We start from the raw sequence: 72,089 nt of genomic DNA, 5'->3' as shown, positions 1-72,089 counted from the left end.
GGCTTTCCTGCTGCTGCTGCTGAGGACAGCCCAAGGAGGGTGGGAGAGAGGCCACCTTGGGGACAGCAGCAGAAGGCTGGGACTAGCTTCACGGGCTGTCTCTGCATGCCCCATCATCACAGACAGGCTGGAAACACTCTGCCTCTTGATGCCTGTGGAAAGGAGGAAAATGCCCCTGGCTCGGTGCTGCGGAGGCTGCTCTCGCTGAAATGCATGCACCAGTTCCTGAAGCTCGGGGCGTGAGTCTGCCCAAACCAGAGCCCGTTGTCAATCACCCCTGGCTCCCAGAGGGATCAGCACAGCAGAATGGAGGCTTGTTTGTCCCGGCAGCTGCAGCTCCTGCAGAAAGAGGCTATCGGAATCAATGAAAACATTCAGTTTTAATGACCGCAGAAAATAAATCCCTCAAGATCATGAGTTTGTTTCAAACGATGGATCAAAAGCAATACTGGCATTCCCTTCTGAAGAAATTTTCCCAGTATCTCAGTGTGGTAACAATCTTTCTCCCTACACTTCTGACTTTAATCCAGAGCTACAACTGGAACGAGACGAAACTTTCCACTTTCAAGAGTGCAAGGAACTAGAGCTAACACAGGAAAATTTTCACAATCAGCCCCAATTCTGAATTGTGTCTGTGATTCCAGTTGATTCATCATTTCCTTCTGCCTGTATCTGTTTCCTACTCAATCACCTACGGTGCTCCTCTGTTCCCCCTGCTATGCTCAGCCACATGTGGACTCGTGTGGGGCCAGGGCAGGGAGCCGAGATGCAGCCTCACTCCTCCAGCCTCAGCGCAAAAGTCCAGCCACTGGTGCTCTGCCGTAATGGTGTACACAGCGCCAGAAAGCTTCTTGCTGGCATTTATGAGACCTGACTCCTAACCTCTTTGGTATGACTTTTTGGATTTGTCTTGCACACAAAATAAACATTTTTGCGCACCTTGTGTTTCTAAAGAAATAAAAGTTTGGGGAGCCAAGCTTTGCTCTTTTTTTTTTCTGAGAAGCCTTTCTTCAGATTTGCCCTAAGCAGTCTTTTCCACTGAGAAAAGCTTGCATGGAACCAAACGTTGCTCACCAGCCTTGCTGTTGATGACAAAGGAAAGTACCAAAACCTGAAGATTTTTTCTTTTAGTTATTAGTGTCTCAGCTGTCATCCTGGTCCAAGATTCTGTTGATCTCCTGTTGCCCTGCTACCTTTCTGTCAATCTCCTCAGCATATTGCCTGGGTACCAAATTATTTGACATTGCTCCTCAGATGCCCTCTGGACTCATTACACGGCTATTAATGTCTATGTTACCGTCTCCATCTGCTAAGGAATTACTTTCAAAGTATACTGTGTTTTCCCTAAGATCTCCCTCTGGTACACTAAAAAAGAAATATTTATTCCTAAGAAGGTCACCACCTCTATTTAGTCACCTGTTGAATGGATTCAAGATGCTGTGATTGCAAGCTTTCTGGGGCAGGGCTTGCCTTTGTGTTACTCGCAGATACTCAGTGCCTGCTAAAATGATCCTGTGCTTCAGAAGGAATCTTCATCTATTACTGCAGCAGAAATAATAAACACACAAAAAAATATGCTTCCCAGATCCAGGGTCAGAGTGATACCTTTTTTCCCCATTTTGGTCACACTTGTTGTCGCACAAAAAATGATTCATGAAGTCATTTAATTTCTCAATCCTTTATGTGATCAACGCAGCAAAATTTATAATGCCCATATACTCTGTGGAAGGCACCAGTATGTTGCAGCATTTTAACCTTTTAAATATTCCGTATTTCAGCTGGCTAGCCATCCTACCCCTTCTGCACAGTTCACTGCAGCTGTAAATAGTGGAGGGAAAAGAACAGACAGCCAATCAAATTACAAAAAGCTGAAAAGGTCAAAACTGCACAATTTACTACTACCTTTTCCAAAATACATGAGGCTTTAAGATCCCATTATTTTCTCTTGAAACGCTTAATTAAAAGAAGCAAAAATTGTATAACAGGAATATGTTAGTGGAAAAATTAGTAAGGCAGTCCTTGTATAAGATGTGTCACCAGTGTAACTGTTTCTTCACGGTCTTAATGTCAACTGCTCTTGGTCTTCCTCTGTTATTAAGAGCCGATCCTGCAGCTGCCTTCCTCGATTTTCTGTGGAGCATCCTAGTGACTGGCCAGCCCTCAGCCCTCCACCCTTCCTCTGCTTTTGATCTGTTCTTACAAGCAAGACAGTGAAAAACTGGCACTTTTCTTCAGGGAGATAAATTTTGCAAATGCGCAAAGTTCACTGCACAGCTTCCATCTTACTGTAGACTGGAGGCCACCAATACATAGGAAATGAAGAAGACAAGAATCTATTTGGCAATATGGCACCCCTAGACAATAATACCAGCTGCATTCACTTGAATAATATGCATGGAGCCCTCTTTTAGACTCTGAAGATGACATTGGAAAACAGCCCTCCCTCCACATTTGCAAGACCACCATTCGTATTGCAAGTCAGTTCGCTTTTTTTCCTGGCAGGATCAATGTCTATAGCATTGCACCAGCCTCCCCATCCTCTCCCCACAGCTGTCCTTCCGTCCATTGTAAATAATTCAAACAATTCCTGCTGTAGACTGAAAGCAGCGTCACCCCTCTCCTCCTTGGTGCATGGAGAAATAGCTCAAGGATGACAGACTGCCACAGCTCTGTCGCCCCCAGGTGTGGGCTGCTATCCTGGGACTCCACGTATTGGAGGCAGAAAAGTCATTTTTGCTCTGTGTAGCTTATTCAGCCATTTCAGCATGTGGAAAAGAGAACTTCTGCTGCTTTGCCATTTCAGCTGACTGCTCTTTTCTGTGAAAACGTTGGCAAATAATCGTTAGGATGCATTTGTTCTGAGACTTCTCACTTTTTTGTTTCTGTTGAAATCACATTTATGTCATTTTATGAATTTTCGCTTGGATATCTTTGACAGTAACTTAAAGCAAAAGCAGTAGAAAATGAATGGAAGATAGACACTTTATTTTTTATACCACATGAGAAGTAGGGAAAAAAGGACAAAAATAAATGTAAAAGGTGGAAAGGAAATAACTACCCTCCTGTTTTTCCACAGCTCTTTAATGGAAAAGTAAGTTTAAAGAGTACTATAGTAGTTTTTCTTCTGTCAGGCCTTAGGTATATTTTCCTACTACGGAAAAAGAAGTAAGAGCTTGTGGGAGCTTACTCATTTGGTCTTATTTTCAATTTTTTAAAAAATAAGAAACTGCAAGAAAAGGATCCCCACTTTTTTTGTGTCTGGCCTCTGTATCGTCCTTGGTAGAGGAGCAGTGGCTGGGGATGTGCCCTTGTAGCACTACAGCTCTGCACCAGGGTGAGAAACCATGGCAGTGCCAGAGCAGCTCGGTGGACACTTTCCTCCAGGGCTGAGCGGTGGCCCCAGACACGTAACTGGGAAGGATATAACGGTACTGGGGCTTGGATGGAGGGGCACCAGCTCAAATCAAGCTGGCTGAAGTGTTGCCAGTTTAGCTGAGAGGGACTGAAGTCTGCACTGGCACTGCATTGCATTCATGCAGTCACGAGACAGAGGTCAGTCACACAGCACGGATGCTGGGGAAGAGGCAGCAATGTGTAACCTCATGCCCATGCCTAGGGCAGAAGGGACCGCAGGTTGCACCAGGCTGGTGGGCAATGATTTTCCTGAGGTTACCTTCAGGTCATGCACTGTGTGAGGCTTCACAATTATAACATGTGAAATCATGTCATTAATAGAAACGTACCGTTTCCAAATTTCTTCATGTACAAACAGGCTGGTTTTCTACTCACTGGGCTCAAACAGCTGAAGAGACAGTTCACAGGTATCTTATTTTGTTCGAAAAACTTCTTAGCCTGGATTTAACATGCCTGGTCATGGAGAAATGGCCCCAACTCCTGGTAAATCATTCTAATGGTCAGTTACTCTCTATGTAAGCACTTCAGTGTTTACATGACGAAAAGGAGCTTTTGTCATTGACCGTAACTTGTACCCATTTCCTCCTACTTCCTATTTAATTTCTTTGTGTTTTCTGCTTCCTCATCTCATTTTACTCTCAGCTACTGTTTGTCTTCTTTCCCCTCAGCTTTGCTTCCTACCCAACTTCTATTGTTTCTGTCTTCTCAGTCTTTTCCTCCTTCCACTCCTTCTCCCTCTCCGTTTCCTCTTACAACATCTGCCGCCTTCTGAATTTATCTGCTCTGCAGAATTTCACCGTGTCCGAATACAACCGTGGCACAAAGCAGGCTGTGATTTAGTCACCAGCAATCTGTCACTTAACCATAATGAAACTCTGTCACAAACAAAATTTCATCATATGAGAGGAATTTCCTGTGTGGAAATTATATTTTTGGATGAGAAGGGCATTTCTCCTGTGGCGGCTCCCCCCCTGACACCCCATTCTTTGCAGAGCCAAAAATTGCATTTACTTCAGTGTAAGAGAATGCCTAACAGGGCCTTCTGGGGAGGGAAGAAGTAGTGCAAACTACTGATAATCAAGATAAATCAAGCCATGACGTAGAACATAAGCACTATGCTCCATTCAATTCAGCTAGGGAGCTCAACTTGTTCAGCACTGTAGGTTATTTTCCATTTGTAATTAGAGCAACAAAGAAACAGCCTTTCCCTGTTCTGCTCCATCAGCACAGCCCCAGCAAACATCCTCATTTTCAATAACTCTTCCCCTTTATCTCACTCTGCCTGATGCCTAATAAGCTGATTGCTATTTACTTTGGACCAACAGCTAATCTGTTAATGATTGATTTTAAATTTTTACAGCCATTTGTCTTTGGCAGGACTTGAGAGTGTGAGCAGCAGTCTTTCGTACCTGATGAATTGGCTTTTCTTTAAAAAAAATAAGATTTAAGTCAAAAGTCTTCACTGTTATGTTTTGCTGACAAACAGCTGACATGCAGTGAGCAAAGCTTAGACAAAAGGGTAAATCTTCATCCAAAATCTCATCAGCCTTTGAAACCACCAGCAAATAATATAAGTGGACATTTTGTTAATAGTTGTAGAGGGGTAAAGACCTACTTATGAAGTAAAACATAATTGTACTATAAATTCACAGGGTTTTAAATTCTTAATTAACAAAATTGATGCTTGTAACGACGGCTAGGTAGGGAATAAGAACTAATACAGCTACTGTGCTCCAAAATGATCTAAACTGTATACCATATGATATATGTATTACCATGATATATGCCTAAAAGTGAATTTCATTTCCCATTAAAGGACTGCCAAATAGACAGTAGTTATTTTAATTGGTACAACACAGCAGTGCAGTGCAATTTAATCGTTGATTCTAAAAATGGAAAAGTGAATAATAACAGCTTAGCCTGTATATTCTGAAAAGAATAGGAAAAATTCTATACCAGGAAGCTATGCATATTTATAAATGTTGTTTCTTCAATGAGCCACTTAGGGATAGGCCCTGCAAGAAAATAAATCATGCTTAGAATGCCTATACTGTGTTTCACCGATAGATCTCAAAGCACTTTACAAAGCTAGGCAAGCTGTGTGGTAATTGTTTTACAAAGGGGAGAAGCCAAATATCAAAAAGCCGATTTCCCTAACATCCAGAAGGATCCAGATCCAGAGTTTGGTTCAGGACTCATACTGGAAAATAATGCCAATCCAAGAAACCAGTGAAGCCACTTTGTGCTAAACTATCAGCAAGTTCTAACAACAAATGCCTTTTAATCAATGACTGTTCTCTGTATTTATAAGTCAATCTTCAAAGCTGCATATGTGCATATGCGTGCATATATATGCATCCAGGACCCAGGTACATAATGAGGGATAATCTGACAGAAACAGGGAGGCAACCTAACAGGTTGTGCAGCTGCTCTGTCCCCTCACTGACAATGAAAAACCAGAGGAGAAGGTTGTTTAATCCCCTTCAGTCCCAAACCACAGCTGTGGTATCACAGGTAGCCTCCAACAGGCTTGAGTTAGGGAAGCCCAAGAACTACTCCCAAGTAGCCCCAAAAGCAGGCTAGTGTACGTGGAAGTTGTGAGCCACCATTCCAATATATGTATTTTGCATAATTTGGCCAGGACTGACGAGCTGTAACCAAACATAAATATGCACATCCCAAACCTCTCAGTTCCAGACTGAGTTATCCAAAGCTTAGTATCTTGCACAAAAATCTTGAACCTGTGGCTAGTTTAAAATGCAAAGTGGCACTTTCTTGAAGGAAATGAACACCAGTGTAACTAATGCAATATTTTGGCAATACCAGCACAGGATAACACCCATCGCCACAGAGGTTTTGCGTTCCACTGACTGGCTGCATAATTGCAATGCACCAAAAAGGAAGCACTGAACTGTTTGAAGGATGGAAGCTCTAATCTCATTAATATTTTAGATGCCACAAGACATGGAAGCTCCATCTGCCGTCAGCAATATCGTGGAGAGAATCAAGGCGACTTGGGAACAGGACTCATGGGCCTCCACAATGGTCTATTGACCTTCTGGTGAAGCAGATACCGTGTGACAGAGATTGCCTATCTCAGCAGACAGGATGGAAACAGGAGAAAGTGTTAAATATAACCAGGTAGACAGTGATGAATTGACATGCTGAAAAATCGAACGCTTCAGTAATCAGCCTAAGGATCTGATATCAACAACATTTTTCAGTTTTGTCCGAATTCATTGAAAGGTGTAGTTTAGCAAGCTCACTTCTTGTTGGTAAGACCTTTCATCTTTATGCAGGTTTTCTGATTGGATTCCGAGACGTCATCACTGGGCTCTGTGTCATTGCTGTTCTTTGCATAGAAAACAGAGAAAATATTTGCATGAGAGCAAAGTGGCCTGAACAAACCCAGAATTGGAGAAATGGCTTGATTTGCAACATTCATTAAAAAGTATTACATTTCCCTACTTCCAGTAAGAAGTTAGGGCCAAATTCAGTCCCAACATTTACATACATGGTTGTGCAAGGCCTCCAAGCAATTTCCAAAATATATCTGTGGTCCTGATCCGACATTCAAGAAAACAACAGCCTGAGAAATGAGGGATCTATCTTCACCCTTTGTTGCAAGTTGGAGATGACATTTAATTGAGGCACGCTCCACAGCAGTGCCCAGAGAAGGATCTTGGCAGGCTGCAGGTGGCCTGGAGGAGCTAGTCTCCATAAATGTAGTTTCATGGGCCATTTGCCCAGTTTAAGAGGAGGTGACATTCAGGTCCCTCTTGCCAGGTTGGAGGTGAATTCCACCCCCACAGCTCTGAGTTCTTCCCCTGGATGAAAGCTGTTTACTGAAAACTTGAAACAATGAAATACTGCAGGTATATTTAGCACTCTGGAGCTTTTGTAACTATAACTCTAATTACAGAAGTCTAATGAATGTCTTTATGGCTTCATTAAATCTTCGGGATATTTATATTATCCAAAGAAATAATCTCCGTCCATTAAGAGTGCATAAATCCTGAAGCAGAACTTTAAAAATTGCTATGGATATGCTTATTTCATTGCAAAACACATATAGAGAATTTAAAGAAATCCATTAATAGGATTATATACCTTTCTTCTAAAATATATTTTGAACATAATATTTTATTACAGAGGTCTGACTGCTAGCAAAGAAATGCAGGAGAAGACATTCTAAAGTAATTACTCAGATGGTCAAATGGACAAAAATTATTCAGCTAATGTTTGAAAGATCTTTCATAAGGGAAAAGTTTAGTGTAGTTTTCATCTGTATAAAGAAGCCAGGTTCCCTTCATCTCAAAATTAAATGCTGGAGGTACAAATGTCAAAATCTGGAAGTTTAAAAAAGAAAAGAAGGATTTTTTTTCAGGGTATATTTATCTCAGGCATGTGCACAGGAATTAAAGGTTCTTAGAACAGCGATAAATTGCACATGTGAAGCAGCAGTTTTGCAATAAGATGTGCATTTTTTTATGGGATTGATTCTGTTACCCAGACAAGGCAGCTGATGCCACCTGAGAAGCCCTTAGGCAGCCTTCAGTTGCATCTCCAGATAGGCACAGGTCTCCCACAGGTCCTGTGCCACAGCAGTCAGCCTGAACAGACCCTTCAAGTGGTCAAGGACACCTCCAATGCAACGAGACAACCATGTGCAGATAACCAAGTTTCACCCCATCCATCTTCATACACATCTCATGCAGCTTTATCCCAGAAGGTGTCATGTACCTCGGTCCCTGGCGAGCTCTTTTCTCCAGACACCCACTGAAAAGTGGGTCTTACCATCTGAAAAAAAAAAAAAACCCACTTCTGAGGTACAGATGGATTTTTTTGCCTTCTTTCCTCGGTCCCCAACCACATCCCTTTCTCCTTCCTCACTTGTGAGGAAAAATGAGCCTCAGATCTTTCCCTGACCTGACCCTCTCAGATCCATTTAGATCCTGACTGCCAAACTGAAATCAACAAAAACCTTTTCCTTTCCCTTTTTGTTTCATTTCTCCATCTATTTCCTACTTGGACATTCCATTCCTCTGCCATATATCAGGACTGTAGCCATATTCTTTAGCAATTTCAGAGTCAGGGTTCTAACTTGCAGCATGACTTTGAGCAAGTAATAACTAGCATTGGCAAGGTTTCTCAAGAGGGTGAGATAATATAATTCTTCCTCTTCCTGCCTTTCAACTGCTGCATGAGCTGCATTGGGTCCATGTTAGGTTTTACACTATTAGATCATTTCCCATTAATACTGCAAAAAAAGCAGTATTCTCCCCAAATTGACTGCAGCATATAGTATAGCTAGAAGCATCCTCAGGAGGAAACAGACAGTGGCTGTACCCGGTGTATCCCACAACTACTGATGAGGACAGATTCAGCTCTGTTCAGACATTAAGTGGTGCTACTGGAGGTATACCAGCGTCTCTGCAGGGACCTATTTCAGAAAACTAGGAATTTGCTGTAAAATTCTATCTGTGTGTGTATTCACAGATCTCTTACTGAAAACAAACTCTCTGGATTATGGCAGAAGGCTAAGGCCATGGCAGATTGATGTGGAAAGCAAGCAGGTGCTAGGGATGCCATAATCCAGAGGGGTTTGCTAGTGTATCATGCACCCAGATGTGCAGAGCTGGTGATTTGTGGGTGCTGGTTTTCTTTGAGCAGTAATAGGTGTGAGCTGTGCTAAGCAATACAGACTGTACACTATACTGAGATAAAATCATAGAGCTTGTGCTGAGATTCAGCTGGGACAGGGCTGCATGACACTTACAGGTCTCATCTATGGCAGCGTTTCAGCTTGCAGCAGGGGCCCATTTATGGATCAGTGCAGAAGCAGAAGCAAAAATCTCTTGACTGTGCCCATTTACTTCATATTGGTTCATGTTTCAGAACAGTCCTGGAGCATCGAATTAATTTTGGAGGAAAACAAACCAGAAGATAAGCTCCAGGAGTGCACCTGATACACTCCAGCTGCTAATAGGTGTTCAGTCCTGGGGTCAGGCTAGAGTTCATCTTAAGTAAAAACCTAAGGAGCATAAAGCACGTGTGTCAGGTCCTCAGCATTGACTGTTTTACCCTACACATCCACTCCTATTGGGCAGCACTACTTGCTCAGGTAGACATAGCACAGATAACTTTCCACAGCTAAAAAAAAATTTAAAAATTCAAATGCCTGGGGAAAACATAGAAATTTAGAGCTGTGTCTTCCTGCTACCCACACTCTTCATCTTTCTCAACAGAAAAAGGTACCATTTGTTGTGTTTTACCTCAGCCCCACTGAACTTAACAATAGCGACTCCTTGGATTTCAGTCAGTTTGGGTGAGATTTTTAGTACATTTCTATGTACACTAGGGACTGGCAAAAATGCCTCAGAGCAAGACATATAAGAGGCTCATTCTTGTTAGTTTATCAAAACAATTATACAATTACTTTTTAAGTAGTAGATACTGTGAGCAGTGTAGGAGTTCCTGTCTCTTTATGTCTTCAAAACAAGGCTAGGTGCCTTTCTGGAGGGTATGTTTTAACCAGCTATGACTTAGACTTTAGGATATTTCCCTTCCTTTTACCAGTGGTGGAAGACAGCAAAGCATTGCTGTGGTTTTGGTTTTTTTTTCTCTTTGGTATTTCAGTTTCATGATGCATATGTTTATGAGGGAAGGAGTGAAGAGGAAGGTTGGCTAAAAATGGCGATTGGCTAAAAGTGGAGCTAAGATTTGTGGAAGGAAAGTTCTTGAGCAGAAGGTCTTTAAAATTATCAAGATGGGTGAATTAACAGTATATATGCATACAGAGCATGCTATGTTTGCACTAGCAGTAAAGAAATGCACAGTTTGTCTCACCTAGAATCAGGTTCAGTGATTTCTCCCTAAATGCAACAAGGACATCACCCCAGTATTTGGGATTCCTGAAGACCAGCCTAATCATCAATAGCCGGCTGAGATGGGCTGCTTAAATACTTGTGTGGAGGTAGATTGTGAAGCAGCCAAAGATATGTGTTGTGAAGAGCATTTCCAAGGAAGTATTCCTATTTTGGAAGACTACCCAGTTCTGTATTCTTCTGTGTTCTTCCCAGTGCTTCTTTAGGTAGTGTCCCCTTTACTTCTGCCTTCTGCAAACTGTGTTGAGTGCCAGCCTGCAGCCCAAAACAGGTCACCCAATACCCCAGTTTCCTGCTGTGGCTGTACTTTGCCACAAGCAGGAGCTAATGGGGTCGTGACTACCTTAGCACTAAATACCATCTCTCCGTTGACTTTCTGTGGCAGAGAAAGAAGTTGGTTGAACAACTGCTTACAGTTTTTTATGTTTTGTATTTCTTGAAAAGAATCGTTAAAGTACTGAGTATTTGCCCCAACTTCTGTTTCTCAAAATCTGCACACTTCTCATCAAAATTCCCTCTCCTCTTCTTGGAGAGGGAGCTTCTAGGAATGGGGAGAATGGAGTAGCTCACTCTTGAAAATCAGCTAGTAAAAACCTGGGAAGGGGAAACTCTTACCTCATGCATTAAGAAATACGGCAATTGATCAGACATTCCTGATCCTTTTGAACATGATTAAAGTAGTAGTATGTGTGCTATAAATAAAGTGATATCTTCCAATAAAATGGCAAACCTAATGAATTTTGTCATTCTAGGAATATAAACAGAAAAGGATATTTTGGATTTAAGTTCTCAAACATCAGCGATGATCTCTGGACCTTTCTCAGTTTTCTTTGGGTCTCAGTAGCACATATTTTACTTCTGAAGATAAAATGAGGTCAGACTTCACTTTCTATGAAGGTAAAATTATGCAGAAGATGGAAATACTCTGAATATTCTTAATATGCACCTTTTCTCTTGACTGTCAGGAGTCAAGGAATTTAAACATTTCAGAAAATAGTATATGATAATGGAAATTTTTATAATGAACATCAGTGGACCTGAAAAGCCAATATATTGCAACTTTAAGCAGCCTTTCACTAGAGGATCCAGTTGTCAATATATAATGTATTTGTTTAAATCGTAATCACAGTCAAAGACTTTCTCTCCTTTTCAATTAAATGTATTCAGAGTATTATGAATTTCTTCTGAGAGAGCTCTGTGGAGGTTGATGGGACTCCAATTTTAATTGTATATTTAAAATTTTATATTTTCTTTTTCAACCATCTCCTGGAACCTTCAATATCATCTTTATTTATTAAAAAAATCAAGCTGTCTAACATATTTTCCAACTCTAAAGACAAATGTACCTACAAATGATAAAAATTATCTGGCCCACTCTAAGTGCATTAACAGGGACAAGTGCACTGCACTTAGCAATTGCTGTTCCAGTGAAACTTTCCATAGGTCCTCCTCTTACGGGAAAAGCAGAGAAAGAAGTGTGAATGACCACAGTCTGAAAAAAGATGGGTTTGCACACATACGGCTAAGTTCCTTTGGCAGTAGTTGTCTTAGGCTCAATTTTAGAAATTTACTGTAGAGCCTAGCATCTTCTAGTGACTTCAGGCGGAGCTGTGGCCAGGCCCACTGAAACATTAAATAGCTTAATCCAAAAGTTATGAGTTTAGATGGATGGATATCAGGTGAATGTTTGTTTGAAGATCCTTCAAGTCTTACTAGGCAGGACAAACATCAGTTGTGCTTAGTTCTCCTTCCCCTCCATAGAACACCCTCATGACATTCTGTGTAAATGGCGCACCAACCTGGTTACTCTAATCCTAGATGCATTTGTCGATGTTTATAATCCTGCCCTGTGTCAACTTCATGCCATTTAATCTTGTACTGTACCCTCCCCAATTCTGTCCTACTATAGAAATCAGTTTAACTCTTACCAAAACTCATAGGAAAAGGCAGAGAGGTTATATAAACCAGAAATAATGCTCCACTGGGACATAAAAAGTGTCTTTCTTACAATTCACTAAAGCTACTCCTCCTGCACACTGAAATTGTGCCCATGTTTCTTTCTACAGGAACAGCACACACTGTATCTGTGGCAGCTGCCCTTTTCCAGACTTGCTCCTTTTCCATTTTTTCCTCATGCTCCCATCACATGCAGTGTTTGTCCTGGCCTTTTTCTATCAGTCATATGTGTCATTCCTTCTTCTGGAGAAGAAAAAACTCCAAGATTTAAAATGCAAAACCAACTCAGAAATCTCCTTTGAAATATCTGCTTTAGCAGTTTCAGAAGTGAAATTCCCAACACGAAATGTGGCTTAGACATCAGACTCATTTCACCTGCATGGCCAGGGGTTCTGCTGTTTAGATGGGACCAGGTAGAACCAGCCACGTGGAGTAGATAGATAATCATGGCCCTGAGACAACCTTTTTTCTATCTTCAGTCTATTGCATTTTTTCTTTGACTCTGCCTCTCCTGGAGTTGCATGTGCAACCTGATTTTTTGTCATCCTAACTTTTCCTCTTTCCTAGCAATTCTAAAGCTTGAGTAGCTGAAGGTGAGAGTGGTGACCCAGGATGCCGCAAACAACACATTTCTGAAGGATAAACACTCCCTAACACTCTTTTCTTACCTGTCTCTGAAAGCATTCCAGTCTTCTTTTCTTGCATAGTCTTCATGGATATGGCACAAGGACTACACAGTCTTATCTTCAACCTGTTAAACCGTTCCTGTTGGTTTGAGACCTATTAGAAAAGACTGGGTTTTGGTCTCAGCTGCACTATGGTCACAGGTTTACCAAATCATTTAAACTCATTACATCCCAGTTTCCCCATCTGTTCACAGGGAGGTTTACAACTGCTGGAGAGGCATTTTTTGAGATGCAAGTCACAGAATAAATAGGCATTATTATGGTTTGGGTCTTCATTTTCCCTTCCCATCCTTCTCTGTACTAGGGAGAGCTTTGCTCTTTTGCGTAGGAAGTCAGTCTAGAATGACTCTTCCTCAGTGTGAGCCTTGGTACCCCCGATGACAGGGACAAAGTTTTATTGTGAGAGGCCTGCTCTATATGAAGAAAGATATATGTATATAAAAGCGCACTTGTCCACAGCTTTTTATACGAACCTGTATATGCATGTACATACACAAACAGAAGCCACCCATACTACAGAACTGCACTGGTGAAGACATTCCTCAATTGGTATGAAAGATGAGAACATTGTCCATGTTCCTGTAGCACCCAAAAAGGTCAATATGACTTAAGTGGGACAATTTTGGCTCTTCTATTAGGAACCACAACAACTCTGGTCTCAATGGATCTGCACAAGACACTGTCATTATCCCCGGATCATTGACACGATAGACCAAAACAGCTCCAGTCTATCGTGTCAATGTGCACTTCGGGAGTCCTTAATCCATGGATCATTGGCATACGATGCTGTAAAATCTCTGTAGGAGATGTTATGGTGTAGCGAGTCAATGCACACTTAGGGACTCCTCCATTTGTGAATCATTTACAGTGCATCATGCCAATTTATACTCAGGGAGCCCTTAATCTGCAGGTCGGTGCATTTAGAGTAGCCTTGTATACTGGAAATACTTGTAGACTAACTGTTGTAATGTAAACATAAAGTTCACTTTCTTAAATAAATTTCAGTTTGCTCAAAAAGGAGCTCCTGAAGGCATATGACTTCCAGTGGCGCAATGATGTATCATGCCATGAAAATTCGTAGCTTGCTGGGGTTCTAGGGAACCTTTCAAAATCTCATTGTAAGAACAAAGGCCAAAAAAAGCTGCTGCTGAAACCTGTGTGGTTTTGACCCTCCTGTAAGTTTTTAAAAAATGCTTGAACCAGTCTTTTTAACATGCTGCTTACAAAATAAATTAATCCCATGGGCGTTCTGTGCTAAAGGATCATTGATCATTTTCATAAGAGCACAGAAAGTATCCTTTCTGCAAATAATGAATGAGTTGCTAGTCCAAAAATGAGACTATTGAGGCAGCTAAATATTTACCAGGGTGATGAATTTTTTTTAAGTGGCCTTCAGTTTCTCAATGCACATTTGACAACCTGCAGATCCCTAGCTACCTAGTGACATCTGCCCATCAAGCCTAAAAGCTATCATTTGCTCCTGCAGGGTTGTAACCACAAGTGGGTCCAGTTACTGAAAGCAGAGAAAAGACAGCCCTCCTTTTAAGTATCCATCCCCCAAGTCTTCATCCTGGTATAAATCACTGTCATTCCATTGACTTCAGTGGGTTTATGCCAATTAACACCAGCTGACAGCCTAGCCCCGTATTTAGCAGAAGCTAGTTTCCAAGGCTAACGGGGTTGATTCAGACCTTTTGCTTACCAGGCAGCTTTGCCACAGGGAATTTTTTTATTTTTTTTCCCCAAAATTGACTTTAAAATTACCAAAGGCCAGTTCTGAATGCCTTGTTATTTATGATCCTGTGGTTTCTTCTGTGAGGACAAGGTACGTATGTGATGCCCTTTGCTAGCACCCCCTCAACACTGGTAAACATGAGGGCTGAGTACCACTCGGCCGCTGCCTTCCTCCCAGCCGCACGGACAATTTGCATCATGCTCTGCTGTTCCGCAGCAAAAGGGCACGGTAGGCATGCAAAACACAAACGTGCAATTTCCATCTCCACCTTACTCAGAAAATCTACCTAAATTCGAAGCCTTTCTCTTCCATCTGACTGCAACAAAATGCCCCAGACATTCGACCTGGGATTAATGTGGTGCTTGGGGGAGCTCTCCTTGCAAATTTGGGGCAGGGCTGTGGCGTGACCGTCCGGGGCACTCGCCACTCATTAGCAGTCAGCCCGCGACACCCCGAACGCGCAGGCAGCGCGGGTGCGCGTGGGCCAGCCCAGGAGCGCGGGCAGCAGCGCACAGGCAGCCGCAGCTGCCTGGTCCCTGACTTGGAAACAAAAGCGCTTGACAGGGGCAAGAGTGCAAGCACAGTCGGAGCCGGGAAGCCAGCGAAGCAGTAATCCAGGGAGTCAGTAGATCAGCTGTGGGGATGGGGAGAGAGCGGGGGGCGGAGGGCGGCGAGGAGGGGGGAGAGCTGGCAGGTCTATTTGAATATCAGGCTCTGCCACACTCGGGGCGCCGCTGACAACTTCATTACCTCCACATATAAAAATGACTGCAGGGTAATGCAAATGGCTTTTGCGTTGTACACTCGCCTGCGTTCTGCGCGCCGGCTGCAGGCCAAGGAGACCTGGCGATGGAGCCTGGAGGCAGACGAGCTTTTGTCCAATTTAATAGGATATCTCTTCAAGGCATAATCCTCCCCTCGCACTCCCCATGCATTATGGAGTCCGGTGACCTGACTCTTCAGGCACGGGGAAGGAGGGGGGGCTGTCTCCGGCTTGACCTCATCTGTCAATCACAGGAGAAAGAAAGCTGGGGGCAGAAGGAGGGAGGGATGCCTATCTATCTATAAGAAATTTCTAATGAATGTTAAGCAAATTTCCTACAGCCTGACACGGTGATCTAATTAATATTATAGAAATGTCGACGGAATATCATTCCGCAGATAGGATTTATCACCTTGAACTGCTGCATAACTGATGGTGAAGGAATGGGCACCCCCGTCCCCCCTGATGCTGATTAAATTAGACATAAGCATCAATATGTTACTTATTGGAGACTAGAATTTCATGCTATTACTCTTCAGTTAATCAGAGAACTGTATCTTTTTTTAAAAGATATCAGACTCCCAGTTCTGCTTGTCTGATAAAACAGATGAAGGGTTTGACTATACGACACTCGCTGTGTGGGGGAAAAATTCAAAAGGAAATCCTACCTAAAGCAGGCTGAAAGGTCCTGCAATGACCTTGGGAAAGCTCATCCTGAACATACCCGACCCAAAATTCAGGGTGGCGTTGATTCAGATGGAAGGAGCAGCAACATAATATTATTGCCCTTTTATTGAGCATAAAAAGACCGGTGAGGAGGAGGTCTGCCATTCATTTGCCCAAGATGCTTGGAGACAAGTCTCTTCCTGCTATACAAGATGCACCCAGGCCTTATTCCCTGGAGCAAGGGCACCTGAGAGTGCCTGAGAGCCACTTGGGCTGTAGCACAAGGCTGCTGCCTCTTGCCTGAACCAGCTACAACCCGCTGGGCTCTGGCATAACAAAACCTAGAAGTATAAAGTAAACCTTAAACTCTTCTTGTGAGGAGTTTCATCCTAATTATTCATTATTAGGGGACTCTTATGTGTGAGTAGTGAATTCCTCTTTCCACAGTAGTATGTAATGCCTCAAGTTGGGTTTTTTCCTCTAGACTTCCCTTTGTTCAGCCTTTATCATCCTTCCTCAAAGGATGTGCGCAGAAAACAGTTCCTCTTGGAGAAGCTTTGTTTGATGCTGAATGATCAGGGCACCTCAGCACCGGAACACCAATAATGATACCAGTGGTTGAAATAACTGACTTTTCCTTTATGTGTTTAATGCCTAGCAGGAATGATTAGAAAAAAAAAAAAAAAGGGGGGGGGGGGTGCCGTGCTAGCTCTCACTATATTTTGCAAAGACATGGCTATGAAAGAAGGTAGAGCTGTTCAAGAACGTGTAACTAGGTAAAATGGGATGAGTCTAAGCATAGGAAAATTGTGACAGAGTATCAGGAAACATTTCCTCACAGTGAGGCCTTCAATTGTGTAATGGTCACCCCAGGGAAGTGATAGAAGTCTTGGCACTTGAGTAATTTAAAATTAGAGTGGGTAAAGCACAGGGGAATATCCTGTTGGGAGCAATCCTGTATTGATAGTTGAATAGGCAGAGTCACCTAATTGGTCTTTTCAGGCAGAAGTGGGAGTCTGTGATGACTGATCTGTCCCTTAGGCATTAGGTTGCAGAATGACCATTTTGCATCACTAAATGCCTGTTCCCGATTTTCTGGTTGGGCAGTTTAATGCATTTCTAAGCTTGACTAGCAGAGATGAATATTGTTGCATCCTATATGGGGCATAAAAATGTTAAGCTTGAAAGAAGCTCTTACGGCAGATAAGAGGATTTGTGATTCTGATCCAAAATGCTGTGATTAAAATCTAACAGTGTGATGCAAAATTTAATGAATGGCTTTCAGCATCCTTTTGCTCAGGGTTTGATTTCACAATCCGTTTAATTTTGCACTGCTACCAACTGCAGCAGCCCTCCCACTTCACAACGCCGGCAACCTCTGCTTTCCCATCTTCTCCCTTGTGCCAGCACTAGCGACTGTGGGGCTGCATGGTCAGCTAGATTTCTAAAAATGAAAAGTTACCCTGCGACACCCCCCAAAGACTAGCGCTCAGCCAAATCAGCTCTCAAAGCAGCTGCCTGCTGCGCTGCATGGATGCTGAGGCCAGCAGAAGCGAGGGATACAGATACACAGCTTCAGGTTGGGGGCTTTCAGTGACAGCCCAGACTTAGGTCAGCTTCTGCTGATCGGCAAATCCAGTCCTCCTTATTTTAATGCTCTGAAAAAATAAGGCACAGCCAGCATAAGCACCTTACTGTGGTCACGTGGTTGGTCTCCAAGAGCTTTAGCTACCTTAGGGTCATGGCGTGATGACCTTCCCTCTAAGCATCCCGCTGGAAGTCAGATCCAGCACAGATGCATAGCATGGCATTCGGCTCATCTCGCTTAGCAGCCAGCCTAAAAGTTAAGATTCCAGCCTGAGCTTTCTGCAGCCCAAGAAGAGGGCAGGTTTCTCCAGAGGGTGATTCACCTCCTGTATCTTAGGCTTAGCCTCAAGCACCAGTTTCAGGCTGGGATAAATCTCAATGACTGTGGAGGGAGCCCAGATGACTAATTCAGACTAGATATCTAATTTTCGACTGCTGAAGTGAGCTGGGGTGAATGCCTATCCTTGGATATAGAGAATTAGCCCATTAAGTGCTTGTGCTAATGATAAGCTTCAAAATGATATTGAAATATTGTTTTAAATATACATTTAGCAATCAAATCTTCTTTCAGAGAGGGAGCTCTGAAAAATACCTTTTGGGATCGAGAAATGTTCTTTGTGGTCCCACAATAACAGTTGTGTGTCTCAAACAGGTGTTTCATCTCTCTCACACATTTTTCTCAGACCCCAAGAGGCATAAACTCGCAGATTAATTTTGTTTTGTTTTTTATTAACTAGAACCATTTTTTCCTTAATCTGCAAAAAGCAGAAACAACTTGATGCCAAGCTAAGGTGGATGGGTGGGAAGAGTGACATGGGCCATAGCCCTGCTGTTAAAGCCAATTAGTTTGGCTCGTATACTCCTGGGTCCAGGAACAGCCACAGAGCTCCTCGCTCAGGTCACCCACCCTTGGCAATACAGTAAGGTTTGTGACTGTGCAGACCAAATCACCCACGGCCCAAGAAATACTCAGATGCACCACTCCACTCAAAATAGGTGGTATCATGATTGTTACACCTGGCTACAAACTTGGACCTCTAAGTGTTGAGCTTTTCTGCTACATATATGTTATAGGAAGGCACATGTTGTGTGAAGACTGTGGCTATGTGACCTACTCTGTTGCAGGAGATGGCACACAACACAAGCAAATGCACACTGTGTCACCCACTGTTTTGTACTGGCTGTGTCCTACCCCCCTTGACAAATGTACAGTCACAGTTGCTCTTGTGTATAAGCATTCATTCACCACCTTCAGTCCCAAAATACCAGGAGATAAATACAGCGCAGTTCTTCCCTTTCAAATCTACAGGAAATCCTGTGTCCTAAGGAAAGCAAGACTGGGGTATAACATTGACTTTAAACTACACAAATCTGAAGAAAACCGCTACTTTGATAGCTGTCTGTTTGCAGCGTGATGATAAAGTGCACCTTCCCAGCACAACTTAAAGACTGCTTTTATTACAGATTTAAAGCAGAGATGAGGAAAATGTATAGCAATTTACTAACATTCTTAAATGATGAAATACAGTAAGAGAGGAATGATAACTTTCCTTTTCAGCAACTGCTCTAACCTACACTAATGAGTAGACTGTTAGGGATTTTCTTCACTTAGCATTTCTCATTATTAATAAATTTTGCACTGACAACTATAAAGTGAACACTTTGGATTTATGCACCTAACCTAATTACATATGCTGCATGTACGCATTTCATTATTTACTTGACAGATTCATTCCTTGATACCATAAATAATTAAAGAAGGATCAAATATTAACAATCAGATACATGTTAATTCTCCTCAAATCTGGGGAAACAAACAGATTTTATTTTCTGTTCAATAAAAACGGAATAAAATGCTTTCATTAGAAGCACTTAAAAAATAGGTAAAGTTCTTGAGTGTCATTTTTATTTTGCATAGAGTGAAAACTAAAATGTCCAGTTGCTCTCTAGTCCCTTTACAGGAATGCATATCGCAATTTTAATAAGTGTAAAAGGTTAGTAATTCCTTTTTGACAGTTTCTAAATTAAACATTTTGGTTTAGTGTTTGTCAGGCAACCTCAGAGGGAGGTGACTTCAAACATAAAGTCTGATCCTGTCCCCGTGAATGTCAACAACAAATTCGTACTCACTTCAGGTAGGACAGCATCCATCCCATTATTTCCTATGCATTAGCGGTTAATTTTTTTCCAACTCAAAACCCCAAACTTGCCCCCTCCCACCAGCACTATCAGCTGAGCAAGGGCCTGATTCTGCTCACTGGTGAGTGCTGGCAGTACCAGTAGCCAAGACACAACACCTCCGGGGTTCAGCCCTGCTGTGAGTAAAAGGTGAAAATCTGCTCCTGCCCCTTTCTGCCCCTGTGTTACATCCTCTCTGCAAGCATCCTGCTCTGGCTTTGGTAGGGTTTTCTGTGGAGGGTGTTGCACAGCAGGAACCAAGCAATGCAACCCTCTATGGCCCAGGTCCATGCAGCCCCTCCTGCGCCGGTAGTGGCCGGGGTGGGGGGGGAGAGCTGTCCGCCAGCACCCGGAGTCACTCAGAGCCTCCAGAGTTAGGTCTCTCCTCAGAAGAGCTACTGCTTAAGCTTTGAGTTATAATTAAATCTTCAGGTGAATTATTTGTGATGGAAAGCTGCTCCCAGTCACAGACCCATACGAACTGTCTTGCCTGCTGTGCAATTTAAATTGATGTTTAAATATTTTTATACACATTATTCAATATCTCCATTTGATCAAAAATATTCTCCAATTTGAACAAATTTACTTTTGGATATCACATCCCACAATTTTATCATTTTAAAGGTGTTAAAAATTCATAGATTGCCACATTATTCATCATGCAAGATTAATGCCAGCCTGACAGGTTTTGCAAAGATCTGGGGTTTTTTTTTCTAAGTGCATATACCATATCTGTATGAGATGTACCTTGGTTGTTGAATATTGATTATTCACATCTCCTTTCTTATTTCTGATGCTAAAGAGAGAATATTAGGATGTGATTGTCAGGGTTAGTGTCTCTCTGACCTACACATGTACTATTAATAATTTATGAGTTGATTTGAAGCAGATCTCTGTGAAATGAGCTGGCAATAAGCAGGGCTGTCTAAGATGACAAAGATTCAGAACAGGCCAACTCATGTACATCAACTTCCTGGTTTCAATCTGAAAACAAAATGAAACAAAAACTCAGTATGCCTTATGCGGTAGTTAGGGATTTATTATTTGAATACACAAAGCGATATCATGGCTCCACATTAAAAGTTACGTCTGGATGATGCAATTGATATATTACTCAAACTTTCTCAAGTATTATGCGTATTCAACTATATAAATATATAGTTGATGCATGAATGAGTAAGAAAAGGTATGGCAATCTGTTGGTCAACCCTGCAGTCACCTGACGAGCATCCGCTTACAAATACAGAGCCAGCTCACAGACTCCTAATTCCATTTAAGAGAATGAACCCAAAGAAGATAAAAATAACAAAGGTCAAGGTCTGCAAAGGCAGCTGCTGGATTGGCTTGAGGTTGCCTAACATCTAATGGGAGCTCCTCAACAGTTAGCATTATGGGTGATTTTGCTTTAAAAGCCTTCTTCCCTTGCACTTTACCTCTTTATTTAGAAAGAAGCTCTCTTTATGTCCACAGATGTACTGAGGATGCCCAGATCGCATTTAAGGGGCGTCCTCAGGACCAGACGTGGAAAAGGCGGTCTGTCTGCCGATCGCTGATGCCAGGCACGCCCTGACAAGGTGCCTCCGGCGGGTCTGCACCCTGCCGGAGCCGCTCGTGGAGAAGAAGGGTCTCCCCTGGCAAGGGGCGGTGGGAGCACAGAGTGCCCCGCCAGAGCAGGGCAGGGGTGGCCTCCCTCCGGGACCACCCGGCACAGGCTTAGGTGCAATGGCAGTGAGACACGGTTAAGAAAACACGATGGGGCTGCCCACTGCTTTCAAAGGGCACTCCGAGTAATTTCATAGTAACACCGACTCTCTGCCAGCTCGCCCAGGAGAAACACATCTAGTAAACTGTGGGCCTCGTCGCCTAGCATTGGGATTCTCTGTATCTACCTTCTTTTCTTGGCTGCTGGGCTAAACGTTTTGTCGCTCACTGACAAGGTGCATTTCTGGTTTCCTTGTCAGATGCACTGGGGTGATCCTGAGGCCTTAACCTGGATGGAAATACGGCACATAAGGAGTGTTTTTTAAATGTGATGCAATACAAAAACAAATGGGGAAAGTAAAAAGTCTAGCTGACTTTACCAGGAAGGAGACTGTTCCTTAAACCGCAAACAGCTAACAGTTAGGCACAGGGAAACTAGTTAACACATTGTTACAAATCTGAAATAAAGATGTTCAGCCAAGGAAATTACGCTGAGCAGCACAAGCTAGAGCAGCAGAGAGCAGCGTGTCAGTGTCACAGGGGTGTTACGGTGACACAGAGACAATGAAACGGGACGACACCAGCTCTGCTCACTAGGAAGGTTTTCTCCATCTGTCTCCTGGGAGTTTTGCTGTGCATACTTTGTAGGGAAACTTTCCACCAAAAGTGGCAGCAAGCCCTTTGGAAATCTTATTAATATTCTTCCTCAGTGCTATAAAGTATGCTGTAGACAGGAGATGACAGTTGCCTTACTGTGAGCAAGGGAAGGGCAGGGGGCTAGCACCAGCACTGACATACTCCAGTAAAACTGCATCGCTGGCATCTCGGAACAAGAAATGAATCAGGAGGGAGAATCGACTTGTAATCCCAAGCCCAGCCAGCAGCCGAAGCAGTTATTTATTATTTGCGGTATGGAGCACCGAACGCATGCTTCCCAGACAAATCAGAGGGCAAGGTCCTTGCCCTGAAGAACATACAATTTATGCAGCTGACCCTGTGAGATGCTGCAGGCCCTCCTGGGAAGAGTGGAGCAATTTCATCCCAGGATCATTTTGGCGCATCTCGGGAGGTCTCGCCTGTCTTGCTAACACAAATGGTTCTTCTGACCCAGGGGATGACTCCTGTAAGTGAAGATGGTTTGGCTGTTAAACTCTGACTCACAAAAAGTAAAATCCTTTATCTGTCTGTAGAGTTTCTGCATGTGCACAGTATTAATACCTTTCTAACCGAGAGGGGAGCTTGAACTCCTCAGATCTACTGGGGAGTTGCAAAGCATCATGCGTTCAAGTGGCAGAATTCAGCAGGCGTCTCTCAGCGGGCCCCAAAGCACCGTTTCCTGGGGTGAAAGCTGGGCAGGGTAAAACCACATCAAAGTGATGCAAACAGGGGATGAGCAAGAGCAGGTGACCCTCACGCTAGTGACATCCCTGACACTACCCACAGCCAAAGCAGTCCCCCTCGGCTGTGGCAGGACAGCTTACGCCAGAGGCTCCTCCTTGTCCTCCCTGTTACGGTAGACAGAGAAATGGAGAACTGCTAGAGGATCCTTCTCTAGGAACTGCATTTCACATTATAAAGCCAAACCTTTGAGGTCTTCTTCCTGAGTTATTCCCACATGGGAATTAAGGCACTGCCTTCAAAGATGTTTCAGGTAGTGGTGCTGAGGGTGATGGTCATGAATGAGTGCAAGCACATCACCACCACCGCCATGAGCTGACTCCCCAAATAATTTTTCACTAAATTTGTCATTCAGGTCTGTACCTCCTTGTGTTTCATCCAGGAAAATCCCAAGTCCTCAGTTCCCTGACCAGCAAAATGCTTTGTGGACTCCCAAGCCCTGAAGTAGCCCAGAACATTCTGCTTCTTACAGGATGCAACACATGAGCGCACATCCAGCTCATCAATCTAACGCATCAATGAGTTTGCCATCTTCAGAAGGAAATGTAGGCCTCGTCTTTTTACAATGGCTCCAACATCATCCAGGAACCAGAAGGGACAAACTAAACCAAGGAATTTCCTAATGACTCTCTTCTGTGGGAAAGAGGAAAGATAACATTGTAATTCTGGCTTTTGGAAAGGACAAGAGCTCTCTTATTTACAAGCAGTGGCCTGCACTGATAATTGCATTGTAGGAAGCCGTTGTGATTAGCAAGAAACAGGGTGGGAGGGAAGAGCCAGTAAAGCTCCAGGCACAGCACAATGCTGTGTCCTTGGCACAGTCTTCATCTCCTGCTCAGAAGTCATCGTCACTTTGTACAAACAATGCAGAATCAAGGATAAGCTCGCAGACCCTTCTGGTGAAGTGTCTCAGTCACTGCCCCGAGAAGACCTGGTCAGAAAGCAAAATATGAACCTTAAAAGATTCTGCTTGGGTTTAGTTAAATGGGTTGTTGCAATCTAGAAAATTGTATTTACCTATAATGCTTGTATTTGAAGTCAATTTTTAAGACTTGTTTTTACAGTAGAAGGCCAGGTCACACATCCCATCGGCAAAATAAATTCACGGGGCGTGAGGAGGTCTGCTGGAATCAGCTGAACAGGCAACACAACTTTGGTATGGGAAGTTTAAAGTCCAGGTTTGCAGTGCTCATTCACATAAATGGTGTCTACTCATGCTAGCAGTCCCAAATTATTTTAATAAGTACTGTCATGGATGGATGAGTAAAGACTGAAAGATCTGGCCAAAATCAATCTTTCCTATAGTTCTTAGGCAACATCAGCCCTGTTTCCTTCAGTCCGGTTCCAACGATAATACTATCTGATATCAACAAGACCGCAGCACTTCTGCAAGTGTCCCTCAGAGAAAATCCTGTCAGTGCTGCTTATTTAACCAATCTAAACAAGGTACCCTAATCGTCTCTCTCTTCTCATCTCCTGTATCTTAATTAGTGAGAAGAGTAACCCTCTTTTTCCAAAATAGACATAAATCTCTGTTCTGAATGCTGCAACCCGAAGGATAATTAGCCCAAAATTTTCAGATGCAACAGATGCCAGAGGGAGTTTGGTTTCCAAGTGCCAGAGTGCACAGTGCTTGGAAGCAAAAAGCAAACCCCTTTCAGCTGTTTCAAGTCAAACATCAAAAACCGGGGGCCCTCTGCTACCTCTTAGGAACATTTCATGCAGATAGCTGGGGTGAGATTTTCACAAGGAGCGTGGCACTTTGTCCCTTCCAGCAGGTAAAGCAGTGGATCCCAGCAGCAGGAGGATCCTTGTTCCTCCCTTAGCTGCAACAAATGCCCCGTACATCCCTATGCGTTGCCTCACTGTTCCTCAGTTTCCCCAGCTGTAAAATAGTAGATCCTGTTCATTGTAAGGCTGAATTAATCCCTCATCGCAAAAGGCTTTAAGACTCTGGACAGGAAACTTTTATCACAAACACAGACGAATTATTAACTTCCTATATCCAGCCAGTGATGTGCTGACTCTGGTGCCAAGGGGGAGCTTTGACTTCCCAGCAAAATTCAAACTATCCAGGAGCCAAACTTGGTTTAAGACTTCCTTTTTTCTGTGAGCAAATTGACAGCATTTTGAGAGATAGACAGTCATATCCCACCTCCCCTCCCAGTGTCTTAGATCATTAGAAGTAGCAAGAGTTGTAGATCTTTTATAGAGTGGAAAATAGTAATAAAAGAGAAGTTTCATATAAACAGCACTTTAAAAGCATTTCTTGCAATATAATAAGAAGCCATCCTATTGCTATATACAGGTTACTCTTCCAGCAAAGTTATTTCTGGGGGCTAAGTACTACTGTCCCAAGGTGGACATTCACAGGGTTACTCTTCTGTCATAGGACCAGGTCTCTGAAGGCTCTCATGTCAGGGGAGTGATGGGCTCCTTCAGGGGATGAGTCAGAGCAGCTAAATTTGTTTAGGAACCAGCCTCCCTAGGCTAACATTAGCTTTTGAGAAAAACTCTCCCCACACCTTAAGTGCCTAAATCTCACAATTCAACGCACAGAGCCTTCAAATGAACACCAGAGGTAAAAAATGGTGTGCAGACACAAATGGGAACACAGGTACACTGGTCTTCGTGAGTGAACTCCTGTTCCACACTGAGGTCTCTAATTAAAGCCCAATTTCATGGTAAGAGCGCTGGGTGCAGACCAAGTTGTATGTTACCAGCTGACGGCCATTGCCTTCAAGGAAAGTAAGAACTGGGTCAGACCAGCAGTCCTTGTGGCTCTGAATCTGCTCTCGGACCAGGGCTACCAGCAAACGCCAAGAGAAGACCGCAGGGGCAAGACAGACATAGGATGATGACTGCCTCCTGGGATACCTGCCCAGCTCTCAGCCTCACAGTGGCTTCACAGGGACAAAACCACAAGCCCCAAATTTGTCAAAACCCAAGAAATAGTCATGTATCCACAAAAACACAGCTGAGGGAGTGAGCCTCTAAAATATCTCTGGGGGCCCAGGCCCAGGTGAGGGATGTTCTGAAGAACTCAGGGCTCTGTTTCCAAGTGTTTAAAACCCTTGCCCGAACCAGGCTTTTAAGAGAGCTTGGCCACCTATGGCTCTTGGCTGCCTTTTCCTTGCAGAAACCCTTTTAAGAATGTATTGCTTATATCGGAAATAAAACAGAATCAAGATTCCTGACGCTCGGCTCAGAGGTGTGACTTCTGAAAAATCACAAGTGCTCCTTTCCTCAAGCACAAGGAGATACTGTTCTTTTAAAACTGTTTTAATTACCTGTGTAAATAACGTGAAATAAGAACCTATGAGAGGTCTTAGAAACTGGAAATAGATGGCATTTTGAGAACACAAACATGTGAAAAAGAAAGGATAGACTTTGTAGTCCACTTTACTATCACTGTTATTGATCATTATCATGCATTGAAGACTCAGGACTTAACGTAAACATAAGTACTGGAAAACTTCTAGAATACTAGGAAATATATCCAGAACTTCATCTACTACTGATTGTCTTTCAGAAACAAAAATACATTTCACTGTGTTTGAAAATACTCTTTGAAAATGTTCTCTACTTCAATGCAGACATTTTTCTGTTTTCAGGAAAAAATTAACTATAGCACCTTCAAAAAGGCCACCTATTGGTTCAAACAAGAATGTAAGTTTTAATCTGAGTGCAATTCAGAAGACAGAATTTTTTCACCTTCAGTATAAGCAGCACGAATTTTTTTCCATGTACTTCAATTGAATCTGTGCTTGATATTTCTTAACCACTTCTACTCTGAAATTTGTATTTAGTATTTGTATGTAAATTAAAACAGGCCTTCTGTATTGGTATAAGTTACAAAATATCTGCAGCAAAGATATTTTTGTTCAGAAGGTTTAACTGTCGGTTATTTCTGTATTTGGTTTTCTAGATTATGTTTTTGCTTTGCTTTCTGATTAGCCATCAAAGAATAAAAATAGTGTAAGAATCTGGCAAAATGGCCATCTCAGCTGATGACTGTTTTACCTACAAGCAAAAATCAACCCCAACTAGTAAATACTAACTTAAAATTTGTGAGCACCCAAAATCATAGGTGCCACAGGAAAGTTCTACTACTCAGGCATATTTTAAATATATCCATGGGAAGAAATCAAAGAAAGTGCAAATACTTAGAATTACAATATCCATTGAAGCTTAAAAATGTTTTGATTTGTTGTTTGAAATAATTCTAAGCTCAGGCATATGCCAGCACATTTAACATGGAAATTAGCTGTGCCTGATCAACAGTTTAACAAGAGGAACATTTGAGCAAAACCTATAGCTGCAGTAGTACCTGAGCGGTTTGCTACTCTTGATCATTAAAAAAGCAAAGATAGACTCAGTGAGACAATGGTTGAGTTGGGTCTGCGTGCCACCATAAAAGATAAATTATTCCCTGCCTTTGGGGGAAATCTGAGCTAGTTGACATGTGTGAAGATTTTTTAGTTTATCAGGAAACTGTAAGACAAAAGATATTCTTTGAAGGGGCACCATCAAATTGTAATCTCTTCGTCTGGGTTGGGTTTTTTTTGTTTTAAATCAAGGAGATTAAAGTGAGGGTCCAGATTACTAGCTGACGACTATGACAGCAATGTAAATACTACCATAGGTCTAGATCTAGCCCCCCAAGAAGACACAATAGCCCTTCTCCAAAGAGTTTGCAATTTAGTAAGGGCAGGTCTCCAGCACCATGCACTCAACTCCATGGAGATTCCCAAACCTAGGACTGAACACTTGACTTTTGGTACCAAGATTCATACAACCATCCTGGCACAATGATGGGAAACAAGGCCAGTATGCACATGGACAAGGTTGACGAGAGGATTTGAGCCACATAGGCCTTATTTGCTGCATTTTATTTTTAACCTGCATTTGCCATTACAGTCTTTGCAAACAATTGTGGTTTTACTGTCAATTCCCCTAATTTTTCATCTTTTCCCTTCTTCCAGTTATTACGTAGAAATGACCCGCAGGAACAAACAGTGGATCTAAGCGATCAGGGAGGGGAAATGTTCAACTATCAAAAAGCGTAAAGCAAAGAAACGATGAGAAAACAAAAAATACCCCTCCATCTTTGCATGGCATTTGTCACGAGAGTAGGTAAACACTTTGCAGGGAGAAATACGATGATGCCTCATGGAAACCTTTTAAAGTCATTTCGAACAACTATATTCACTACCAGGACAGTCATTAACAGGTTGTCAGGAGAGAAAACAAAAGCTCCTAGACTGTTTCCGTACAGTCTGCACTCGATGTTATGACTATTACATCAATGCCTAGAAATGATAATGGGATGAGGGCCCTCCCCAGCCAGGCACCATGAAAAACCATACTGAGAGGTTGTTGCGGACCAGCAGACAAAGAGAGCTTTCTTACTCTCGTCTTTGTACTTGGGAAGTTGAGGCATATCCTGTGCGGAGTTGCCCTTGCCACAGCTCCCTCCAGCCCTTGGCAGCCCAAAGCCCGCTCCCAGAGCTCTGACGCCGCGGCCCCAAGTGCTCAGTGGCTCCCGGGAGGCTCCATCTGAAGGTCTGGCCAAGAGGCAGCGAGCCCCACGCTGATGCTGCGGACCTGTCCTTTGGGCACCTTCCCTTCCTACCACGCCAGGGCTGCCTTTGCGGCGTTTTAATTGCCACAGGGCTGGGAAAGCCCCGCTCTGGTGCCTCTGTTCTCCAGGATACATCCCTCCTCTCCCTCCCCTGCTCTGCTCCATACATGAATACATTTCTCTCTCTTTTTTTTTTTTTTCCTTTTGGTATTTATTTTTTTTTCTCTTTCCCATTACCCCTTTAATGCAGAGCAGGGCTGCTGATTACAAAAGAGGCAGTTTGACTCAAGCAATAGGTCTTCTTCACTAATCCTCACTGTCATGGAAATTCCAGCTGCTACAAGAATAAGAGGCTCAATCCATATTTGCCAGCTCTAATATGAAATCTGTCAGGGCCCAAATTAATGAGTTCCAAATTCCTTACATCACGATAACAGGTTAAGACTGGTCAATTAATTACATAAATCCTTCCCGATTCATTGTGCATTTTCAGGCGAGATTGTGTCTTACATAACGGGGTGACACAAGGCCTTTTGGCTCTTGCTGTTCCGCAGAAAGGCCTCCATTTAAGCTCAGCCTGCCTGCCACGGAGGCTGCTAAGTGTCACGCCTTGGCTTTACACTGGCACCTAATTGCTTTTGTATGAAAAATAGAAAAAATTTAATTTTTTTTTTTTTTTTTTTTTTAAATTGCGGAGCCCGGCGCTGCCGTGCCGTAGGGGCCGGTGCGTGGGGGGGCGGCATGGGGGCTTCTCCGTGGGAAGGCAGGTGCAGCCCCCCCCCCACCGCCCCGGCTGACCGCAATCCCCCGCGCGGTGGGCGCCTCCCCGTTTTGCCTGGTTGCGGAGCTGCGCGGCTGCGGGAGGGGCTCTGGGATGGGGGGTGGGCAGCAGTAAAAGCGAGAAATAACCGGAAAATATTTCGCGGTCCCCGCGGAAAGCCGCGGACACGAAGCGCGCTGCCGGCGCGGGGGTCGCCGCCCCGCCCCCCCCCCCGCGCCCCGCCCCGCCCGGCCGCGCGCCTCTCGCTGACCCGCAGCGCCCCCTGGCGGCGCGGCGCCGCGGGCGGGAGCGGCGTCTGGGCGGCGGAGGGGGGGGGGAGGTGGGAGGGAGCCCGGGGCCGGGGGGGGGGGGGGGGGCGCGCAACAACAACGGGCTGCCGGGGGGGGCGCGGAGCCGGTCTCCGCGCTGCCCCCGCGGGGAGAGCCGCTCCGGCGCCTTCCGCGGCCCGCGGGGACGGGACGCTGCGGGAGCGCGGGCGGCCGGCCCCCCGGCCTCCTCCCCCCGCCCCCGGCCCGCTCCCTCCCGCTTCTCCCGCCGTTGCCATGGACTGCGGTTGCCACGAGTTACCGGACCGAGGCCGGGCGGCCTCGCTCCTCGACGGCCCCCCCCCCGCCCACCGCCCGCGCGGGCACGCGCGGCCGCACGCGGGCGCGCACGCACGCACGCACGCAGCCGCCGGCTGGCGCGCGCGCTGCCGCCGCCGCCATCCGAGCCGTGCGCCGGGGCGGGGGGGGGGGGCGGGGCGGAGCGGAGCGGGGCGGAGAGGACGGCGGCCCCAGGTAAGGCGCTCGCCCCGCTCCGCACCGCGGCCGGCGGCCCCGGGGCAGGGCCGGGAGGGGACGGGGCGCGGGGGAAGGGCCGGGCCGGGGCGCGGCGGCGGCAGGGAGCGGCGCTGCTGCCTCCCGGGGAGCGCGACCTGCGATGGTGGCTGCCTTCTCCCTTTTTTGGGGGTTGGTTTTTTTTCTGCCCCCTTTTTTTTTTTTTAAGTCCTCCTCCGCGCCCGCCGCTTGCACCGGCGGCACAGCGCGGCGCGGTGCCCCGCGGGAGCAGCCCGGTGGCAGAGCCCCCGGTGACAGCTTCGGCAGCCGTACCCATGCCCACAGCCACCCCCACGCGGGGATCTCGCCCGTTGAACGCCGAGTTTTTAAGGCCAAAGGAGAAAGGCCGGTTTCTGCTTTGAAAGGTCACTTGAATTATTTTCTAAGGGGGCTTTACTCCACAAGGCAAAGCAGCGATTTAAGACGTTACCGGGTATTTTTTAGCACCGAAGAAGAGAATAATCGTGTCTTTCCTAAGGCATTTAGGCCTTTCGCGAAAAGAATATCGAGCTGATGCTGGAAATAATCATTTACGTTTTTCCAACAACTGTAACAGCTGGTGGAGAAATGTAAACGCCCTGGCCATGAGAGCGCAGCTCCTAGTCCTGCAAGGGCAGAGGTGACCCAGAAACACACACGTCTTACTCACCCCCGAACACACTGACTGCGCCTGTACCTTCTATTTTACAACAGAGCAAGTCACAAACACCGCGTACCTATATAATTTAAATAGTGCTCTAGAAAAAAATTTCAATATAATCACATGTCCAAAAAAGACACGGACACAGAATATTGCAGGGTTACACACTGGGCCATTTGAGAGTACAAATTTTCTTAACGCTTATAAAACTACAGTGCTATTTAAATGAAAATTTTCATTCCAAGAGACAATCTTTCTCGAAAGTATATTTCAATGACGCTGTAAGTAACAGGTTGCTTAATACTAGTTTACAATATTCTGAAGTTACACGTTACAGAATTTGATAGCACATACGACCGGAGTTTTTTCACTTATCTACGTTTTCTACAAAAACAGTAATGACGACAACCCCAAACACAACAGTTTACATATATGTACATATTACAAAAATAGTTGAAGAGTAAATACACATGGTAAGTCATAAAGTGATTAGGATATTGATATTGAAATAAAGGAAACCTTACTGGCAGGTTTACACACAAGACAAAGTAGTAACTTGTTTAATTACTTAAAAGCTTCTAAGAAATCATCATAAAAAGGAGAAGATAAAGTTCTAAGCAAAAGCTAAAGTGAAGCTTTTGAGTTCAAAATTAGTGCAATTACATATAAACTAGCAATAGTAATTAGATGATATTACGAACTACGTATTAGCCTGTTTAAAAAAACTAGCAGGGAATACTGGCATTATTCAAAACTATAAAATGAGAACCAAAATACTCATGATCAACTGATCAAAATATATGACAGTGCTGAAAAATCAACAAATCACTGAAGTTATAAAAGACATTAAAAATATTTTTTTTACATTTAAATTTGTAGCAGTTACATTTAAATGTTCCAAATTAAACAAAATGTCTTAAAGCACTTATATGCAGTTACATACAGCTGATACAAAAAGATGACATACTAGAATACTTTTTCTTCCCCTTTAATAAGAAAAATTCCAGTAATACTAGCTATGCAAACAACATTCAAAAGATAAATATTTAAACAAATTTCTGTCAAAGAAATTTCTTCTCAGAAGAAAGTTCTGTTACAGTAGTCTTAGAATTTTTGAACAGGGTGACAAAGAAAATAACAGAACAACAATAGAACTATTAGAAAACAAATATTTATTTCAGAAACATCTTCATTCGGAAAACACTCACTGGCATACAGATAAGCTCCTAGAATTAAAAAATAAAAAACAGCCACAAAAACTCTCCAAACCTTTTATTTCTGTAATTTTCATCAGATTTTGAGGATGTGTTAGTAGGCCAGAATTGTAAAGTGCTTCAACAGTTTAGCTCATTCTTTTAAAACAAAATAAAAGCCCACTACCCTGACATTGCATTAAATAAAACCACAAATATCTCTCAGACATTATTCCAGTTTTTGTTTTTATATTTTCCCCATCTTTTAAATAAATGCACTAAACAATTTTTCTTGTAATGTGCCATCTTAAAAAAAAAAAAAGAAAAGAAAAAAAAAAGAAAAAAAGTCAAGTAATCAAAATCTCTGCCTGGCAGTAACAGCTATTTTTTAAGCTACTTTTAGTGATAACTTGTTGCTCTAATTAAATGTTACCACTTTTACATTAAAATAATGTTGCTGCTAACTCACAAGCTGAGAAGGTGAATAGATACATTTGTGCAATTCAGTAAGACCCAGCAAAAAGAAATACGGATATTTGTCTTATAAAAGTGCTACCATCAACAAAATACAGTGGCTTAAAGTAGTTACCTAAGAGATGTTATCCTCGGGCTATTAAAACATGTTTCTAAAATTACACACATTCCCAGCTGGATGCTTTAAAAAAGCATGCCCACACATGCCTATGCTACCCTTTATTAGCTGGCCATTTAATAATCTATTGTTTCTGTACTTCACAGGTTTAAAATGCTCCTTCTTTGAAAGCATCCACAGAATTCTTTAAAAAAAAAAAACCAAACATATCTATCTATATATATCTATATCTAATATATATATCTCCATTTCTAGGCTGGTAACTACAGCACCGAAGTTAATGGGAGCTTTGCTAGGGTGATCAGACCCCCTAGCTCTTTTTAATAGGAGTTAAATGTCAAATATAAATACAACAGTGCAGTGAAACATATTCCTTTGAAAGAATCTGGGACAAGACACTACGCAGCTGCTGTTAACAATAAAGAGCAAAACTGATGTTTAATCAAAATAAGCGTTGGTGGTTACGAAGTTGTGTTCAAGCCTGCCTTTTGTGAAAAAGTCAATATTCCAACTTGTTAACTATAGCCACAATGAAATCAGCAGCTCCTGTTACTCCTAAAGAGTGGAGAGGTCCACATCTGTAAAGCATGTTATTAGCTATGTGATTATTGTCATCTTGGAGAGGGAGATACTCTCTGAGCTGCTAAACTAAAATATCTCCCCCAGCATCTTCAAATATAGGTGCCTAAAGTTAAACATGCTGGATGAAATCCTGGCCCTAGCGAGGTCGATGCAAAATGCAGCCATTGGTTTCCATGGACCTCATCCAGGATTTTCACTAGGAACAACTATCCATAATTCCCTGGGAACTGAGAATCTCCAGCAAGGCTAGAAATGATGTCATTTTTATTAATATTTCTAACTTCCAAGCAACCATGCTCAAGAATTTTGGCCTTCAGTTCTTATGCATGATAAAACCGAGCTTTCCATAAACATTACAGAAAGACCAGGGGAAGATATATTTATATCTCAAATTGTCAGCAGCATATAGTTTGTACAAATGTTGTTTTGCTGATGTTGCTGAGCTACTTTAAAAAGTTAATACCTTGCGGGGTATGTAATTTCATCACCAATGTCAAATGACTTCTAAAGATGAAACTTCTCTGATGCAAATTACAAAAAGATGCTTTGAATATATTTAATATGATATACCAACTTTTAAGATGAGGAATTAAGTTATCTTTATTTTCCAGATCTGAGACGTGCACTTACTAAGGGAAATATTTTAACTGCCACATGTCAGCAGAGCATGACTTACCCAATACTGAGATTTTAATAGTCATAAAAACCTAAATGTAATAGGTAGCGTGTAGACCTGAATCAACATATATAATAAATCAACAAAGAAATGGTATCAAGCTCTGTTTTGAAAATTTCATAAGGACATATGGTTGTATTGACGACGTGTCTTTTAAATACATGTTACCAGCCAGCCGTGTTTATGTGGTACACGTTACCAGTAAACAGAGCGGAAACCACTTTGTACTGTCCTTAAGATAGCAATACAGGAATGATTTTTCATGATTCTTCAGAAGCTGGGCTTGCTTTACATCCACATGAAATGCTGTCATCACTAGGTCCGAGCCCGGAGGATGAACTGCAGAAAAGGGGAGAGAGAGGAAAAAAAAAAATATAAAAGGAGGAAATTGGTTTTCACAACACACTCAAAGCCTGAGTAACAGAGGAGAACTTTAATTATCTCCAGTCACAAAGAGAGACAGGAAATTTGGACTTTTAATTAGCCATTTGGAGTGCAGTTGGATATTTTTTTAGCAAGATAATTTAAACGCGAATAATTCAAGTCTGACTAAATGAAATTCACATAATCAGAATGCAGATAATTGAATTTCTACTGCATTCATTAATTCAGTGTGGAGGTGTGTGTGAAGACTTCTATGATGAGCTGTCACAGCTCAATAAAATCTCAGTCAATTAATTTTTTCATTATCTTAGTATTACATCAACAAAAAAAGCGAAGCATGTGCGTGTGTATGTATGTATATATAATCTCAGAAAGTAAGGAAATACAGAAACCACCTCTCTGAATCAGAGTCCGCATCGTTTTTTCCTTTTTTTTTCTCTTCGTCTTCTATAGGAAAACGTCTGTTCAAAGAGGCAAACTTATGAATCGCATCAGCAACAGAGTATTTGGTCTGTCCAGATACACAAGCCTCCATATCTTCTGGGCTTAGCTGAGTCTGTAAGAAGAGGTGAAGCCTACTGTCTGAAAGCAATAATGTGTCTTGTAGGATCCTGGAACAAGGAAAAAAGTTAAATGTTTTTATATAGATGCACATACACACATATTTTCGCCAGAACAAATTCTAAATGATGTCCTGCCTTTAAGTTTTCAGATGAATCCTAAATCAGTAACAGAAGGTAATGAACATATTAAAATGATTAGGTGTGTGTTACTTTCTTATTACATTATTTGGAATTTTAGGTGAGTAAAAACACGAAGCTAATAGTTAGGCACATCTGCTATTAGAATAACATCAAGGACATTTCTTCCATTTAACCATCTGTTATTACCACATGGATCAATTAATGATTTTTAGGCAGTTGGAGGCATATACTCTTATGAAAATTTGGTCTCCATTTAAGAACGCCTTTTTTTTTTTTTTTTAATAGCTAAGCTTTTCTAAAACTTACAAGGCACCAATTTCTTTGGTGGGGGAAAGAAGTGTGTACCGAGACAGAGGACTTCATACACATGCAGTGTCAGGACTTTGAAATACTTGTGAACAGAGCTGATGCTAGCCAAAATCATTTACACTTTTACAAATATGCATTCATTTAAGCTAGAATTAAAATGCTAATACTGATTTAAATTTACTTACAAACAGTTTTTAGGGAATCTTAAATACTATTTCATTCCAGCTATTCTTTTCAAAAGTCCATTTTAATCTTTGTGTTATATGTATTTTAAATTAAGTCTTCAAATAAATTTAGCACTGAGTATTTACTTACATCAAGTGAGAGTAAACAAAATACAATACATTCCAGTAACACAGAAAGTTGTAGAGATAGTTTTACAAGGACTGAGAATTGAAGATTATCATCACTATTGGGGGGGGGGGGGGGGCAACTTTGCTGGAACATTTCTCTAAAGAATGAATTCTTTAATACGCAAATCTTAGAATGATTAACAAGAGATTTTTTTTTTATATGTACATTTAATTTTACTCATGTAATAAAGTCATCAGAGCCTATGACCATGCCAAACAGTGCTCCACAGAAAATTATTAAAATATCATTAAACAAATTAAAACTATTAAGAGTCAATATTTACCTATTTCTACTCATTTAGATTACAGTCATTTCCAAAAAAGTCATTGCTATGCAACAGGAAACAAGAGGTGACGTTAATGTAAGAACTAGTAAGAGCAGAAAGAAATATTGCATTCTGTACGTACTCTTGACTAAAATGGAAAGTATAACTGATTAGTTCCTTCTCTCAAATAAGATTAACGGTGTGTTTGGACTGTAATGTTTTAAAACACAAATACATTCTGAAAACTGTTCTCTAAGGTGGCGAACATTACAATAACATTTTATAAATACACTAAAAGATTTTTGGCTTCATCTAAGCCTACAAAAATCTGCCAAACCAAAATAAGTAATAAGAGATATCTAACTGAAAATGCAGGATGTTTGTGTACACACACATTTCATTTGCTTAGGTAAACACACACACAGGCTCAACCAAATAACTCAAACTTTGACACGTTCCAATGAGGAAATGTCTGCAATGACCCTAATGATCTACCAGGTGCATTTCAAATTCAGTCTCAGAAGGACCAGATTTCACTGAAGTTCAAAATAAGCACACTTTCATACCTAGAGAAAGCTTTTTCAATCCGATCTAAATTCTCACAATTTTACTTAAAAATAAACATAGCAAATAGACATCTGTAAAATCAATGCACACAGTGTATTAATACACAAATAAACTTCTTCGTAGTCTAAAAGAAGCCAGGAAATGCTGTGTAAAAATTATTCAAAACACAGAATTTACAGGTCTACACACCTTGACAGCAACAGCTTCGTGAATACAGTTTGAAAAGCCATCATTCAGCGGCCAGTAAAAGAGGATTTCAGCCTTGACTCTTGATAAACATACATTCCAAACAAAGACAAACATTGCAACAAGAAGTAAAAGAAAAAGTATCATGCCACACAATAAATCCACGTTTATAGTTTATTCAACTGGGGGAGTAAATATTCTCCTTCCTCTTTTCTTCCTCTTAAAAAAAAAAGAAATAAAAAAAAAGAAAAAAAGAAAAATAACATGCTGGAGTTTACTGTGGAGTAACTAGAGTTACTGTTTTTCCCAGGCTTACGAGCACAATGAGGGGATGCACATTTCCGCAATTCTAACATTTGCGTGTCTAATACCAAGTAACCCAGCAAAAAGCCAAGACATTAAATTCTATGGATGGCATTTAGTTTCACAGATTCTCCTCTTGCTGCACCTTCAAAAGTTTCCTGCCAACCAGCAAAAACACAAGTAACTAACTGTTCATGAGATTACACTACACTTACAGCTCTGTTGCTGTTTGAAATGTATTTTATTTTCTTTATAAAATAATGGGTAATCTTTAAAATTGATTTTAGATGGTTTGAGGCATTACACCAGAGAAGTAATGAGCACTAATGTCAATGATATTGGACACAAATTCATTTTAGCTTTATTTCATGTCCAGTACAATTCTGCTAAGCCTTGAACTGCTAAAGCACTGTTATTAACTCGGCAGTAACCTAACACATGGAACAGCAAACAAAAGTGATAAGAGTACAGACTGATCAGGACCTCAAGGCTACTGTCCTTTTTCTGCAGCTATAATTCAATTTCCAATTTTACTTTACATTGGACTCATTATTTCACAGTAATTTTCTTTTCTGCTTCATAGTGCCATCTGGAGGTGAAAGGAGTGAAGAGAAACCAAGGCGAAGAAACAGAAAGATGTTCATAAAGCTAATCACATACATACAGATATATATGCACATATACATGTATCTATGTATGTTCACAAGGGGGGGAGGGGACCAAACACTCAATGCATTTTGCAGACCACTTAAAACCATCCTGAAAGCAAATACATGAACACCTTTCACCCAGTCATACCCTTGAAGCATTTTTTTCATTCTTTTAATTAAAAAATAACTTCTGCTTCCCCCTTCCCCCCCATCTGAACCAACAGGTTAGATTGCTTTTTAATTGCATCCTTCAAGCAATCAAAATGAAAAATAAATTCTGTGCTATCCGTAAGCGTTATGCCTTCCTGTTCAAAATACTCCTTCAAGGAAATAACCATACATTTGTCACCAGATGTTACTAGTACTAGTAAGTGCTGGTATAGCAGTTGCTCTCCAGGGCTTTTGCTGTCCTGGGGACTCACTATATGAAGGGTTGTACATCTAAAAAAATAGATTTGGCTCCAAGGACTTTAAAAATCAAAATTACAAAACACCACCTAACAAATTAAAAACACAAGAGGAAAGGCAGAGTGTCATAATATTAATACTTGGATGTCTTAGCAGAGGCTGAACGCGTGAGCAGTTTGAACACAACCAGTAGCTCTCCCAGTGCTTCTCAAACAGTTTTATTACAGCCAGTGTCAATGCAAAGCTGCGGTTACAGCGATGTAAATCAGCTCTCGCTGCTGTTGTGCTAATGGAAGAGTCACGGCTCACGGTGATAATTCCTATAAACTGACTGAGCATACTTAAGAGAACAACAGACTTTCTATGCACGCCTGGAATAAGAAGGAAAGGCTAAATCCTGCAAGTCTTGATCCCATCAGTAGTCATTACTTGTCAGAGATCTCACTCCTCTCGGCCAGATTGCTCACGTGCATAATGACTACTTATGTGATTAAGGGGGCTGCAGGACAAGGCTCTACATTTGAATTAGAGATAATAAAATCATTTTTTATTCACAGCCATGCGAATCTTTGTTTGTAAGCTTTCAGTAAACTCTCATGATCTCTAGACCTTTAAAGAAGCAGGGCCGAAAAACGTCACTTCACAATCAGGAGAAATAATGTCCTTTTTGAAGGAAATGCTGGATACTATACGAGGAGTATTTCTCCTTCCCGTGTTACAGCAAGAACATTTACAAAAGACAAAACATGTGTTTTGTCTTATTTGGACAAGGTCCAAAATCTGGTTTTCTTCAACATGATTTTATTAGGTATATTATACACTGTTCTGCTGGAGGAGAACAACATATGGCTGAACAGTACAACTTAATCCTAACTAAAGATTTCCTGTATCTACTGTAACCTAATACAATGACAGATGCACACTTGCATGTGTGTGGAAGGTTAACACTCTGATTTTGTTTTTGACAAATTTATTCTACCCATTTACATCATACCATGAGAGCAAGGGAAGGAAAAAAATAAATAAATAAAAAAAGAGGAGTTGAGAGGCGGGGGATGATGACAGCCTGTGCTGTGGTGCCCTCTATTGAGCATCCAGCCCTGAGCCCCAGCCCACAGCAAACAAAGAAAGCCCCAGTTTCCTCTTAAAAAAAGCCGACTGTTTCCTCCTTCATTTTTTATAAGGGAGGAAATGTTACTGATAGCAAGCAACTGTGAAGCAACTGTTGGGCATCTGATAATGCATACGTTTAGGAAAGGATCAAGTGACACGCACCTGCTAGGCATTATTCACTTCACTCACCAGATAGGAAATATTAGCAAGGCTCCATTGGAAGGAGGCAGCCACCACCCACCCGAGGAGATCCCACCTGCCCCACGGCCACCGATGCTCCCGCCTGAGCCCCGGCAAGCTGGCATCCATCGCTTTTGGAGCCAGACTCCCACTTTCCACATCCCCGAGGAAGCGCCTGGCGGAGACACCTCTGGGAGAGGAAGGTGGAAGGTGAACCTTCCTCTGGTCACCTCTGACCCTGCACCAGCTCCTGCTTGTGGGACTGCCGTGGGAAAGGTAAGGAGGTGTGAGGAGGAGGGCAAAACCCCAGCCACCTCCAGGGAACGGCTCTGCCTTAGGCAGCCGAGTTTTGGGTGGCTTGCTTGCTCCAGCACCAAGTGAGCCCAACGCACAGCCACCTGGAGCAGCAACGCTGTGGATGTCCTTCGACTCCTGGGGATCCGAGTGCTGCATTTCTCAGAACTCCTAGTATGTCTTCCACCTCATCATAAACTGCATGTTTGAAAACTAACTGAAGACTAATCCTTTTTCCTAAACCACGTAATTTTGGGGGATCCAGCTGTATTCAATAAAAAAATGCCAGCGATTGAACCCAACTTCATTTAAAACGGTTTTGTTAATTAGTTTTCTAATAAGCAAACCCCAATGATCTTCTGTGAAGGTAATCTAAACCCCAAAGTTAAACCTGTGCAGCTACAAAGGGATGAAAGCAAAGAGGATCTTACAGAACTTTAATATTATAAGACAGTGTTTTAATTTTGAGGTCTAATTTAAGAATAAGCTTTTCCTGTGAATTTACAGACATCCTCAAAGGATGAGGATACTTACCAGGAAAAACACGTAATTTTCCTTATTCTTACAAAGTAATTCATAATTGAAAAGGGGCTAGCTGACTTCCGTTAATGCAAATGGCCTCTTGAAATATTAAATTATGCCCAGACAAGAAGTGAGCTTTACGGCTCTTCATCACTCAGAGATAATAACCTGTAAGACAAGCAGGTCTTACCCTGAATTTGTGCAGTAAAGCCAAATCAAAATGGGACACTCCTTTCCAGATTTCAGCAAACTCTAGTGCTTTGCTTTAGTTTCCAGCTGTTGGCCTAATTCTCGTCCTACTGTGCTCAGCACGGAGAGGCTTCACAAAGGCTCCAAGTACGCACCTTGCCCCGTGCTAACTTGTTCTGGAGTGAGACGTGAAGGAGGACAAGAGAACTCCATAGGCATCTACATATAGGCAATATGGAGGCGCTCCCAGGGCCAGAAGCCAAGTACCAGAGAGCCTCCCGCCGCTCGATCCTTACTCCTCGGGCACGTGGCTCCTGCCCAGGCAGACACTACAGCAACCTGCTCACACAGCACCAGGCACAGGGAATAAACTGAAACCGTGAAAGATCTAAACTCCATTTCAGAGATAGCTTGGGTCCTGAAAACCTCACAAGGCACTCAGTGCAGAGAGGAGCTCGGGCTCCTGCGTCGCATGCGGGCATTTGAAAAATGTTACCTGTGAACCTCTTCCCTTGACAGGTCCACACAGGCTCCAATCCCATTTCTTCCCACTGCCACAAAGAAACACCAGCAGGGCGGTAAGCTTGTGCATGGCGACTGCCGTCATTGCTGGGGCAAACGGAGCACTCAGCTTTGCAGTTCTGGATTACACCACTCCATGCAACTACTTTCTGGCTCCTTTCCCACCCCCGTGCTAATATACCAGGGAGGTCCTGCTTCCCCTGGCATTGCCACACTACAGAACATGCAAGCACCCGGCCCTAGAGCTTTAGTAAAGTCAAGTGTGTGTATATATATTACACACAGACACTTGTTAATGAGTCCCATAAATTCAATTTCAGAGAAAGAAGTCATAACCTTTGGTTCATACTCATTAAAAAAAAAGGGCAAAAAACCATCATGGCAGCCTAGCTGAGGCAGTAAAAAGATCCCTTCTGGAAGCAGCAGCAGCAGCAGCGCAGAGGTGCCAGCCAGCAGAGGGCAATGGTACAGCACATAAGGTGCCAAGCCAATTCATCACAACACAACTCTATCTGAAAATTCCTTCCAACTGTTCCCCAGGGCTGAGAGAAAGCTGACACCTTTCTAAACAGCATCCAAGTTCAAACATTTAAATCATTACCTTACAACAGAGATGCTTCTTTTCCCTTTCCTGGACTAACAACAGTGAAGTAAAATGCTCCACATGCTGTCATTTTCTGCTGTCAGCACCCATTTAAGCTACAGATATCCACAAAATTGGAGAGTGAGGATGTGTTTTAAGAGAATCTACCTCTCTGGTTTGCCTTCTGAAGCACAGACAGTGGTTGTAAATATTTTTGATGCTGAAATACTGTACCTCGTTACCAGATTGGCCTCTTTGCCATTTTAAAATATGAGTGATTTTAGAAACGCACTACTCCATGGGACAGCACAGCTAAGCTAGAACTGCTCACACCCAGGGACCTGAACTACCATACCCTTTGTATGTCCATTAATATTATCACCTCTAGAAGCACAGTCACTTTATGTCACCACCCTTCTTTCCTGAAGTGCAGAAAAAAACCTCTGATCCTCTTCTGCTTTCCCTTCCCTGTCACACATGCTTTCAACCAGTATTTATTGGGTATCCTTTTGGCCACAGATTCTATATAACTGTATAAAGAATATTACTCCTACAGCAGTTAGCTCTCCCTGCCTTCAGCTGTTACGCCTAATACACCTCAGGACCAATGATTTGTTGTCTGTTAAGAAGTCTTATAATTATAATACATTGACTGGAAAAACAGTGGGTCCAATATTCCTCTACCCACTCAGCACAAGGCTTAAAGCCTACTTAAATGATATGCTTTTTCCTTTGCTTATGCAGTTCTGATTCATGGAAACATTGACACTGAAAGAAGATGAATAGTCTTTTCTCACAGTGTTTTACCATGCCCTTACCCCGAGCAGTGGCTAAAGAGAGGCTGCAAATGTATACCCAATTCCTGCCCCAGCAGCTGTAAGCAGCCTGCTCTCTCACTGGCAGTGCCAGGGTACTATAAGAATGGCAGAGAAAGCAGAAAATTACACCAACAGGGTCTTTGCCACTGCAGAAGATGAAGTGGTTACAGCAGCAGGGCTGAGGAATGCAGTACTGAACCTCATACAGCACTCCCTTGTAACACAGGTCAGATTCTAGCTAAGCCTGATGAATAATTTTACACAGATTGCAGCTGTACTGAAAATGGTCACAGCTGCTAGAGCTTGTTTATGTTAGTGGGACTGGTAAACAAAGTAACTGGCATTATAGGAAATATCTGTGTTAGGAGATCTCACTACAGATTTTTCCCAGGTTCCCAGGGGTTTAGCCCACAAAGACACTGATTTTCCATAAACATAATGAGAGAGAGAAGTCTGTTTCTTTGTATGAGAATATCTATCTAATTCTTGAAAGATAGACATCACAGTGAAAGATCTCCCAACCTCAGTACACAATTGCAAAGTGACATAAATCCAAAACTATTATTTATAACCAATGCAGTGAAACACAATGGAAAAGCCTTATAACCTATAGAGCTGAAGTCACGTGTATGAAATATGACTGTGCAAATAAAAAATAAAACCGAATGTGTAACATGTACAGATGACCACACGGTGGCTCTCAAGTACCAGAGATGAGCTATTTTAAACTAGAACATTGATGACATCATAAAAATGCCAACATCCCTAGGATAGACTGTACTTACTTTTCCAGGAATTCTTGCAGACCCTGCCGGCGATGGTCCACGTGATGAGGATTGTTCATATTGAAAAAGGGAGTTTTAGATGGCAGTTCAGGTAGCTGTCTTTATAAACAAGAAGCAAATACACAGTTAAAAACAAATCTGAAACAGCGCAGAAAAATACAGTAAGCAAATGCCAACCCTGAGCATATGAAAATCATGGGTCATGTTCCAGAAGCTCATGAAATCGAATTTGGGAACACAAGGTTGAGAAACTGGAGGGCTTCTCATGCACCTCAAAGGGAAAAATAAATGAATGTGACTTTTCTGGTCCAGTCATAAAGCCTGCATGAATGTCTGGCTGGGTCTCTTATGGTCCTCACAGAACCCAAGCACATCCTAAAAGTGCAGAGAGGAGATACGTACACCTATGCTAGATTGCTATTTCAGCTACCCATGCATAGCAAAAGGAAATGCAGATCAAATCTGTTACAAGTTAGAGGGGGCTTAACTTACCAAACCAAGGCTATCAGTACAAACCACATTCTTCTGCATTTAAAGCAGAGAAAACGCCTTACAGAGAATAAACTTGTGCTAGTAAGAAACACAGGACACTTTCCAGCTCTGATTTCTGTAATTCTCAGAATAAAGATGAAACAATCCTCCCCTTCCATGACTGACAGATTATTAAATAGCCATACATAAAGTTGCTCACATAAGCACTGCATTGCTCTGAAGTCTCTGCCGAAGCCAAACGAACTCTCGAAAGCGTCGTCTAACACAGGATGTTTTCCTTGTGAAGCACATACTGTTTGTCTGTTGGGAAATAAAGAACACTTTGCTTTGTAAATCAGCTTAAGCTAAAGTGCAGGCATGGTATTAAAAACACATCCGAGATGCTAATCCCTGAGACACCAATGGAAAGCTTGGCATTAATTCAGTTTAGGTTACGGACTGTGCTTTATCTCAGACAGGACTGGTGACAGTTTCTCCTGCTTCTCCGGGAAATATTTTTCATCGCTTTTTTTCTTTTTAAAAGCGAGACATATGGATTATGGTACAACTTGCAGTAACAGGAAAAAAGATCTCAGAAAGAAGTTTCAGCAGATAATGCCAATCTTTGCAGGGGGGAAAAATCATGTTTAGCTATTCTAGTTATAATCCTGCAGTTAGCTACATAGAGTTCTTCCAGTATGCAATCCTCCTTAAACCAAATCAAAAAACCCAATGTGACTGCTCTCTGCAAGTGGCAGCATTTGGAAATTTTCCCACAGAACACTATTAGCCCACCAGAAAAATGCCAATTCATCAAAAGAGAAACAATTCATGGAAATTAAATGCTTTTGCCAAATTTTCCTGTGGAGCATACATTTAGATGAAACTCCACCTACCAGACAGGACTCCATTATAAATCCTGCAGTCCAGCCCACCCTCAATTGCCTGCCAGGAGCCACAGCTCCTAGACAGCCACATGATGCAGATTGTGGAGGGCCCAAAGATGCCAGCTTTCTGGAGTAGGTGAGTATCCAGGATACCTCACAGTTTAAGAAGCCAAATGCTCTAGGAGCTGGGCAGAAGGGGAACCCAGCTGTCTAAGAGCCTGGCAGACCCAAGATTTTGAATCCATGGAGAAGCCTGGATGGTAGGACCAACCTAGAGACCTGGTCTCTGAAAGCCCTGGCATTGTGCTGGTAGGAAGCTGAGCTGATGCTTATCAGCTTCAGAGATGCCCAGTGCTGAATCATATAACACTGGGTCTAAATGACATCACCCCAATTTAGCAGCCACTGAGAAAGCCAGTAATATACTTCTATTCAGAAGCACCAACGCCTCTGAAACAGTAATACAGCACCTGCCCTGCCAAATCTCCAGAATTTCTATTTACTGGAAGTCAAAAATATAGTTGCTATGGAACCAGTACTTAAACCATATTGCAAATTGTGAAAGTTTCACAGCTCTGATCACCACACAGGAGAGAAGTACTTGTCACGATGGACATTTAACAAGCCATCATTTGACTGCTTGCTCTCATTACACTGAATGCTTAACTGCCACACAGGAAGGAAATGCTTTTGGTCTTGTGCCAAGCATTAACCACGTAACTCGGGGCTCTCAAATTCTTCACCTAATATTTGACACACTTCACAAAAAATTTTTTCACTTTGCAATTAAAATCCCTCAATCTAGATTTGGGAAAGTAGGATAACTCCTTCCATATGTAATCCACCAAAGAATAATCAATAAAATAAGATTATGTATAGGACAGATTTAAGACACAAAAGAACCGTAATTCTAAGTGCACTTCCATTAACGTATAGTAGACTACAATCATAAACACAAATGTAGTTGGTTGACACATCCAAGCACCACTGAACTAGCATAACATGAAAGTCAAGGTACACTGAAAACAACCACACTGCAGCAATCAAATAACTTGGTAAAAAGAACAACTCAGGATAATTTGAAGTACAAATAACCAGATAATTACTTGAAAAGAAAGTTGTTTTTCCATGAATACCTGGACAGCAAACTTCTATCACTGACATCACTGACTATGACAATCTTCTAGTTGATAACCAAAGCTAAGAATAGTCTCTGTTGCAAGACACTGTGGAGTGCCCATGTGAACAAAATAGCAGGTTTACCCCCCAGCTGTCACAGACCTTCTGCACTGCCTTTGGCCAACTTGCCTTACCTCTTCCACTGCATCTCAGCTGTTAAAAGGAGAATAATATCCTCCAGCCTCCCAGAAATGGTATAAAGAAATTCCATTAATACCCCAAAGAGAACCCTGGCTTGGACAGAAACAGCAATAAGAACGCAAAGAATCTGCACTGATATATTTTATACTTACGTGAATAAATATCTCATAGTCTATGTAAGAATGCCACGAGTCTTCTTTTTGTGTCCTGGGGTCTCGCACCAAGACAGTTACAAATTCCTGCAAGTGCATAATAAAAATCAAGCAATTAATTTCAGAAGACAAAGGGAGCCTGAAAGACTCTCTTGATTGCTCTGCTGTTCCACAAACTACTGTGCTCAGATTAAAAGCTGAACTGCTGTTTTATTGAATTTTGCAACCCTATAAAAGGGGAAGCAAAAAGCAATGAATCATCTGAGCTACACCACATGTCTGGGAAATTCCTTGCCAAACTGCTAGCTGAAAGGGAGTATTTCAGATTAAGTAATACTGTGAAAAGCCATACATGTTTCATGCATTGGAGATCTGGCTATCTCAGTAGCTACAAACTAAAAACCTAACATTCAAAGTCACACATGTAAGACAGAAGTAGACTTTTCCCACCTTTGTCATCAATATTCACAAAGAATGCATTACAAACCTGTTCCATGTACCCAATAGATACATATAGCATTTTATTTGGTCCTAAATTTCTTTTGTCATTGTACCTATATTTTTTTAAATCAAGTATTTATACCCATTGATTTCAGGGATCCGAGGTTAAGTGCTCAGTACCTCCACAAGCAGCTGAAGAACTGTCTTTTTTCTACACCCCAAATGACTTGCTCCAGCCCAGTGGAAAAGGATGTGCCACTATTAATTGCCCTGAACACAAATTCAACACAGGGAATTCAAGGTCTCAAGCCTAGCATCCCAGATACCATGTGGAAGGAGATGAATCATCCTCTTCTGTCAAGCCGCATACGCTTCCTGATACACCAGGAACTTAAGGCACAGAGTACACCCAAGGATGGAGGACCTGGGGTCTGCTGTATCCCATTCTGCCCATCCATCTGCCCAAGGAAGCAACACAGCCACACTGCAGAGCCTAATTCCCCATTTTGGGGGGACAATGAAATAGGGTATTCGTCACAGAAGTTGTCATATATAGTCTGTTTCCTTTTAATTCCTGCATTTATATAATAATTCAGAGGGATCCCAAAGGAGTGTGAGAGGCCTGTGGGCATTACTGTCATGCAACTGGGCATCACTAACAGGAACTGGAAGAGGCTAAAGAATTACATGCTTCCAAGTATCCTTAGCTAATGACCATGTGAAAACTTACATCATGTTTAAACCAAAAAAAACCCCAAAACGAAAAACCGGTAATCTGTATGTTCATACTGGGATGGAAAAGGTTTCTTTAGGATAGAAAGGTTGAAAATGTGCCTAACTACCTGCTATTTCCCAAAAAACGAATAGGCTGCCCTACTTCAGTTGCTTAAATAAGCTATTTACCCAAAGAGTTAAGCCAACCACTTAAACAATGACTCAGCTAAAGAAAAACACATCATTTTAAGCTGTAGATATGGTCCCTCCCCAAGAGGAAGGCACTGCACAAGATCTCCAGGTACAGGAATCAACTGTGCGAGGAATGACAGCGTCTCTGGTAAATAACATGCTTTTTTAGTACGACTTTGCATAAATCAAAAAATATTGAGCTAGAAATCTCTCAAAATGTGTTTCTCCATGACCAAACCACAGATGTCAGAAAAGAAACATTTACTTTTCAGCCAAGTCTTCTCCCACCACCACGCACGCTTCAGCATGCCACCAGCAGCAACCTTCAACAGACCGACAGGAGAACAATGACATCCTTGAATGGAAAAGATTTTTTTTTTCCTGAACAGTCATTGCACCCTGTACATGTCAGGGAGGCATTCATGGTCTGGAATAAATCATTTACCATGCTGATTTCCAGGCAGTACTGCTTCAGGGATGGGGAGCCCATGGCCTGATGGCTGGATACAGCCCACAGTTTTACCTCACTTAGCCCAGCTCCTAGTCACAGGGGTGTTTTCTGCATTATTGCTGGATACGCTTTTGGTGTGTGTCATAAGCACCTTGCCAAAGAAATCCCATTTGAAAAGCTCCCACCAGCTCTGCTGCTTCTTTCCTCACTGAAGAGTACTGGAGGCCCAATTCTCCTCTGCAGCTTTTTAACCCCCTGCCAACATGGCACAAGAGGAATAAATGAACAGAACCGTAATCACTTCTACCAGATGAGGGTTATACCTTTACTTGTATAAAAATGCTGGGGCGGGGCATGAGGAAGTTATTCCCCTCCTGAGCAACGTGCTGAACAAAGGAGAGGAAACCATTTTTGGCTGAGTTTTTTCCACCTGCCTCACTATCATATTTAGCATACATACACAGACACAACATAATTTCAGACCCACTGTAACTTCTTTTCATATCCAGTCTTATGTTCTACCAAGTTTTTGTCTTCCCCAGCCTCCTATTTCCCTGTGTCCCACTCTTCCCCAGAGCTGCAACCACTTCTCCTAAACATACTTTCTTTTCTTTCCTGAGCACTAAATGCATCAGTCCTGCAAGTGGAAGAAGAGGAATTACACCAGGAAGCTTCAAATGGGACACTGCTGTCCTCTTCCCTTCAACTGCTGCCCCCAGGAGTCACAACTGCAGGTAGCTTGCTCATAGCCTAACCTCGGTCCCCTTCCTCTCATCTACTGCTGTACGGGCTTCTCATTGCCCTTCCTTTTGTCTGGGTTCCCCAAATTACTTCATTTCCAAGTAACCTTCTACAACCCTCTCCTTTGTACAGAATCAAAATAACTTTGAAGTAAAATGCTTCTTTCGACCTCTATTATACCAAAGCATTATAAGTTACTACTGGATACACTGTGGGCTAGCTACATGTTACCCTGCAAATGATTCCAGACCACATGATTTACACAAAAAACTCTGTACACTTTTAATTTCCAATTAAATATCCACTGAGTTTCAATAGTGAGGAACTCAAGCACCCTTCAGACTCTACCTATAGAACAAAGGAGACCTGCTGTGCATGCTGTGGCAAGCAGGTGTCTAGGCAGTACATCACTGAGCCAAGAGTAAAAATTATCTGTGGAACAGTATAGCACCTCACCAAACTGCAGCCCTCACACACAGTCAATGTCAGCTCCAATTTGAAACACCAGGATTTCAGCAGAAGACTGGATGTTTGGGGTTTTTTTCCTTTATTTAACAAAGAATACTGATACCAAGTTCAGAATTAAGCAAGATAAACATTAAGCAACTAGAAAACAAAACCAAAAATGTACAGCCTTTCTCAAGATCTATGGTTACTTCCCCTGTAAACATCTTGAATCCAGGAAGTGTTAATCCCAATTCCCGTTACAGTTTCTGCTGCTCTGAAACAGTGGCATTGCACACATAGACTATCCCTCCTCTTTTGACCTTTAAGCCTTCTCCAGGATACAAGACCCCACTGGGACAAAAATATTGATTTAATCAAAGCAGCCCTAACTGCCCAGTATAGATGCAGATACACTGCCAGAAAAGGTGCTTATGCCTCCCCATCCCTATAAAAGTAGGCTTGTAAAGGCTAATATTCACATATAGGCTATGTTAGGGTCCAAGCAATGTTAGGTGGCAGAATATTCTTCTGGGAGATTGCTGTTGTATGCTCAGTCCACAAACAGTCACCAGATTACAGCAGTTTTGGATAATAATTGCCTTTCTGCTCCGCATATACTCCTTTCCCTCCCTGTCTTGCTATAAAAATTAGGATACTTTCAATAGCCATGTTTATCTTTTCACCTAGGGGAGGTGACCTCTTCCTCCCACAGCCCACATGAAGACTAGCTTCATCTTTTGTCACAAGACTGCATTGCAGTCCAGCCATACGACATGGGAAGCAGAGCCTGAAGAGAGCCAAGGTTTCAGGGACTTTTTACTTTTGCCAGCTGCAATCCTTTTCAAGGTGTCTTCTTCCCCCGCCCAGTTCTGCTCGGTTTTTCCAGAATTGCAGATCTAGCTATTATGCCACATTATATGTACTTTCCAGTTTTTTTGGTTTGTTTGGTTTTGTTGTGTTGGTTTGGTTTTTAATTGAGGGGCACAATACATGCATGTCTGTCACACATTCAAGGACAATGTGTGTCCTGTAATGCTTAAGTGCAACAATTCTCTCAAAACCAGAACTTAGTGCTGACAGTTCAAAATGTCCAAGCTTGGTCGTGGAGGCCTACTGCACTGGGGACAATATAGACTCAACAGAAACCTACTGGAAAAAGTGGCATCTCCATTCATTCTTTCTCCCTGGAAACTGCTAAATTCATAAGCAAAATATTTCCTATCCAAACTCCTATAGCTTTGATATGGATGCCAGCAGCCATGCTGGCCTAAACATCCTCATGAAGAACTTCAAATCTGCCCCCAAAGCAGTCATAACTACCTAACAAGCAGGAATCAGCAGAGCAGCTCCTCTGGCTGGATCTACCTTTTAATTCCTGGCTAAAACAGCCAGTTTAGGCATGGCACCGGTGGCATTTTGTTACCCTGTCCTCAAGGCCTGGAGCAGCCCAAGTAGTTAGGGTCACACATAAATGACAAAATGGCCAAAACGACCCCTAAACCTAGTTTATACCGACTCCCTCATGGTTACAGTCTTATGCAAAGAACACGAGTGCTGAGAGCAGAGGAAAAGGGCAGCACTGAGGTCATGTAGACACAAGAACTGAAAACTGAAGTGTTCCCATTTGGGTTTGCCTCAAAAGAAAGAACAGACCATAAAAGCAGCTGAAGCAAATACAAGAAGTCTTCCTTTTTTTTTTTTTCCCCTCCCCCTCCCCCCCCACCTCCATCTCCTGTTGGAAATATTTCTGCACAATGCAATGGATTGCTCAGAGACATGGATAAGCAAGAAGCTCTACTATATAGAATTTGACCACAAAAACTCTGTTTCTGAGAAGTCTAACATTTTCCTATTAGGAAAATAAGAAATCTCACATGGAAACATCTATTTTTAATATGGGGGGAAAAAATCTACCACAAGGATGAGGAATAAAAATAATCTCACACTAGATGATTATTTGCATTAATCATTCTAGCTGCATTTTAATTCAAATCTCTGTGCTCAGGACCATATCAGGTGATAACCTCATGCTCCATGGTGCCACTGTTACACATCTGATTAGTCAATAACCCCCAAAGAGTCATTTTCCACAAAGCTTCCAAGAATAATAGTTTCCCATCAGGTTGCCTATTAAGTAAAATGAACAACCACAAAGGACATGGAGGTTTTCACGCTGGGAGTGTTGGCATCTTCACTCCATGCATGCCAAGTAGTAAGGCTGATAAGAGACTAACAGCTGAACAAATTACTTTGTCTGAAACTTTTAAATGTTCATTGGGGCTGAGCAAAAGAGAATGTGCAAGTGTGATTCTTGTGGTCCACGCATCTGGTAATCAGAGCTCAGACCCAGCTCCAACCATTATGTCCTACAAAATACCTGAAGACTGATGGAGAGAAGACTGAAATGCAAGTCCTTCTCTCCTGTCTCAGTGTCTGAGCCCCTTACGCACAGAGTCACTTACTCCCCTCTGATCCAATGAATGTTTGATTCTTCCATCAAGCTCTAACAGAAGGAATTGGCACAGCATCACTCCAGAATATTCTGTAGCTTGGCAATTAAAAGCATGAAGAATACAAGCATGAAGAATACAACCAATCTTTCCTGGCGTACATGAACCTTAGTGAAATTCAATCCACAACCACCAAACTAGAATCTTTTTTTATTAAAGCTTAGACATGACTTACTTGTTTTTCATGTTTTGGTGTCATCTTCACCAGTTTGTATTAAAATGAAAATCAACCTGAAAAAAACAAAACAGGTTGCCATTTAGTACATTTAATAGTTATTTGAAGTTCATTATCACTTTTGCTAGACAGTGGAAAGAGCCAGGCTCAGTGCCATATCTACCAGGAAACATGTTTGCATTAACTATATCTAAGAATTCATTCATTTAAAAAAAAAAAAAAATTACCCATTTTAGAAGCACTGGGTTAGTCCCCTTCTGGGGATATTTGTCATACATGACAGTCCAGTGATGCCTGTCCATCTCTGGAATTCAGCACTTTTTGTCATTGCTCCCAGAGCTGCCCAGGGGCTCATCCTTGCACCCACCTCCCAACAGCTCCACGCAGCCAGCATCCCCAGTGCACAAACACAGCCGAGGCAGCGCTGCCCACACCTGGCTCCCACGCACCCAAGCACAGGTCTGCGTGACTGCAGCTGAGGTCCAGAGATGCTAAAACATCTGAGTCAGCGGAATCGAAAGCCCCTCTCAACCGTTTCTCTGAAACGGAGATATGAGCGGAGATACAAACTGTTTGGATCCTGCAGGCTACCTAAAACTCAGGCTAAATTTCACAGCATCTGTGGCTTTAAAACCTCCATGTAGGGAAGTGTATAATTATACCAAATAAAAAATTCCCATCGTTAACTTACGTTTTAAATCTACTCTTTCACTGGAAATCCCGATAGATTTTTAACTACCTCTGCAGTCCCATAAACCAGCCAGTTTGCTCAAGACAGGTATCCACACGGGAAGAGCAGGCCAGCTTTATTCACTTGCTAGCTTACGTACACACTGCCTGCCTAAAAACAACCGCCATGGGAAAAGGATTTGCCTTCCCCCTTTACCTCTCCCACATGTCAGCCAGCTAACACCCGCACTGACCCCCAGCTACAAAAACATCCCATTGCCTCCTCAGCTGTTAAAAGTCAGCCTCCTCTTTCCAAACCGAGAGGACCCAAGCAGGATCCCTCCTGCACCCCAGGAGCACAGCTCCCTACACTGGTGCCACAGTCCGGATGGATGCCACTCGAGCGGGAGAAGCTAAGCAAAATCCTCCCGCGCATCCCTCTGGGCAGGTACCTTGCACTGAAAAAGGTTAATTTGCAGCTTTCTTTGTCAATCCCCAGCAGCTGTTGTCAGCTGGCTGCAAAATGTTCACACGCGACTAGGGAAGGCACATGGCTATGTTTTTGGAGGTGGTTTGCTAAGGTTTAGTGACACGGAGCTTGGAGCCACTCTCGTTATTATACAACTGTGTATTCAGGTCAAGCCCAGCTAAGGACTCCTGGACAGCCCAGCCCTGCCCAATGCCTCTTACAAACACACCTAACTTTCAAATTACAACTCTATCTGTTCTAATAAAACAGAGCACAAAGATAAGCACACATATATTTCTTCAACCAGGAAATTATTGTGGAACAAACACATCTTTGTCAAATTTCTATAAGATCAGTTATATCAAAATAGGATGCTCTGTCTCCAAATAGAAATGTCCATACACGGGACTTCAGATATCCTGAATAGTGCCATCAGTACGGTTCCCGTCTCTATAAAGATAAGGCCACCATTTCACTTCTGTAACTAGGATGGCGCTGATAAAAGCACAGAGGAATATTGAAAACACACTTCCCAAAACCTTTCTTTTTTTACTCGATGTGTTTATGCCCAACTTGCATATATGCTCTGGGCTGAAGGCGTAGAGGACCACTCGGACACTTCTTGCTGCACAAGCTCAGCAGCGCCAAGCAGCTCTGCAAGGGGGGAGGGGGGCAAGAATTTGGCTCATCAGTTGTAACTGCTGTTAATACAGAAGTACGTTAGAAGCTTTCCTTCTGGTGGAGATACATGGCTTTTACCTCTCAGGAGAGCACAAGCCACACCACAGAAAACACTCTGCAGGGCTCAGGCTGTTAGAAAGATTCTGTCTGCTATCTCTCCCCATTGGGTGCAGTTGTTAACCTATATAGATTGGGGGGATTTTTCCCCCCTTTCTGCTCTGGTGGAATGTGTTGTGGTTTTTTTGTTTTGTTTTAAAATGTTAATTCAATTTATTTTTTTTTAGTTATATATCTTTATTCTATCAGATTCTGCAGCCTCTCTCTCTCTCCTGCCTCTTAACTGATGTAAGTAAGAAATTATGCAAGCCCAAAATATCTCATTCCTGACACTATTAGTGAATGACAGGGCTGAAATAACACATTTCATTTTGTCATCTGTTTTCCTAACGACCAAGTTATGTGCTGGTGCAGGTTAGAAAGAATAGTTTAAACTCCAAACAGCCACTGCAATTTTAAATATTTAATTATGCAAATTAATATTTCAGCACCAAAACCTTTCCTAAAATATTTAAAATATATCCTTTTCTTCATCAAGTAATAAAAAAAAAAAAAAAAAAAAGGAAACAAGCCCACCAAAGCTACCTTTTCCACTGACTTCAAGTCCAAGATTGCCCCTGTCACTCTGCAGCCACTTGCAAACATACTGAATGCAGTATTCTGTCTGGTAGCAAGACATATTTGGGGACTTCTTTAACACATGTAGAAGCCAGTGAAGCAGAACAGTTCAACTGTCTGCTTAAGAAGGTGTCTTTTTATCTTTAGAAAAACCCTACCCAAAATACCGGTGACAGAGAGAAGCTGCCTTCAGAAGACAAACAGAAGATTGCTGGTCTTTTTACTCATAAAAAAAATTTCCACTGACAGAGAAACGCACCAGTGCTGGGAAAAAGAATCAACAAAGTCAGTAGTAGATCTATACTTTTGATAAAACGCTTTCTGCTGTGACTGGGGAAAAAAAAAAAAACACCAACAACGTTGCTTAGAGTAAGTTTTTGTTCTGCTTCTGATCTATTATCAGACTAAAGACTTTTTTATTATTATTACTTAGTTTCATATACTTAATATAATACCTGCTCGTGGTACGTATTTTTGACAGTTCTTAATTGCATAACCAACGAAACTGCCAGGGAACGGCTCCACAACTGCCAACAACAACAACCCAAAAGCAAAAAGATTACATAGGATGACTTGCCATACCTCCCATAGCCCCCCCCCAAAAAAAAATCGGGGGGGGGGGACACCAAACCCAAGTACTGCAGTGCTTTTCTTAGGGATAATAGATAAACTGCAGTGCTCTTCTTGAGGATAATAGAGAAATACTATTAAATATTATATTTTATTTCATATTTTAGAGTTCATTTTATATTTTAAAAACTTAATTTAAAAAGATTAATTACTATTACTAGGGGAATACCCTTTTATCATGTAGGAACACTCTTTTTATCTTAAAGGAGGAAGTATCTTCTCCCCTACATTCCCAAACTGAAAGATGAAAACTCAAGCAGTACCACAGACAAAAACCATGACACTTGCTGTAAGAGCACAAACAAATGCGAGCCCCCCCAGCTGCCTCACTAGTAGCTGTGTTTAGCTGCACTAAAGTTTTGTGATTTCACTCATTGCTGGGCAGTGGCCTATGCAATGTTCTTGTCTGCTCTGGGAGTGCTCATAGATTCCATGTGGCCAGTGTTTCCCCTCAAGCAACAAATGTTGATCTTTGGCTCAAGAATTATCCATCCACACACCTTTGGTTATTTCTAAGCATGTAACTAAATGACTACCTTCAAGCTTTAATGGGGAAGAGTGATTTATTTTCAGACCTCGGTGATGATTGAAAGTCCTATCCAGTCACAAGCAAAGTCCTCAGCTGCACTTTCAAGGTTGTTCCCATCATCAGTAGCAAATGAAACTTTTTTTCAAGGCTTCAATGTGACCAAGAGAGAGATCACAATTAAACCTCTAAATACTTAAAGATCTTTCCCACATTTTAGATTTTTCTTACCTTAACACTCACATAAAATGTTACAAGAATTTTAACCTACAGCCTGTAGAAAGTTCAGCTGCATCCGTACATGGAGTTCACTATGACACAACACACCTGTGTGCACCCACCCTCACTATGTACCTGAAATGGATCCATATGGATTTGTAAGGAAAATATACATGCTAGTGATGGGGCAGAGGGGAGCCATGCAGAGATATGAAGAATGGAGCTGTGCTAAAAGAAGATGCTAACTTTGGAGAGTTCAAAAAAGGCTATAATAAACTCAAATAATCCCATACTAAAACATAAGTAGTACTTAGATTCAGGATAGGATAATGCGAATTTATTTTGGGGACTACGGATTGTACGTGCAGAAGCCTCAGGTCCTGGACTAATCCTGAAAGGTCAGTCACTGGCAGGGAGCATCACTGCTGGGGAAAGAGTGTCTGCTGCAACTCCTGCGTGAAGGGGAGGACCTGAGAGATGTCTGTACCAGTGCTGTTGCAGGAAGGTAGGAAATAAGGGAGCTAAAGCCCCATTTAGTAAATTCACTAAGTCAGAATTATAGATGAAATGTTATTATAGGTTTCAAAAGAAAGGATAACAAGGAGCAGAAAGCAATGTTAACGTATTTATGAAACAAAACTCCCTAAAGTCGTAAGAACAGCCATACTGTATGTATCAACAGAAATGTCCATCTAGTCCAGCAGAGACTTGGATGGTGACTCATAGCAGAACCTCAGAGTATAAGAAACAGGCAAAGTTTCGAGAGCTTATTCCCAAGTTTTGAAGAAAATAATGTGAAAACTATATACAGGCAGCATACATTTATACATATTAAATGTACCATTCTGTGATGCCAAATTGACCACAGCATAACACAGTCTGGCATTTACAGAAATTGGGTGCATGGCCATCACAGAACCACTGCGCTTGTTGATGGAAAGAATCTTATTCAAATGCTGTTCCCCCAAGCAGGGACTTCCACTCAATCCAGAGTAACTCAGCCTCAGCATAAGCAGATGCCTTCTACTCCACCTGGTCCAGTTTAATACTGGGGTCAACCCAACTGCAGTCATCAGAGGAGTCATGAGTTCCCCTGTGTCCCTCACTGTCCACGAAAAGGACAGTGAGGACTGACACTAGACTGTGCAGGTCACAGAATATCTTTCCTTCTTTCATCAACCCTGCCGGTTACCTGCCTCGCCTTCCCTCAGCAAATCACTGTAAGGGTCGGCTTGTTAGAAGTGAGAAAAATATTAAATACATAAGCATTTTCATCTTAACTCTGCACAACACACGGATGTCTGCAGACCGCTTAGTGATGTCAATAAAATAAAGTACCCCTTCAGCAAATCCATCTCACTTTCCAGACTCAAGGGTACCTGCTTCATCAGTGTTATATTACAGTAGCAGCAGAATCACTTTGCTGCTGAGCAGGAAAGGAGGACACCACCTAAGTTGCTTTTAGAAGAACAAGACCTTTCCCGTCAGGATTCATGGACCTTCCCTCCAACGACAATGCTACGTAGAAACGCACTGCCAAAAATCATGCCTTTCCAGCTGCACTTGAAATTCCAATTTCCAGCCGCTGCTGACAAGATACTTAGTTAATTACTCTTTTCCTACAGGATTTCACTCCATTTGGTTGCTAAATGCTTGTTTATGGCCACCAGAATTAAGACAGCTCCTCTTTAAACACTGTGTTATTGTTTTTCCCCAACCAGCCATTCCTTTTTGCTGCAGTCTTCCTAGCTATTGAGACCTGTATTATCAAAACAATGAATTCAATCCATTTAAAAAAACTTAAGAAATTGTCATTCATTTCAGAGGAATGTGAAAATCAAAGCATTAATCAAACACAGGAATTTTCCTCTCCCCTCCAGAATATATACATGACATGGATCGCAGTGTCAGGTGTGGGTCCAGTTACAATGGTAATACACCACACTTTGAATTGCATCAACTTAATACCATTTTGCTGGACAGCAGCACGACTTGCATGCCAAGCCCCTCTGAAACCTCTAAAAGCCTAAAGATAAACAAGGAAGAAGCACTAAGAAATCTGTTCACAGTATGAGAGCATTGGATGTTTTTTCACTCTCTTTTTTTTTTTTTTTCCAGTCTCAAAGTGCAGATGTATGCTCAACCAAAGGACTTCATGCATATTCTGCAGTTTCAGTGGGTTGCTGATCTCAGAGCAACTATTACTTTGGTTTTTTCCCATTAGAAAATACCGGTAAGGCTAATGCTGGCAGATCGGGCTCTTAGGCAACGGCTAGATAACAGTAATTGTGGGTCAAGACACTGAAAGAACAGTATATGTCAGCCCTCATCATGGTAATAAGTCATTACTCAGAGTTGATGCTTGCCACAGCTTCTGCAGACAACCTGGGGACCACTCAAAATTCCCCTGCAGCTCTGGCTCCTGTGTTCTCCAGGCAGCCTGTCAAGCTGGTCTGCCACGTGAGCCTGCCTTTGCTAACTCTTTGCAAATATTACGGTGCATAATAAGTAGCTTAAACTACAGTAAATGATTTTGTAGTGTAAATAATTGCCGGTTTTGTTGCTAGGGCATTTTCAGAAGGCCAACAAAGGGATGAGGCAGTGTTTGAAAGGAAGCACTGGTGACCTCCAAAGTTAAGTCTCAGTAAGCGTGCTTGCTCCAGAGAACTTTTGAGATCCCTTGAGCTAAGAGAAATCCATTTCAGAATCAACAACAACCTTGGCAATCTGGCAAGTTCAACCATTTCTCAACTATAGCCATACTCAACATGGAAAATACTGGATGAGCACTAGACTTCTTACCAATACTTATATAAATAGGGCATACCACTGGCAGTAAAACTACCTTTGAAAACAAAGGGAAAGCAGCAAGTAATTTCCAGGCTAAAACCACTTGCTCACATAGTACCTGAGTATTTTCCAGGTCAAAGTTCTGTACAGTTACAAAAATGACGACTGAATATGTACATGTTGTGCATATACAAACCATACACACACATCTTACTAGACACACCAATGAGAACCAGCAATATAAAAATCACCCACAGAGAGCTAAGCCACCCCTAGATATTTTTATATGATGACAGTTAAAAACATCATATTAGCTAGCTATTGCTTTTACAAGCTGGATTACAAATCAAAAAGAAGGGATTTGTAAATAGAGACTAAAGTAATTTCAGAACACTGATTAAAATCCTAAGAAAAATCTTAAATGTTGCTTCTGAAGGAGGGTTTATGTTCAGAGAATGTATGTTTTTCTTTCTTCCAAAACTTCATGTTTCTTACAGGAATTAAATATTTCATTGCATTAAATTGAATTAAGCTGCCCTAAAAATATTATCTTCCCTAAGGTATCTCTCTGTAATAACTAACTTTTACTTATCATGGGGAAAGAAGGGCCGATGGCTGCTGTATCTTTCCTGCAGAGTAAGCAAAGCAAAAGTCAGCAAATGCCGTGCAGGCTTATTGCAACATTTCTTTCTCTGTCTCTCAAAAGCAGAGGGTGGCATCACCTGACCCTTTCCTTTCTGACTCACCCCCTGGAATATTTTTAGTCTCATGTGCCAGAAATTTCTCATTTTTTGCTCATTTCAAACGCTTTTAATTTATGGTAAGCTTTTTCTCTCCTGCTTGAATTGTTGCTACATAGCACTACATGTTTTAGCTTGGCCTTCTTCCTGCTGCGGATTTCCTTATTCTACCGAAACAGCTATTTTTGTGATGCCCCACCTGGTCCCATCTAGGAGTTGCTAGTGCTTGGTCTTGTCCCCAGAGAGGAAAGTGAAGCAAAAGCAATAGTCTCAGCCACAACCACAGAATTATAAGTCCCAGTCTCATGATATGCGTCTGGGGAGATGGCTGGGAAAGACTGAGCACAGATACCATCAAAAATAAAATGAATAGTTAAGTAATAACGTCCTGAGACAGATCGATACTAAGCAGCCTCTGTAACTGCAGCTCAAAAACAGTGGGGAAGATGGGAAATACTGCAGTCAATACAGCACGCTCACCAAGCATTTTGATCAGCTCCACTCAAACCGTTGTGCTTCTTGGGCCTTTTAAGTTGACCAAGCCCATGAGGGACCATTCCAATGGTCCAGCTGGATCAACCACGCAGTCCCTCACACAGTGGCACTTCACTCTTCTGGGCTCTCTTCCCCTGAAGAACGCATCAGATGGCCCATCGTTATGGCAGAAACCTACTGGTGCTGCATCTGTGTAACTGCACCTGTATATTGCAGCAGTTTACAAGCTGGATCTATCAACAGTTAAACTAACCACTTAAGAATGCATTAACGGTGATTTCAATGGGGGCAGCTTGCTTGTTCAACAGGCTTTGTTCTCTTTCTCAGCTAGCCTGTGGCAGTGGCATGAAAACAATATTCTGGAAGTAAGTAGCTTCTAAACAGTGTTATTCATTACTAAAGCAGACAATTCTGAGGAGCAAACAGCTTTTGGCAGGAGAAACTTTTCATGAGACTGACCAATAAGAAAATCAGGCTGAAAATCAGTGATTTATCCATATCCCTGGATTTTCTGCTTCTCATTTCTTTTGTGCCCACTAAATGTTAAGATGTGATTTTGGTTCCTTTCACCCCGGTTACAGACCCCACTGTTGCACCATGACTTTGTAAGACTAGCATCAGCCCTTGGCCAAGTCTCAGCACGGGAGGCAGATTTCCAGTATGGAAAACTCTTTTCAGAAGTTGTGAGAGAACAGCGGGAGACATGACAAACACATAAAAATGGGAGGATGAGAAGAAAAGCAGCACTTGGGTTTGACTGCTCTGCCATCACAGCCGAGTCAAAGGAGTCACCGGCCAGCCTTGGAACAAATGCTGGCTCACGGTCAAGCAGCAAGAGGAGCAAAGGTAGAAAACTTCATGCCTGCAGGACAAATGTGGCCCACAGCTTGCTTTCACGGTGCCCAAACCCACATGATATTTTTCTAACAATGAATTCAAGCAGACCACTAAGTAATCTGAAGGACTTTTTCTGCATTTAGCAGGAGAGAGACTTCCGACTGTAGCAGGTGCTGCCTAACTGAGCAGAATGCACAGATTTAAATTCATTTTAAACCTGGTCAGTTCAGACTGTATTACAAGCCTATCAGAAACAACGGACCAAGATGAAACTGGTTTAAGTTAGTGTTGTTCACTTAAGTATATGTGCTTCAGGCCAAAAAAACCCACAATCCAGTCTTAAAACAGAACAAGTGTCAATTTATATAATCACACCTTTAGCTAAACCACACATTACGTATGGATGTATTTGAAATCCTACTTTGTGGTCCTACAGGCAAATCCATAATAAACATCCATCATGTGGCTGATGAGACCTGACAACCACCAAAAGATCCTCTCCAGCCCCACCGTTTTGCAGAAACACAACGATGCTGCGCAGATGATGGCTTTTCAGTCCAGGGCTATGCATGCGTCTCAGAACAAAACTGCGATCAAGGCAACTTGGCAAAACGAACAGCCCAGATGAGGTGGGAGCAGAAGGTACCAGTTACCGCACCACACATCATCTGCAGCTGGAAGCCGGTAGAGGAAAGCCCCGCTGCAGGTCTCCAGCCTACTCAGGCATTGGTAGTAACTTCTCTGCAGAACTGATGCAGTTGGGTCACTATGGCCAACAGAGATGGAAATAACCATTACTGATGATGCATTCTGCTTTATAGGTGAGTTTCAAATTCTGCAGCACTTTATAGGCAAGTGTTTTACATACTTGGAAAGCACTCTATAAGGATAGTGCTGTCCTTGACAGGGTCTGTTTTATTGATCTAGCAGGAGAACAGGAAGAAGAACGGTTGCCATCTAGCCTAAAAACAACGCAACTTTTGCAACTGGAAAAGCTAGCTATTAACTGACTGCTGAAGACCAGAATTTCATGTGCATTAAGGAGAGAATAAGGCTATTCAAGGATTGAAAGTTATCTAGTTTAGCTAAGCTTATGGGGAAAAGACAGCGTTCTTAGAATTAAGCTTTGCTAGAAGTCCAGTGAAGGGGTAATCATATACACTGAACCCAATTATCACTTTGCACACTGCCAACAGACTTACATTTCAGATGTCTAGGACAAGTGAATTACCACCCAAAGTTAGAATGATAGAAGCTCTAGTGATCCTCAGGTGGTCAAAATAATTCTGCAGTGTTCAGAAACATGCTAGTGCTTGTTACTGTCATGGTCTAAGAGTATCAGCAACACAGTGCTGTAGGCAGAGATGGTGCCTTGTATGAGACATCAGAAGTGTACTTGACAATATTACAGAGGCCGTATATCCCAAAGCCGTATTTTTTCAAGCAGACATGTTACTCTAATAAAAGATATTTAATGTGCAAAACTCGCCTTGGACAAACTGATCTGTGGCTCTGGAGAGCCTGGAGAACATGGAATAATCATTTTTGAAAGAGAATCATTGCTTATGCACATATGCTATAGTATAGCATATTAATATTATTTTTCAAATCTTGTATTTAAATTCAAATATGTAGTGGCAAAAAGGAAGGCAAAATCTGTCTGTGGACTGAAGCCTGAAGACTACCTTTGTGTTTTCTTAAAAGTAGTCTACCACACTCCAAATACTGTTTACAGTTACCTTGCATTAGTTACAAGGTTTGGTGCATGTATTGAAGGGTAGTTTTCCTGAGAAGGTCAAGATGCTTTCTTTGCAAGGTGACTTGAACTATTAACACCTACATACCAGGGCTCGCATTAAAGCCCTGTGATCCAGCTGTGAAAAGCTCACCAAAAAGACCTCAGCTGGGAGAGGATCTTGCACCTCTACTCTAAGATTTAGCCTTGCACTACACACCCAGTGTAGACAACCTTTTACTGGCTGGCAGGTCAAACAGATCTTCCTTCCAAATCTACCTGTGGTGACGAGTGAAACAGCAGTTGATTAGGAAGGCTTCATTTCTGCAGAAGTATTTACATGTGTCAAACAGTTCTTCACAAAATCCCCAATGGGATATTTTGGTTATAAATCCTCTCTGATTCTTGGATCTTACTGTCCAAACCTAGTTTCATGGTCTGGGAGGTGGAAGGACTGTTTGGGCCAGCCACCTGGCTGCCTTCCTCACCATCTTCACAGCAACCCCCACCTTCATCCACCCACAGAGGGGGAGACAAGGGGCTTTATCACATCTGGAATGAGTGATTTGCCTTCCTGTCTCCCCAACAGCCCTGTTGATTCAACTCCAAATAGTCATACCGCAACCAATTTTCACCTTGACCAGACAGACATAACGAATGTAATGTAGTTATAAATTCTTGCGGAGCAGACCAACTGGTGTCACAGCCATTAAACACCAGTCTCATCACTTCACATGTCTGGAGACATGTGAGGGTATCTTCGGGCTGTGCTGCTCCATGCCATGAGAGCCAAAGCTATTACATTTAGCTGTCCTCAAAGCAAGCATGATCGCAACGATGCTACGTGCCAATGAGACTATTTATACATGCAAATGCCCGGCACATCATAGGCTCTGGCATTATCAAAATGCTCTCCAGCGCCCGAGACTTGCAGCTATTTCCCCTCTCCATGTAACCGCTCCCCAACACACCCCTTACTACCTCACCTTTTCATGCCTCAATAGTAGAAATTCATTTCTTCTGGGAAGAGGCACGCCACTCTTGGGAAAAAAAAGCCTTCCCCTCTGGGAAGACAGCTGAAAATCTCATTAAAACCAAAGTTATGACTAATTTAAAACCACACATCACCATTACGCAATTAAAACAACGAGACTATTAGAAGGCACAAAGTTATAACCTGGTGACTGTTGTTGTACACGTGGAACAAGGTAGGCGAGCAGTTAGGGCTTCCCTGAGGGAAAGGAGGGGCAGGAACTTGACCTTGCAGGATGCGTTGGCAGCACACACACAGAGGTCAGGGTATATTACTCATTGTCAAGTCCATAGTAAAACAGATGCTTTGCTACAGGAGCAAAACATCCGTTTTGCTTTGAAGAGTAGTTTACCTATGAGTGAGTGTATCCTCCTAGACAACTCTGGCAGAGAAGAATGGGAAGGAGTAATTTTCTTAAGCCACAAAACCTTTAAATACCAAGAAAAAGGAATTCCTTCTTACCACAAAACCAGGCACAGAAAGTAAACTGCATTCTCGTTCTCTTTTTACTTACCCGTAACAAAATCATTGTTGGTTTCTTTGTTCTTAAACAAATGAAACTCATCAGTATGCAGCCTGCTAAACGACTCTGTGGCAATCTGTAACACCAGTCACCGAAGATGCTGGAGCGAAGAGAAACTCCTCTCAAACCAATCAAGTCCTTCCTTTTGGGCTGGGCCCACAGGGCGATGCGGAGTTGTAAAGCTTTTTGCAAGGTTCATGTCTATTGATGAATTTGCCTGCCATACTGGTAGACATTTTGAAATAACCTGTGCTGAGGTGCCAGGGAGACAACGTGCAGTGCCGGTGTACGGACATCAACACCTGCACAGCACCCATCCCAAGACATACCCTCTTTAACTGCCGGCTTTCAGCAAAACAGAAGAAAACAAGCAAGAATGTAGGATGTATGTTATTTGCGCAACTGTCCCCTAAGTACCGAAGGAGTGAGTGTAGTGGGGGAGCCAGCAGAGAGGCTGGCAGACAGTGTGGGCTACTGACTCCTTTAGCACACACTCTGTGGAGAACATGCCCAGCAAAGTCTGAAAGGAAACTGGTTTCTGAGACCAGAAGCCCTGAGGACATTTAAGGATTCTGTGAAGGCATATCACTAATTAGACCTGAAGAAGAGAAATACTATTTTGAAGTTCTCCAAGTTGAAAGAGGATCACTGGAGGAACACAGTGGGAAATGCAGGACCATTTGCGATTACATTATTGGATTATGTTCCATTAAATCTCCCACTGACCCCCCTGCTCTGCAGAAATCTGGACAAGTAGGATTCAGATAGCAGAACATAAACGTTCAGTGTCTTTGCGGATGCTCACAAGGTGTCTTTCTTACTCTTCAGCTGCTGCCCAAGAAGGCAGCGGATCAACTGTAGGTCATGCGTCACGATGCAGCCTCACACAGATGTCCTGGATCCCCTTGGACAGCCCCCTTGAAAGGCACAGGTCACCCACATCCAGGCAACCAACCCACGCTCAAGCTGTACTGTGTAGAGATTTAGCAAGGAATGCTACAAATGAACAGATCCAGAGCCAAAATACTATGCACCAGACTTGTGCATGTAGTTCCCTGTAGTCAATGAGCAACTATAGCATGATTTGCTTCTCTATCCCAAGAGTTACCCTGCCAAGAAGTCAGGAAATTCCTGTAGGACACATAGCTGTTTTTTCCTCTTAGTATTTTTAGTATCAGAAGAACAAAAAAGTTGCCAAGTTATATTTTTGAGATAATAAAAAGATGCAAAATGTTTAACAAGAAAGAAAGAAAAATCACAATATCCTAACTTAACCACATCTCTTTTACTTCTCTGCTTACAAAAGCCAAAAGCTTAGGCATACTACATACCACATGCATGGAAATAAGATCCATGTGATACATTACAGAGATATGATACACTGAATTTGTAACCTGTCCCATCCTACCTACCCGCTCCCAGGAAGCAAGGAACACCTCCAACAGTCCATGCCGCTGAGCAAATGTTCACAACCTTTTTGCTTTGGGATTTATTACAGCATGTTGTTTGTTTGGTTTGTTTTTGTTTTTTTTTTAAATCACCCTGCCAGAGAAGTGTTTCCTTCTTTCATACAGAGAAATTACAAAATTGTATGATAAAAGCAGAGAAGGTTGCAGTTGCCTGAAATTATAGTTATTAGGAAAAGTACCGAGCAAAAATTGACTAAAATAGAGCTGCAAGATTGATTCAGTCCGTTCCACTCAGAAGGGCCCAACTTCTGCATCAATATTCTTGACAGCATCTTTCACCCCACAGGATCAGAGCACCAGCAGAAGGGCCAGCAGAGGGGAACACCATGCTGCAGCAAGCACATTTGGTACCAGCCAGTGCAGCCCCTCAGGCCAAAGGCAACGCTGCTCTACGGCAGGGACAATAAGCATCAAGGAGAGGTGCTCTAGGGTTGCTTAACTAGGAACAGGATGCAGGAAGCTTCAAAATTATGGCCACCATGACCTTCTCTGGGCGTGAGAAGCTATTTTGTACAAGATTCATGTGCAGCAGTAGCGTGAGCTCTGCAAAAATTCCTAGGAACATAGCCTTCACCCTTATTATGTTCTGGTTCTCATCTGTTCAGCGCTACTACCTTACATCAGCCACACCACCAGTCCTGGCTAGATGGTGACAGTTCACCCAGAGAAGCCACATCACAACACGTTTACCAGCTGCTGGCTTGATTTAATGCTCCACCTCCTCTTATGCCTGAGAATTACTCAGTTTGACCCAAATCCCCAGTGGTTTTTGCTCTGTATGGCACCGTGTTTGGGAAGGGAAATCCCAGGACACTCGGAGTCTGCAGCACAGCAGGGCACCGCTGATGTCCGACCCGTACACCGAAAGCATCACAGCACCGTGGGCATGCAGCGACCGCAGAGGTAGGTGGCTTAAGCAGGTACACTGGGGCTGGTAAAAGGTGCTGCTTTCAGAACAGCTGTTCTTCAGGAGTCAGCGTGGAAAAGCATAGCTGAAAACAACTCCTAAGTGTATTAAAAGATGAAAGGGAGAGGCTTTGAAGAGTAAAGGCGATGTTTACCCAGCTCTGCCTGCAAGGCAGGCAACAAGGGAAAACCAGAAAACTGAAAGTCTGTTGAGGTAGGATCTAGGCACTATTTCATGGAACACAGCAACGCAGTGTTGTAATGCTACTCCAGCTTTCTACTGGGCTATCCCTAACTGATTGTATCATAAACATATCTTGAAAGAAAAAAAGAAGAAAAAAAAAAAAAGAAAAAACACCCAAAACAAACAAAAAACCCACCAAACCTGCACCATTCAAATAAATCACTGTCTTACTCAAACGTAAAAACTATTGCAGCAGATTCTATCACAAACCAGCTAATTTTAGGAAAGAGCATCTGCAAGCTGGCAACTGCTGTTTTGCAATGGTATAGAAGCACCAGTCTTTAATTCCAGTAGCTCTGCTGATAACAGTTAACTGCAGTTAAACTAAAGAGACATAAACAAAAGGGGAACCATGATACCAATATAATTTATAATGGTTTTGCCACTTGTATGAACATTTGGAGGTACTCAGCTAAACACCTATTTTGCTCTACGTTCACAAATAGTGTCCTGTTTTCTATTCCATAAGCCGTCTGGGACCAGGGACTGCCTTTTTGCCTATATTTGCACAGCTCCTACCATGGGGCACAAGCAACTGGATGAGGCTTCTAGGTGCTACTGTCTTCTGACTACACTACAGCATTGGAGAGATCATGTTGTTAGTACCTTAGTAGTAATATTTTTCAGAACGTTTTTCTTCTTAAAAAAACCCACTTAATTATTTTGCAAATAAAATCTAAAATCATAATAACCTATAATAAAGCTCACATGTATTATAAGCCCTTAAAAGTATATGAACACAGGCATGCTGCACCAATGTAAGTTCTTTAAATAGAAATTCATTAAAAGGTAAATACTTCTTAGATTCAATACAAAACACACATGACAAACAAGAGACTTCTGGATTTCAAGTCAAGCATCATAAACATAGCGTAACACCCTAGACTGAAGTAGGCATAAATATTATTTTCTTCTCCTACACAAAGAAAACATCGGTATTTCCATTTTTCTAAAGGAAGTCCTGTTTGTGTCATTCGGGAAAGCTCTGCCTCGCACTACTTTTAGTTTCAGTTTTCCCCATCCTCTTCACTTGAGCTATTTCCTCTCAGTGCGAGAAGCAGAGTGGGAAACAAAAACTCAAGCTGCGGTTTTCCTTGGGCAACGGGCGACCCAGGCACGTGCCAGGTGGGAGCTTCCAACGCACCCGAGTGGGGCCAGACCCTGATCCTCAGTGGCCTGGCTCCACACCTCTGTCTGCCTTTACCTTTTCACCGCTGCTAGCAGAAATTAGGCAATATTTACCTAAAATTGCCACATCCTCGAAGGGGCTGCGAGAACGCCCGGCCTGTCGCGCCCATCCGACGGCGACCGCATGTCTCTATAGGGCGATCCCAGCGAGCGGGTGGGAGACAACGAGCAAACATGGGTGTTCCACGGAAAAGCGCAGGCAGCTGCCCACGTGCAGCTCTGTGCCTAATTCCAGTCCGCGGCCCAAGGCGAACCCGGCAACTCAATCACTGGAACCTCCTTTGGTTTATAAATCGGTCAGTTTTAATTGCATACTGTGCTTTCATCAGGTTTCTTCATATGTACCTGAAAACGCTCAGGCCGCTTAACTTCAATAACACACAGAATTTAAAAATAAGAAGCCGGCAGTCTCCTGACTAACAAAGGTACAACAAATACGATGTATTTAGTACAAAATTACATCATGATATACGTTTTATGATATACGTTATATATTTACGTATTATTATACACAGTAATGTGCACGATTATATAACGTATATACATAATAATAATATAACGTGGATACGTGCAGAGCTTTTGCACAGCCACATAAAGATCATAGCCGCCAAAGGTGACGGGCTCGATTCAGCAAAACAAAAAGCCGCCGTTCAAAACAAGATTAAGCATTCTTTAAACCAAATTTTCTGACTGCCTGGAGTTAATCATTACTAGGAGTAGTGACTTACACAGCTGTAAATCACAGGCGGGCGCCTACACCAAAGATCAGGGGAACAAACGCGCTTTAAAAGCCGGGGAGGCGCCAAGCCCACCCACCCCCCCCCGCCCGCCACGGGCTCCCCGTTCCTACCTGGGCTTTCCAAGCCGTTGCCTAAACCCCGGGGTGCGTTAACGCGCTCAGGCGGCGCCTCACCGTCACCCGGCGACCGGGGGAGGACGGCTCTACTCCCGCCCCGCCGCCCCGCCGTTCGCGGCTATCGACACACGCACACAGCCCGAGCGAGCCCTCCCCGGGCGCCCGGCGGGCTCCTCCAGCCGCTGCACCGGCGACCGCTCCGGTGCCGCGGCCGGGACGGCGCTGCCCCGAGCCCCTGGGGAGGCCGGAGGGGCTGACACCCGCCCCCGCCCCGCTCACCGCTCGCCGCCGACCGCGCGGAGCCCCAGCGCCGCCGCTCCCGCCGCCGACCGTAGGCCGGGAGGAGGCGGCGCCTCACCAGCGGTGGGCGGGGCCGCGCTGCCCCGCCCCGCCCCCCGCCCCCCCAGGGCGCCGGCGGGGGCGGGCGGGCGGGCACTGAGTGAGGCGGTGGGCGGGGGGGGGGGCGCAGCACCGGCCTTTCCGCCGGGTGCCGAGGGGGTTACCTAATTTTTAAAGCCCTGTGTTCTCCGCCTGTGCTCTGGAAACCCAGGGGTGGAAAGAATGGCTTTGCTCCAAAAAAGGTGGGGTTAGGAGCCTTTTAGTTAAGTGGGGGAAAAAAAAAAATTGTTAAATCCAATTAATTTTTTAATTATTTTTTTTTTTAGGGGAAATAAAATCTCTTCTGAAGGTTTATTTCCTCAGGAAACTAAAATACCAGTAATTTTGTTCCTTAATGGTTTTGTGTATGTTACCTAAGTCACGTCTTTGATTGCTAGTTGTTAAAATTTCGAGAGGGTTGTGAAATACCTGATTAACACTGTGTGCCAGGGCTTGGAGACGGTCTTGGAAATAGCACGGTAACTTTCTGCCACACCTCTGGAATGTCGGATTCCCGGGTTTTGGAATCCGGTTTCTGAAAAGGAGCTTAAACAAGCTCAGGGAAATCACTTACCTGTGAGAATGCTTGTCTCTTGCTGCTAGGGCTGTTCTTGTGGGCTGAAATTGTTCTAAGAGGAATAAATAAAAGCACCGTAGGAAACATCCGCTAATAAGAGCAGAAGGAAAAGAATTAATCTTCTGTAACAACACAAAGTAGCGAGGGTTTCTGCTTCTGAAGAGCTTAAATGATCTTTACTTACCAATGTACTGATGAAGAACCACCAAAGAATCTGAGCAACTTCTCCTATTTAAAAAGGAGGAATCATTTTAATGCTATTATACATATTTACTTCATTTCTAGATATGGGAAAGCCTAGAATCTCTTCTTTTCTTAGCCTTTTTATGTAAATTATGGGCTGGTTTTTCCCATAAGATATTAAAACATGAAGCAAGTTCTAAGATAAAAATTCTAAAAGAAAATAATTATCACTAATTTGTCTTGAGTACCCCAAAACTTTCATCTGATAACACCCCTTAAACAAAACACTGCAGGCGCAGGTAGAGATCAATACTAACGACTATTGATTCATGGTAACAGAGTAGAGAATTACAGGGGTCTTACGTGAGGTGTCTACATCAGCCTTTTTCCCAAAATATTTGTCACTTTTGGTAATGGTGGTTCAACATAGCTGGCAGTGGAGACCCAGTGTGGGTGTAGACAAGGCTCCAAGCGGCTGCTGGCATTTGTCCTGTAGAGATGATTTTTGTGGTAGGATGGTGAAAGCACCGAGGCTGGACATCACCTTTTTTGCTATTGCTGTCAGACGCTGTGCTGAGCAGTGTCTCTGAGCAACTGTCCTGTCCAAGAAATGATTCACAAAGGAAGGCCAGCATAGGAAAAGACCGAGTGAAAAGGAAGAATGAGGCTAACTGGCAATTAAATAGCTTCTCTGGGATTGCTAGTATAAACTTATTTTCAGAAATTGAATTTTTTGTTTTATAATCTACCATAATAAAAATTATCAATGAGATTTATAAATCTTAGTTATCTCTGCATAAATGTGAAATAGTGCTACCTCTAAGCCATACAATTTTGCCAGAAAAAAAATCATAGTTAGATATAGTTAAATTTACCAAACAGAGGCTGTACAGGCAAGTGTTCTTAGTGAAAAAGGAAAGTTACTGAATCTATATAAGGTATTTTCTCCATGTTTCAGCCAAAAAAAGGAGGACTTTATTCCACAACAGGTCTCTTAAGATTTCCCTTTAAATAAATTATTATTCTGCTATCTTGACATCAGTTTGACTTATTTCAGATTAAATCTGCCACAGCTATGGCCATCCATTTACTCAGAAAGGCAAACTTCAGTGTGCATTCATCTGCAGTAGCATTTTGTTTCAGATGAGGTACGTATTTTTTGAAGCAAATCTCTGGTTGCCCTCCCTTCCTGATCTTCAGTTCATTTTGTGAAGCGGCCCCAGAAGACACAGAAGAAACGTTTCACCTGAGACGTAACCAAAAGCTGCACTCCAACCACTGATCCAAAAGCTGCCCCCGCTCCAACCACGGATGGAGGCAGCCTGGAACAGACCCCCCCAGAGCACACAGAGGGTGAAGGTCATCGGGTCCTCCGCACAAGCTGGTTTGCACCTGCAGAGCTTTTCCTGTTGCATCCCACTGCTTGCAAACATAGACATAGCCTAAGCCGCAGAGAGATTAAAATGCTGGTTCTGTTACCGCATGTTTATAATCCCTTAACTATTTCATTAGACTGGAATAAAGGTCTGCATCCAGAAAATGCTGCAGGACTATCTGGGTCCTGACTGCTTGATCACATTATGAAAAATTTCAGATGCAAAGGAAGATTCTTAAATTTGCAACGCACCTTTCTTCAAACTAGAGAACTAGAGTTAAAGAACAAACACACGTAGCGTATTATGGACACAAAATAAAAATGTTTTTAAGTCTCTCCTATAATTTCCTTTTTGTAGCTAAAGAGGCGAGGAAATCATGCAGCATCAGGCTACAGTGGGATTCTTAGGCATTACTCTTAGGAAGCACTGGTAAATAATGACAGGAGTTGTATCACTGATTGCAGTTCTAAAAGATGCTCGGTGCTTTTGTGTTGTGGAAGGTGTAAGGATTAAGAAAAGAGTGAGAAGAAGAAAGGAAGGAACTCTGCAAATATTTCCTCTTACTGCTTTGTGTTCTGTGGTGGAAAACAACAGTTGTCCCTCAACCATGTTGTCATGTTGTATTTGGCAAGTAGTGATTTCTTTGTAGCTTGTTTGTAATAAAGCATGAAATCAGCACATTTGCCAATGTCCTGTTAATAATTTTTATCTCTTTTCCAAGTATGTATGACAATAAGCAGTTGAGCATATTTAAATACTCCTACCTGCAAGTAGGACATTCCCTCAAGCAGTTTGGACAGATGTTCTGATACTAAATTGCTGGAGGAATGAAACTCTTGGATTTGGTTTGTCCGTTTATGTGTGTGTGGCTAAGGGAGGAGTTTTGGTTAGAACGGGAAAGTTGTCAGTACACTGGACATTTTAGCACTGTGAATGGAGTAGCTTTAAACTTGATTTAGCAAGTGCTATGCCCTCATATTCAGTAGTATCTGCTAAGTTTGCAGTCTCAAAGGTGCCTGGCTTAGAAAAACAAAGTCTGCCCAAGCAAAATTGGGTCAGACTGTGGGAGGGAAAGGATTATTTGGATTTGCATGTAATATGAAAAAGGACTGCTTATTTTGTTGCAATTTTTTTTCTTTTTTTCCCCTGTAAGTAATTCCAGTTTTCTGTATTATATCTGATCTGAAGACAAGCTAAAATGGAAGGCCTTGGTATTTCTAGCGTGAAGAAGAAGAAAATTATCAGCTGAGAAGAAAAGAGCTATTAATGAAATCCCTATGCCATCTTTTCAACTCAAGCAGAAGCCAAATGCCCTATTAAAAAATAAAAACCATCAGAAAGAGCTATGATCCATTGCCACACACTCGGTGTTGCAGATAGTTGTCTGGCCAACCTGCAAGACTTGCATGATATTCT

General features: G+C 42.5%; 1 protein-coding gene and 1 long non-coding RNA gene across 3 annotated transcripts; one reads left to right on the top strand and one right to left on the bottom strand.

Annotated features, from left to right (window-relative positions):
• The first annotated feature begins 29,898 nt into the window (after window positions 1-29,898).
• Window positions 29,899-38,465, top strand: LOC142041894 (uncharacterized). The gene is made up of 3 exons (XR_012653583.1): window positions 29,899-30,115; window positions 34,675-34,958; window positions 37,493-38,465. It is a non-coding gene; the product is annotated as an uncharacterized LOC142041894 (long non-coding RNA).
• SNX10 (sorting nexin 10) lies at window positions 31,950-68,505 on the bottom strand. Of its 2 annotated transcripts, none has more exons than XM_075051110.1 (7): window positions 68,439-68,505; window positions 51,475-51,530; window positions 45,804-45,890; window positions 43,665-43,765; window positions 42,974-43,072; window positions 34,614-34,832; window positions 31,950-34,176 (listed from the first exon to the last, which is right to left on the bottom strand). In XM_075051110.1, the coding sequence occupies exons 2-7, from the start codon at window positions 51,496-51,498 to the stop codon at window positions 34,098-34,100; spliced, it is 609 nt and encodes a 202-aa protein (XP_074907211.1). In that variant the 5' UTR covers window positions 51,499-51,530; window positions 68,439-68,505; the 3' UTR covers window positions 31,950-34,097. The 2 variants fall into 2 exon arrangements, with proteins under 2 accessions (XP_074907211.1, XP_074907220.1); XM_075051119.1 differs by having other exon boundaries at window positions 34,617-34,832.
• Window positions 68,506-72,089: the final 3,584 nt, after the last annotated feature.

Source organism: Buteo buteo, chromosome 2 (genome assembly GCF_964188355.1).
Source record: "Buteo buteo chromosome 2, bButBut1.hap1.1, whole genome shotgun sequence".
NCBI lineage: Eukaryota > Metazoa > Chordata > Aves > Accipitriformes > Accipitridae > Buteo > Buteo buteo.
The sequence above is the reverse complement of the archived record's forward strand: the minus strand, read 5'-3'. Positions and strand labels throughout refer to the sequence as shown.

Excerpts from the sequence above, each read along its gene's own strand:
- SNX10 (XM_075051110.1), bottom strand. The coding sequence starts at position 51,498 with ATGACACCAAAACATGAAAAACAA. Across the intron at positions 43,766-45,803 it reads ACTATGAGATATTTATTCAC|ACAAACAGTATGTGCTTCAC; the intron begins GTAAGTATAAAA and ends ATTTCCCAACAG. Across the intron at positions 43,073-43,664 it reads CAGAGCAATGCAGTGCTTAT|ACAGCTACCTGAACTGCCAT; the intron begins GTGAGCAACTTT and ends TTGTTTATAAAG.